This window comes from Pongo pygmaeus, chromosome 16 (assembly GCF_028885625.2).
Source record: "Pongo pygmaeus isolate AG05252 chromosome 16, NHGRI_mPonPyg2-v2.0_pri, whole genome shotgun sequence".
In the NCBI taxonomy this organism is placed as follows: Eukaryota; Metazoa; Chordata; class Mammalia; order Primates; family Hominidae; genus Pongo; species Pongo pygmaeus.
The window spans coordinates 27,015,756-27,085,096 of record NC_072389.2 but is presented as its reverse complement, the minus strand read 5'-3'; the positions used below and the strand labels follow the sequence as shown (position 1 = coordinate 27,085,096).

At 45.5% G+C, this 69,341-nt stretch overlaps 2 protein-coding genes across 19 annotated transcripts; one reads left to right on the top strand and one right to left on the bottom strand.

Moving 5' to 3' along the window:
- Positions 1-12,683: 12,683 nt before the first annotated feature.
- On the bottom strand, positions 12,684-54,867 carry LOC134738398 (E3 ubiquitin-protein ligase HERC2-like). 18 transcript variants are annotated; one of them, XR_010124098.1, is made up of 13 exons: positions 43,241-43,521; positions 42,349-42,484; positions 38,661-38,782; positions 36,032-36,190; positions 35,832-35,948; positions 35,275-35,418; positions 35,058-35,182; positions 33,195-33,373; positions 33,010-33,107; positions 26,178-26,312; positions 24,111-24,198; positions 18,223-18,332; positions 12,684-13,677 (listed from the first exon to the last, which is right to left on the bottom strand). XR_010124098.1 is itself a non-coding variant. In XM_063653309.1 (12 exons), the coding sequence occupies exons 7-12, from the start codon at positions 35,139-35,141 to the stop codon at positions 17,978-17,980; spliced, it is 609 nt and encodes a 202-aa protein (XP_063509379.1). In that variant the 5' UTR covers positions 35,142-35,182; positions 35,275-35,418; positions 35,832-35,948; positions 36,032-36,190; positions 38,661-38,782; positions 42,349-42,484; positions 43,241-43,574; the 3' UTR covers positions 16,531-17,977. The 18 variants fall into 18 exon arrangements, 1 of the variants encoding a protein (XP_063509379.1); XR_010124094.1 differs by lacking the exons at positions 18,223-18,332; positions 24,111-24,198 and adding exons at positions 17,955-18,019; positions 18,120-18,190; XR_010124102.1 differs by lacking the exons at positions 18,223-18,332; positions 24,111-24,198 and adding an exon at positions 18,120-18,190 and having other exon boundaries at positions 43,241-43,574.
- On the top strand, positions 15,270-23,344 carry LOC129014679 (golgin subfamily A member 6-like protein 7). The gene is made up of 8 exons (XM_063653308.1): positions 15,270-15,458; positions 17,868-17,996; positions 19,117-19,167; positions 19,256-19,349; positions 19,432-19,538; positions 20,813-20,871; positions 21,200-21,341; positions 21,639-23,344. The coding sequence occupies exons 1-8, from the start codon at positions 15,375-15,377 to the stop codon at positions 22,770-22,772; spliced, it is 1,800 nt and encodes a 599-aa protein (XP_063509378.1). The 5' UTR covers positions 15,270-15,374; the 3' UTR covers positions 22,773-23,344.
- Positions 54,868-69,341: the final 14,474 nt, after the last annotated feature.

Sequence of the window (69,341 nt, the reverse complement as noted above, 5' to 3'; positions counted from 1 at the left end):
GGAAACCTGTTTGGCAGCTTCTACTAAAGCTATATCTATGCCTACCTTCAGAAATTCCATCCTAAGCATGTACACAAGAGAAATGAGTGTGTATGTCCACAAAAGGACATATAAAAATGCTCATTGCCATTTTTATTCATAAGAGCCCCAAATGAAAACAACCTAAATGTCCATCAACAGGAGAGTGAATAAGTGGTGATAGTCACATCATGGAATACTACACAGCCAAAAAAGAAAAATGAAGTGGTAGGAACGTTCAACGACATGGGTGAATAGAGGGAGCCAGGTATGAGAGACAGTGCACTGTACCAGCCCACTTAGATGAAGCGCAGGAAGGCAGAACTGACGATGATTGAAGTCAGAAGAGTAGTTTCCTTTGTGGGAAAGTTAGATCAGGAAGGAGCTCTCTGGGGTACTAGAAATCTGCCGTATCTTGGCTGGGTGCAATGGCTCACGCCTGTAATCCCAGCACTTTGGGAGGCCTAGGCGAGAGGGTCACTTGAGCCCAGGAGTTGGAGACCAGCTTGGGCAACACAGCGAGATCCCATCTCTACAAAAAATTAAAAATTAGCATGGCATGCTGGTGTGTGCCTGTAGTCTCAGCTACTCAGGAGGCTGAGGCAGGAGGACTGCTTGAGCTCAAGAGTTTGAGGCTGCAATGAGCTATGATTGTGCCACTGCACCGCAGCCTGTCACTTCAGTGACTAAGCCAGACCAGTCACAAAAAAAAAAAATAAAAAGAAAGGAAAGGAAAGGAAGAAAGAAAGGAAAAGAAAAGAAACGGCTGAGTGCACTGTTTCACATCTGTAATCCCAGCACTTTGGGAGGCCAAGGCAGCTGGATCACTTGAGGCTGGGAGTTTGAGACCAGCCTGGACAACATGGCAAAACCAAAAACACAAAAATTAGCCAGGCATGTTGGTACATGCATGTAATCCCAGCTACTCAGGAGGCTGAGGCATGAAAAATCCCTTGAACTCGGCAGGCGGAGGTTGCAGTGAGCCAAGATCGCATCACTGCACTCCAGCCTCTGTGACAGAGTAAGCCTCTGTCTCAAAAAGGAAAAAAAAAAAAAAGAAATCTGCTATATCTTCACCTAGGTGAGGCTATCACATACATTGATATATATTGGAATATGTGTGTGTGTGTGTCTCAGTGTATATACCAAAATGCACATTAACAAAGATTCTGGCTGGGCGCTGTGGCTCATGCCTCTAATCCAAGCTCCTTGAGAGGCTGAGATGGGTGGACCACTAGGTCAGGAGTTCGAGAATAGCCTGGCCAATATGATGAAAGACCTCTCTGCTAAAAACACAAAAATTAGCCAGGCATGGTGGTGCGCTCCTGAAATCCCAGCTACTCAGGAGGCTGAGGCATAGGAATCGCTTGCACCAGGCAGGCTGGGGTGGCAGTGAGCCAAGATTGGGCCACTGCACTCCAGCCTGGGTGACAGAGTAAGACTCTATCTCAAAAAAAAAATATATATATATATATATATATATATATATATTCCATTAGTAAACGTAGAATTACTGAACTATAAAAATCAGCATTTTGGCTGGACGCCATGGCTCACACCTATAATCCTAGGATGACACTTTGGGAGGCTGAAGAGGGCAGATCTCAAGGTCAGGAGATCGAGGCCATCTTGGCCAACATGGTGAAACCCTGTCTCCACTCAAAATACTAAAATTAGCTGGGTGGGGTGGTGCGTGCCTTTAATCCCAGCTACTCAGGAGGCTGAGACAGGAGAATCAATTGAACCTGGGAGGCAGAGGTTGCAGTGAGCCAAGATCGCGCCACTGCACTCCAGCCTGCCAACAGAGTGAGACTCCATCTCAAAAAAAAAAAATCACCATTTTGTGGTATTTAATTAATTTATTGAGGCAAAGATGGCAATGGATGAAAATACCGTATTAGATGAGAGGATGATGGGGGATGTTTGCAGTGAAGGAGTCAGTTTCTCACCACCTGAATTATTTGAACTTAGCACCACTAAAAGTGGAGCAATCAGGTACAGAGCGCCTCCAGACCTGATGCAATAGAAATTACTGACACCATCTAGTTTTTTTCTTTTTTGAGACAGAGTCTCGCTGTGTCACTGAGGCTGGAGTGCAGTGGCATGTTATCGGCTCACTGCAATCTCAACCTCCCTGGTATAAGTGCCTCAGGCTTCCGAGCAGCTGGGATTAGAGGAATCTGCCATCACACTCAGCTAATTTTTGTATTTTTAGTAGAAACGGGGTTTCACCATGTTGGCCAGGCTGGTCTCCAACTCCTGACCTCTAGTGATCCGCCTGCCTCAGCCTCCCAAATTGCTGGGATTACAGGGGTGAGCCACCGTGCCAAGCCTATTTCATATTTCAAATATTAAAAAGTAGAACCTGGCCGGATGTGGTGGCTCACACCTGTAGTCCTAGCACTTTGGGAGGCTGAAGTGGGAGGATTGCTTGAGCCCGGGAGTTCAAGACCAGCCTGGGCAACAGAGTAAGACTCCATAGCAGAGGGAAAAAAAAAAATTAGAAATTTTGTCTAGGATGCTGTTCAGAAGAATTGGAATAGCAGGTCTGAGACTACTGTCCTCAGAGAGGGCTGCTTGCAAAGCTGGCATCTGGGAACTTGGGTTTAGAGAGGTGTGTCACCATTCCCTACCTAATAAAAGTGGCTCACTGTGCCTAAACTGTTTGTACACACAACACAGTTTATGTTGCTTTCCTTTATTTTATTTATTTATTTATTCATCGAGACAGAGTCTCCTTCTGTCACCCAGGCTGGAGTGCAGTGGCATCAACTCAGCTCACAACAACCTCTGCATCCCAGGTTCAAGCGATTCTCCTGCCTCAGCCTCCTGAGTAGCTGAGATTACAGGCATACACCAACACACACAGCTAATTTTTGTATTTTTAGTAGAGATGGGTTTTCACCATGTTGGCTAGGCTGATGTCAAACTCCTGACCTCAAGTGATCCACCCACCTTGGCCTCCCAAAGTGCTGGGATTACAGTCGTGAAGCACTGCGCCTGGCTGCCGCTTTCCTTTGGAATGCTGCTGTTCTTTAGAGTGAGACAAGGGTGAACACTGGTGAACACTGTCTGGGGCGGCCTGGTGGACAAGAAGGCATTGGCCCAGGCCCTGAAGGAGGGTCAGATCCGCGGCGAGGCCCTGGTCGTGCATGAGTCAGAACCCTTTAGCTTTAGCCAGGGCCCCCGAAGGTTGCACCCAATCTCTTCTGCACCCCCCATGCTGCGTGGTACAGCGAGCAGGCATCCACCGAGATGCCAGAGGAGGCGGCGCAGGAGATCCGCAGAGCCGTATCCCAGACAGGCTGAAGAACTGTGTCAACAAGGACCATCTGAGGGCCGCCACACACTGCGCCAGCGTGGACCCCGCCATCGTGCACCCTGAGCTCAACGGGGCCACCTACAGGTACCCTCAGGGCATGGTGGGAGTGGCTCCCACTGACATCCCAGCTGCTGTGAAAGGTATCCTGCACATCGCCGTGTCCCTATCCCACAGCCTGCCCCCTGTGGCCCACCCGCCCCACAGGGGCCCCTTCTCCTGGCCAAACCGTCAAGCCCCAGGCAGATAGAGAGCACGCCAGTGACCAGTTGTAGCCCCGGAGGATCTCTCCAGCCCGGGCGCCTGGGCGGAGGGCCCGGAAAGCCTCGGACCAGAGTGTGTGGAGGAGGCGCCTGTGTGGCAGCCCTGGCACTGCAGAGACTGTCCGGGCTGTCAGGAGGTGGGAGGGGGCAGCGCTGGGCCTTGTGTCGGTTGTCGTCTTCAGTCTTATGGGCGCTCTGCCCTGTGTCCTTCGCCTTCCTCATTAAGCAGAAGTCAGTAGTTATTCTCCCACGAACATTCTTGTCTGTGTACAGTTTTTAGAACATTACAAAGATCTGTTTGCTTAGCTGTCAACAAAAAGAAAACCTGAAGGAGCATTCGGAAGTCAATTTGAGGGTTTTTTTTTTTTTTTATGTTGGAACATGCCCCGGAATGAGGCAGTTGGCAAACTTCTCAGGACAATGAATCCTTCCCGTTTGTTTTTTTTTAATGCCACAGAGTGCATTGTTTTTTCTACCTGCTTGTCTTATTTTCAGAATAATTTAGAAAAACAAAACAAAGGCTGTTTTTCCTAATTTTGGCATGAACCCCCCCTTGTTCCAAATGAAGACAGCATCACGAAGCAGCTCCAAGACGAAAAGCTTGGGCGCTGCCCAGCTTGCCCGCTGCCCATCAACTTCTGTCCTGGGGACACAGAGGGTGGCAGCATCCCCGCTTGCACCAGTGCCATCCTGCTGATGTGGTAGGCTAGCAAGATTTTGGTTAAAATCATGTTTGTGATTGTAACCATCTGTATGAATTATTTTAAAGAAATAAAAATCTGAGAAAAACAAAAAAAAAGAGACAGACAGTGAGGCTACTAAGCAGGGTGGCCTCAGGCAGTGGCCTCACAGAACTGCCTGTAGACCTCTTAAGAGTGACTTGGCCACTGCAAGACAGGACACAGTCAGCTGGGTGGGCCGGGCCCAGGACAAGTTGAGGCTGAGACAATGGAACTTGCACCAGAGATCCAGAACCCTTGAAGGAGTGGACATCTCAGCCAACACCAGCATCCAGGGCTGAGTAGGCACAAGAGAAGACCCCACACAGTGTGGTCAGAGTGAGCTGGAGGACCTGAACTCAGGCCCCAATGCCGCTCCACCTCTGCCAACCTCACTCTGGTCTAGATCCATATTGAGCTCTTGGGCTGCGAGGTGTTACTATTTCACAGAGTAGACAGACAAAAGCAGTCCACTGTTGGCCGGGCACGGTGGCTTATGCCTGTAATCCCAGCACTTTGGTAGGCCGAGGCAGGCAGATCACCTGAGGTCAGGAGGTCAAGACTAGCCTGTCCAATATGGTGAAATCCTGGCCCTCTAAAGATACAAAAATTAGTTGGGGATGGTGGTGGGTGCCTGTAATCCCAGCTACTCAGGAGGCTGAGGTGGGAGAATCACTTGAACCCGGGTGGAAGTTGCAGTGAGCCAAGAAGGCACCACTGCACTCCAGCCTAGGCCACAAGAGCGAGACTCCGTCTCAAAACAAAAAACAGCAACAACAAAAATTCCACTGTCAAGACAGCAGCATGACCACATGCTACATCTCTTTCTTCTATAGAACATCATTAGACATACTAAAATCAAAACAAAAAAAAATGTATTTTGAGACAGAGTTTCGTTCTGTTGCCCAGGCTGGAGTGCAATGGCGCGATCTTGGCTCACTGCAACCTCCACCTCACAGGTTCAAGCGATTCTCCTGTCTCAGTCGGCCGAGTAGCTGGGATTACAAAAAATACATATATTTTAAAGCAGAATAACAAATTCATAACTAAGCATGGAGTGAAAGAGGGGACCTCCAGGGACTTGAAATGGTAATGTTTTTCTTTAAAAAAAAAAAACAAAGAAAGTGTGCAAAACGGATGTCTTCCTGTCACTTCGCACAGCCTACTGTCATAGCGCCCCAGCCCCAGACCCCAAACTCACTGTCCTGCTCGGGGACCCCCAGAACACACTGAACATTGAGGACACACCAAGTACTCTCCTATCCTCACCTCATTCCTGCAGTAAATGGCTAAAAGAATAACTCAGAAGAGAAGCCAAAAAGAAAATGCACACGGGGAACAGGAGAGGCGAGCAGAGGCCACAGCCTGGAAGCCTGGGCTGATACGCTGTGAAGACATGTCTCTGGGGGCTGCCTGCGGGGAGCAGTCTGCCACTCAAAACACACCTAGACAAGCCTCTCCTAGCAGACAAGGGCAGAACCAGAAATTAACACATGTGGGGGAAGTTATACACCACAAATAGACAGTAAAATCCGTGGAAGAACCAAGGGAATGGTGAAGCAGAATGTCAGGAAAGGACTTTATAATGCTTACACCTTACAGAAATAGAGAAGGAACTGAGACAAAAATCAATTTGAATCCTTGGAAATAAAAAATGTCATGACTGAAATTAACAATTTAGCAATTACTGAACTGACACCTGAACAGAACTTGTAAAGCGTTGTGTGTGTATGCCTGTATACACATGCTCACACATACATACAGAATGAAACTTCAGAATATCAAGGACAAAGAAAAAGAGAAAAAAAGTGCCAGGGAGAAAAGATGATGAATGATGCATATAACAATGAAAATCAGGCCAGTCTCAGTGGCTTCTGCCAGCACTTTGGGAGGCCGAGGCATGTCGACTGCTTGAGCTTAGGAGTTCAAGACCAGCCTTGGCAACATAGCGAGACTTTGTCTATACTAAAAATAAAAAAATTAGTCTGGGCGTGGTGGCTCATGCCTGTAATCCCAGCACTTCGGGAGGCCAAGGCGGGGAGATTAAGAGGTCAGGAGGCTAACACGGTGAAACACTATCTCTACTAAAAATACAAAAAAAAAAAAAAAATTAGCTAGGCAGTGTGGTGAGCACCTGTAGTCCCACCTACACAGGAGGCTGAGGCAGGAGAATGGCATGAACCCAGGAGGTGGAGCTTGCAGTGAGCCGAGATGGTGTCACTGCACTCCAGCCTGGGTGACAGAGCAAGACTCCATCTCAAAAAATACATAAAAATAAAATTTAAAAAATTAGCCAAATATGGTGGTTTGCACATGTAGCCCCAGGCTGAGGTGGGACAATCGCTTGAGCTCAGGAGTTTGAGGCTGTAGTGAGCTATGATCATGCCACTGTACTCCAGCCTAGGCAACAGAGTGAGACCTTGTTTCAAAAAAGACCCCAAAACCAAACAACAAAATAAAATCACAAAAATGAAAATATATCAGATTTCTTTTCATTTCTTAGATGTATTCTGCATATGAAAGACACACATTAAAATTGCAGGTCCAGGCCAGGCGTGGGGGCTCACGCCTGTAATCCCAGCACTTTGGGAGGCTGAGGGAGGTGGATCACCTGATGTCAGGAGTGGGAGACTACCCTGGCCAACATGGTGAAACCTCGTCTCCACTAAAAATATGAAAATTAGCTGGGCATGGTGGTGGGAGCTTGTAATCCCAGCTACTCAGGTGGCTAAGGCAGGAGAATTGCTTGAACCCGGGAAGCAGAGGTTGCAGTGAGCCAAGATTGCACCACTGAACTCCAGCCTGGGCGACAGAGTGAGACTGTCTCAATAATAAATAAACAAACAAACAAACAAACAAATAAATAAATAAAATACAGGTCCAGGTAGCACTCCCAGTGGTCCCACACATCTGTCCCTTGTTTCTACAGTGTTAGGACAGACCTGAGCCCTCCCTCTCTTCCAGCCTCTCCTAACCTCCAATCTCCTCTCCAGTTACAACCTCCAGGACCATCTTCTCAGCCATCTCCTGCCTCCAGGACCAGCCAACCCCATTGTTGTTAGAAATAAGGTTAGCTCCTTATTGCAGAACAACCACGACCTCCCAGATTCGTCAGAATGATTCCACCAAGAAGGAAACTGTGGTCAGCTGCCTGGTCCATGTGTATCGGTGGGTCTCCAGAACTTACAATTCCCTGGGCTTCTATTTCAACCACAATGATTGGCTCTGGAGGGCTTTGGCTGCTTCTTCCATGAGTTGGTTCAATAGAAGCACAAGGGCACAGTGTGTCTCTTGGAAGTGCAAAACCAGCTGCACCATCTTCCAACGTGCACAGAAGCCATCTCTAGATGAGGGGGGAAAACCATGGATGCCATCAAAGCCACCATCGCCTGGAGAAGAATCTGAATCAGGCCCTTATGGATCTGCATGCCCTGGGTTCTGCCCACACAGACCTTCATCTCTGTGACTTTCAGGACAGCCATTTCCTAAATGGGAAGATGAAACTCTTCAAGATGACGGGCAACCACTGCAGTTACCTTTGCTGGCCAGCCAGCCCCCAGGCCCGCCTGCACCAGTCTCCTCTTTTCCAAAAGCCTACCCGCAAGCACAACCAGGGCTTCCAGAGCCCAGCAGTCTTTGAGGGGCTCCTCTGCACCTCCTGGTATCAAGGCTTCTGCCTGACCCTCTCCCTCCAGCCAGTAGGCAGCTTTTTAACCACCCTCCAGCCTTCTCCCAAGCCTTGGACCAAAGGGGAAGAAAGTTTTTAAAGCAAAAAAAAAACAAAACAAAAAAAAACAAAAACAAAGAAAAATAGGATATGGAAAAATTGACAGTAATACAACAGAGAGCTCAGAAATAAATCCAAACATATCTGGTCAACTGACTTTTGACAAGGGCATCAAGAGGACACAATGGAGAAAGAATAGTCACTTCTTGGCTGGGTGCAGTGGCTCATGCCTGCAATCCCAGCAGTTTGGGGGGCCGAGGCAGGTGGATCACCTGAGGTCAGGAGTTTGAGACCAGCCTGGCTGACATGGTAATTACGTTTTTTATTTCCAAGAATTCAAATGGATTCTTGTCTCAGTTCCTAATTTCTCTAAGGTCTACACATTATAAAGTCCTTTCCTGACATTCTGCTATTGCCATTCCCTTGGTTCTTCCATGGATTGTACTCTCTTTTTGTGGTGTATAATTTCCCACGTGCTAATTTCTGGTTCTGCGCTTGTCTGCTATGCTAACGTTGAAGCAAGGATGATAATAGAACCTCCCTAAAACTGATCCTGTCCTTGTCCAGGAGCTGAACCCACTTTTGTAAGATGAATGAAAGGCCACAAGATTAGGATTTGGGGTGGGGATCCTGAATTCTGTGAAAATACAGGCATAGTTTCTGTAATCCCTTACTGCTCAGGAGTCATGTGGCCAGAGGTCACAAGATTTGTGTCTTCCCCAATGACTCCTGTAGATAACATCACTCTTGTCTAAGATTGGCCTTTTGGGATGTTTTTCAGACTCACCCCACCTGGACTCAACCTGTGGCCTCATCCAGACATGGACTCAGTGCATGAGGACCATTTCCACACCCCTATGATTGCATCCCCAACCACTTGGGATAACATCATTCATTCTTTTGCACGTGGAAATCCAGTTTTCCCAATACCATTGTAATTCCCCAGTGGGTTCTTCCTGCTTGCTGCACAGACAAAACCAGTTCACTGAGGCCATGGTATTGCAGTAAGGAGTTGAATTAACTCAATGCCAGCCACATGGAAGGACTGGAGTTATCACTGAAATCCACCTCCCCAAAGGCTGAGGTTAGGGTGTTTCAAGGCAAGTTTTGTGGGCAGGGAGGGGACTCAGGAATGGGTGCTCTTTAATGGTTAGGGCTTCTCTAAGTGTGTTCTGAATGGCAGACTGCACCCCGCAGGCAGCACCCAGAGACATCTCTTTGCAGCGTATCAGCCCAGGCCTCCAGACTGTGGCCTCTGCTCGCCTCTCCTGTTCCACATGTGGATTTTATTTTTGTTTTTGGCTTCACTTCTGATTTATTCATTTAGCCATTTACTGCAGGAGCGAGGTGAGGATAGGAGAGTACTTGGGGTGCCCTCAATGGCCAGTGTGGTCTGGGGTCCCCGAGCAGGACAGTGAGTTTGGGGTCTGGGGCTCAGGCGCTATGGCAGTAGGCTGTGCGAAGTGACAGGAAGACATCCACTGCACATATTTTCTTTGGTTTTAAAGAAAGACGTTACCATTTCATATTATATTTGTTTTATGAGACAGAGTTTCATTCTGTCACCCAGGCTGGAGAGCAATGTTGCCATCTCAGCTCACTGCAACCTCCACATTCCAGGTTCAACCGATTCTCCTGCCTCAGTCTCCCGAGTAGCTGGGATTACAAAAAAAAGTACATTTTAAAGCAGAGTAACAAATTGATAACTAAGCATGGAGTGGAAAGAGGGGACCCCCAAGGACTGGAAATGGCAACAATAGACTATGAACTAAATTTCTCCCATGGTTGATTTGGCCTATGCCCAGGAATGAGCAAAGACAGCAGGCCTGTGAGACTGGAAGCAAGATGGAGTCAGCCATGCTAGACTTCTCTCACCGTCGTCATCTTTGCAAAGCTGGTCTCACCATTTATTGAATTTTTTTTTTTCTTTTTTTGAGACAAAGTCTTGCTCTGTTGCCTAGGCTGGAGAACAATGGTGCGATCTCAGCTCACTACAACTTCTGCATCCCAGGTTCAAGAAATTCTCCTGCCTCAGCCTCACTATGCCTGGCTAATTTTTGTATTTTTAGTAGAAACGGGGTTTCACCATCTTGGGACTCACAACACACATCAGCCCATCTCCTCTCCTTCTTGGCAGGGATGGTCACGATCCACATTTCCCAGTGAAAGAAACCAAAACTCCATTATAGGGTTTCACCATATTGGCCAGGCTGGTCTCAAACGCCTGACTGCAAGTGATCCAAGCGCCTCGGCCTCCCAAAGTGCTGGGATTACAAGTGTGAGCCACTGCACCCAGCCAATTAGGAGGAAATATCCAACATTTAGCCAGGTGCAGTGGCTCACTCCTTAATCCCAGCACTTTCAGAAGCTGAGGTGGGAGGATCACTTGAGCCCAGGAGTTTGAGTCCAGGCCTGGCAACATAGTGAGACCCTGTCTCAACAAAACATTTAAAAATTAGCCAGGCATGGTGGTGTGCGCCTGTAGTCACAGCTACTTGGGAGGCTGAGATGGGAGAGTGTTTCAGCCCAGAAGGTCAAGTAAGCTGTGATTGTGCCACTGTACTCCAGTCTGCATAACAGAGCAAGACCCTGTCTCAAAAAAAAAAAAAAACCCAAAATATATAAATAATTGATACAACTCAAAACAAATAACCCAATTTTTTAAATGTTTTAAAAAAAGAACTTGAATAGACCTTTCCTTAAAGAAGATATAAAAATAGCAAGTGGGTATCTGAAAGGTGTTCCGCATTATAGATCATTAGGGAAATGCAAATCAAACCCACTGAGATACCCCCTCACACCCCTTATGACCATTATCAAAAAGTCAAAAGATAAATATTGGCAAGAGTGCGGAGAAATGGGAACTTTTGCATACTATGGATGAGAATACAGATTGATACAGCCATTCTGGAAAAGTGTATGAAGATTTCTACAGAAATTAAAAATAGAACCACCATATGACTCAGCAATCCCTCTTCTGGGCATACACTCAAAGGAAATGAAATCATTACTTTGTAAAGATATCTGTATTCTCATGTTCATTGCAGCCTTAATCACAATAGCCAAGATATGGAAACAATCTAAGTGTCCATCAATGGATAAATGGATAAAGAAACTGTGGCACACATACACAATGGAATATTATTCAGCCCTAAAACAAACAAGGTCTTGCCATTTGCCGCAAGATGGATGAGGCTGGAGGACGTCATGCTTAGTGAAATAAAGCATACACAGAAAATCAAATATTGCATAAACCCATTTATATGTGGGATGTAAAAATGTAAATAAATAAATCTACAGAGATAGAGAGTAAAACATTGTCTACCAGGAGAGGTAGGAGAGGGGAGGAATTGGGGACATGGAGGCCAAAGGATACAAAGTAGCAAGTATGAAGGATGAACAAGCCTAGAGATGTAATGTATGACATGAGGACTGCAGGGAACAAAATTGTTCTGTATGTGAAATTCATGCTCAATGAGTAGATTTCAACTGCTCTTGCCACAAAAGCAATAAGGAAATGGGGAACTATGTGAAATGATTGGTGTGTTAATTTCTTTCAGTATAGGAATCTTTTACAATCTATATATAACCTTTAACATCATGTTGCAAGCCTTAATTATACACAAGAAAATTTATTTTTAAAAAAGAAAAATTGACAGTCAAAGACTGACAAAGCAAAGACTAAGTAAATAAAAACAGGGGTAACTGTATTTATATCTGTTAAACAAAACAAAACAAAAAATGAGCCACCCACTGAGGCAAGTGCCTGCATCAATAGAGCTTTGTGGAGGCACAATTTGACAACACCCCCAGAAAAAACACAAGCCACAGAAACTACTGTAACCATGCTTTCCAAAGAGGGTTTTGGGAACTCAGCATGTAAAGGGAGAAAGCAGGCAGGAGAGAAGAAAGGGAGGGGGAGCAGGCAGTGAAGGGGTGGTTACATTCTTAGGAAGCTCTAATTAGTGCTCAGTAAATCTTCTTTTACAAAGATAAGGTAAACATTTGAAAAGAGGGAGGAAAGAGTCAATTATGCAGCCATCTCAGGGTAGCCTGAAGAGTGACTGATCTCATTTTCTTGTTCTGTACCTGGGAAGATAAGCCTATAATCAACATTGTCAGTGTCAGATTGAATAGAACTCAGTTTTACGTCTTAAACTGAGGTTGCAGAGCCAGGGTTACAACTGGCATATGCTTATTTTATAGGGGGACATGGATCCTGAAATATTTAGGGGCTAGCAAGGAATGTCCCTGTGAACAGTTTGTAAGGGGGGCCATATGGAGAGGTACGTGGCCTTTGTGGTAGTGGGGACCTGGCTTATGTCTAATGCCATCACACAGGATTGTGAAATGGCAGCTATCTCTTCGGGGAGAAAGAATGGCAGTGTTGCATGACTAAGATCCCAAACTTATGTCTCCCTTAGCATAACAGGTTTGGCAGTTCCAAGACTTTATTTTCTTTTACATATTAAAAAAACTCGAATGAAAGAGCTATGTGAGAGATATAAAGACGGTATTTCCAATGAAAAAAGGGTGCAACCAGCAGGGAGAAAAAGGAATTCTAAATGTGTTTATGCTTGGTAACTTAACCTTAAAACACACAGAACAAAGCTTAACAAACGAAAAAAAGAAATAAGTTGACGATCATTGTGGGAAACTTTAATATCTGTGTCTCAGCCACTGAAAAATAAACAAACATCAGTAAGGAAATAGAATCATTAAAGGATGCATTTAACACGCTCGATCTAATTGAGAGACGTGGTACACTACACTCAACATGCAGAATACATATCCTTTTCAAGTGGAGAAGCAATATTTATAAAAATTAGCCATATTTTTGATCATTGAGAAGACACAAATTCCAAAGAGTTTTAGTTATACAAATATTTAATCAGAGTGGAACTATAAGTTTGGAAATTAAGCAAAACATTTTCAGTATGGTAAAGGGATGAATAAAATCAAAGTTTGCTTTTCTGAAACACTAATAAAATTGATGGCCCCCAGCGAGACTGATTAAGAAAACAGACAAAAGGCAGAAACTCTAACTGCAGACCTTATAAATATTTAAAAAGATAAATGAATAATAGAACAACTTTGAAATTTTATATAAAATGAACAAATTGATTCAGCAAACACAGGATACCAAAATGAATATTCAAATATATGTAATTGAACCTGTAATTAAACACCTTATAAAGAAAACTACAGTCTCACATGGCTTAATAAGTGAATTCTTTCCAAATGCTTAAGGAAGAAATAGCACACATCTTACATCAACTCTGTCAGAAATAGGAGAAGAAACATTTCTCAAATTGTCTAAACAGCATAGCTTTAATACTTCATATTAAAACCTCACAAGTCTGGGCGCAGTGGCTCATGCCTGTAATCCCAGCACTTTGGGAGGCCGAGGAGGGTGGATCACGAGGTCAGGAGATTGAGACCATCCTGGCTAACAGGGTGAAACCCCGTCTCTACTAAAAAATACAATAAATTAGCCAGGCGTGGTGGTGGGCGTCTATAGTCCCAGCTGCTCAGGAGGCTGAAGCAGGAGAATGGTGTGAACCCGGAAGGCGGAGCTTGCAATGAGCCAAGATCATGCCACTGCATTCCGGCCTGGACAACAGGACGAGACTCCATGGCAAAAAAAAAAAAAAAAAAAAAAAAAAAAAAAAAAAAAAAAAACAGAAGAAAAACTTAGACTCCACTTTCTCTTGTGAACGTTAAGTACAAAATTACCAAATGAAATATGAGCAAGCCCATCTCAACCACACATAATATGGTATTAATCACATATCACAACAAAGTTGATTTAATTCCAGAAGTGCAATGTTAAACATTCAAAAGCCAATCACTGTTAAGTTACCTTATCAACATAAAAAGATAAGAAAAAACATTGCTCAATCAAGAAAGAAAAAAGCAGTTGATAAAATTCAGTACCTATTCATAAATCTTAAAACCTGTCAACAGAGAGGAAGCAATATGTGAGCTAAACACTCCCCAAGCTGAGAATAGTGACATAACTTATTTGCAGCCAAAAGATGAAAATTGCAGGCCGGGCACGGTGGCTCACACCTCTAATCCCAGCACTTTGGGAGGCAGAGGTGGGCAAATCACAAGTTCTGGAGGAGTTCAAAACCAGCCTGGCCAACATGGTGAAACCCTGTCTCTATTAAAAATAAAAAAAAATGAGCCGGGTGTGGTGGCACATGCCTGTATTCCCAGCTATTAGGGAGGCTGAGGCAGAAGAATCGCTTGAACTGTGGAGGCAGATGTTGTGACAGTGAGCCGAGATTGTGCCACTGCACTCCAGCCTGGCAACAGAGCAAGACTGCGTTTCAAAAAAAAAAAAAAAAAAAAAAAAAGAATGAAAATTGAATTGCAGTATAATCTTAAAATTTTTGAGAAATCTACGTTTTTCAGCTAAAAAGAGACAGACTCAGCCTTTTGACCTTTCTTCTTTCCCTCCTTGGAAGGCAATCCAAGGCCTGGAAAAACAGCAGCCACATTGTAACCAAAAGAATAAAAACATGGCTAAGGAAGTATCAGGAAACTGAAAAGAACTCTGGACTGCCTTCCTCTGCACGTTTTAAGTGACAAAAATGAAATCTCTATTTCTTTAAGTCACTGAATCAGATTTATTCTTTCTGTGGCTACAAGTAGCCCTAAATGATGTATTAAATACTAAAATAAATACTAAAATACACACTAAAATACTAACATTTTGGTCTTGAACTGCTGATCTCAGGTGATACACCCATCTCAGCCTACCAAGGTGCTGGGTTTACAGGCATGAGCCATCACACCCACCTCAAAAGCTTTGTGTTTTTAAATATATTAGACATGTCTCTAGTTTCAAAAAAAAAAAAAACCCTTAATAATGTAGGAGAATAAGAGAAACTTTTTCCAAAAAAGAGAAATTATTGTGATTATTTTACCTTATTGGAATGTTGGATAATATAGTCAGCTTTATTAATCATCAAGCATGCTGTAAATTTTCCATTATAATAGGATTTGTACCTCAATTAAGGTGATAAAGTTTTAAAGCTCAGAAAGTGAAAGCCAGCCCCACCCCTCTCCTAGAGTGGCTGGGGACAGCAGTTGCATGGGCGCCTTTCCTTGTGACATCACAGGACCTTCATGACACGTGGCTGCTTGACCCCGCCTCCTTTCCCTTTCATCTTTCTCATTGACCAATGGGCTTGGAGCATTAAGGCCACACCCCTATTCTGCATTCTAGTGCAGCCCTGGTGACGCCTCCTCTGGCTCAGTCACACAGCTGCGTGGTACGTGACTGGAGGCATATCACTGCCGTTGCCTGGATCACGCCAATGTGGCCCCAACCCCACCTCCCTCCCCTCCCCATGATGTCAGAAAAAAACCAACAGAGCAAATTGCCTGAGGCCAAGGAAAAGGTAAAACGCATAGGATTGCGGCACCCCAACCCCAACCCAACCCCAGGCCCCCTCTGATGGCAGAACAGCTGTCAGAGTCCGTGTCACTCCAGAGGTACACCAGGCTGGGCCCCCCCAATGCCTCTGGGCTCCCTCAACCAAAATCTTGTGTCAGCCCCAACCCCTGCCCTCACCTGACTTTGAGCGGGTGACTCAAGGGACTCCCTGCTCTGTACTCTGCCCTCACCTCCTCTTGCCTGAAAACTGACCTCCCTGGGCCCTTCAGGTTCATGTTTCCAAGGAACTGGATGCCCCAGCACCTGCCCTCACCAGTCACCCCAGGGTGACTTTGGGCAGGTGACTCCTGGGGCTCCCCGCTCCATACTCTGCCCTTGCCTACCGCTGCCCCATGGCTGACCTCCTTGGGCTGTTTGGGCTCATGTCTCCAAGTACCTGGGTCCCAACCCTGCGAACCCCAACCCAATCTCAAAGAGGCAACTTGGGCATAGCACTGATGTCATCCGTCCCCCACCACCCCACGGAGGAGTGGAATGTACTGACGGCACAGTCCCTCTAGGAACTGTCATTACTGCTGCAAGACTGGCCTTTGATCTTAGGACCCATCCCCTAAGTGTTCTCACCCCGTTTCTGGTTACGCTGGTTGCAGCACAAATTTCCATCTGGAAGGGGAGTGGGGACCATGTGACCTAGGATCAAGAAGTTTCAGGCCCACTTTTTGGTGGGCGAAGGACATGAACAGACACTTCTCAAAAGAAGACATTTATGCAGCCAAAAAACACATGAAAAAATGCTCACCATCACTGGCCATCAGAGAAATGCAAATCAAAACCACAATGAGATACCATCTCACACCAGTTAGAATGGCAATCATTAAAAAGTCAGGAAACAACAGGTGCTGGAGAGGATGTGGAGAAATAGGAACACTTTTACACTGTTGGTGGGACTGTAAACTAGTTCAACCCTTGTGGAAGTCAGTGTGGCGATTCCTCAGGGATCTAGAACTAGAAATTCCATTTGACCCAGCCATCCCATTACTGGGTATATACCCAAAGGACTATAAATCATGCTGCTATAAAGACACATGCACACGTATGTTTATTGCGGCATTATTCACAATAGCAAAGACTTGGAACCAACCCAAATGTCCAACAATGATAGACTGGATTAAGAAAATGTGGCACATATACACCATGGAATACTATGCAGCCATAAAAAATGATGAGTTCACGTCCTTTTTAGGGACATGGATGAAATTGGAAATCATCATTCTCAGTAAACTATCGCAAGAACAAAAAACCAAACACCGCATATTCTCACTCATAGGTGGGAATTAAACAATGAGAACACATGGACACAGGAAGGGGAACATCACACTCTGGGGACTGTTGTGGGGTGGGGGGAGGGGGGAGGGATAGCACTGGGAGATATACCTAATGCTAGATGACGAGTTGGTGGGTGCAGCGCACCAGCATGGCACATGTATACATATGTAACTTACCTGCACATTGTGCACATGTACCATAAAACCTAAAGTATAATAATAATAATAATAAAAGAAAAAAAAAAAAAAAAAGAAGTTTCAGGCTGCCTTACTCCCTTAACACAGAAGTTGACTGTTTGAAAAGCCTACACCTCCCTTGTGAACTCAAAATGTTGAGAGTGTCTCTGGGTGGCAATGGGAGAACGGGTTTGGTTTGGTTTTCTCCCAGGCTTCTACTCTCCAGAGAGACTTCAACAGTTTTTCCTAAGTTCTCCACCTCATATTTGAATTCTCCATGGTTCTGGCACCAGAGTGCCCATCAGTCAGTGATCTTTGAAGTGAGATTTGCTCATCTTCTGTGGAAGAGACCTTGGGAAACTGAACTTGACAACTTGAATCTTCCTCATCTCATCTCAACCTGGGGTACTTTCAGTGCCACAGGATACATATGGGGCATCTTTCTGAAGCATCACTTTCCCTTGATTCTCTTGAGAGAGACAAAACATTAATGTTCTTAGGGATGACAGTCACACATATATTTCTAAGAGACTAGCAGACTTCTCTCCAAAATGAAGCTTGGGTTGTCCTCTTTCTGTTCAATTCCCAGATTTAACAGAAAGGCTGCCTTCTGCCCTGAGGATACGTGACTTTTACTTTTCTACCTCTGCCTCTGGTTTTGGTCCCTGGCAGCTGCTGATTTGTGGCAAAATCCCAGAGCTCGGAGGCAGAAGAATGAGTTTCGGTTCCATTATTGCCTTTCTTTTAGCCATGGTATCAATCTCTCTCAGTCACTAAGTGATTGCAACAACACCTTGTACAGTTGTCGGTGGCATTAAATCAGATAGTCTATAAGAGTATTTTGTATAAACTGTAAAGTGACTGTAGGAGCTTGTAGTTCTCATGAGTATCACTGCTCCTCTTTTCCACAGTTTACAGATGATCATCAGTGGAACAGTGCTGGTGCTGGTACCGGAGCAACCGACAGCAAACAGAAGAAAATAAATAATGGCACTAACCCTGAGAAAACCACTTCTGGTGGTTACCATTCACCTGAGGATGTGAGTCTTGGCTGGCTGGTCTCCTGAGGACAAGGGGCACAAGGGGAAGTCGAGGGTAACTGTTGAGATTGTGGAAGGAAGAACTGCTGGGTACTGGTTAAGAATTCTGGGTTTGAATCCTACCTCTCTCTCCATCTGCGAGGGACACGATTTATGGCAAATTGCTTGAGTTCTTTGGACCTCTCTTTTCACATCTGTAAAATAGGGGTGGTAATGTTTTACTTACATGTGTGAAGCTTAAATCAGATTTGTTGTTGTTGTTGCTGTTGTTGTTGTTGTGTTAATCTCTAGTCCAGGGCCTGCTGTAAACTCCTCTCCTCTTTGGGCTTCCATTTCCTGAGGAGGTAGAGTTAGAGTATTAGAGGTTTCTGTTTGCTCTGAGACTCTGGGATTTAAAGATTCACTAGAATGGAAACCTTGGGGCCAAGGGCTCCTGTCTGCCTTTTCCGTCCTATATCCCAGCTGGGAAGAACTGTCCCTGGCCCCTATGTGCTTGCTCAATGCTTGTTGAATGAACACATCTTTCTAAATCACAAGCTAGCAGAAGGGTGGGCTTTTCTCACATTCCATGTCTGAAGGTTTCTGTTACTGTCTTTTCTGGAGAATCTAGTTTCAGACTTTCAGTATTGTGGCTGTGGGCAAAAACCAATAAAGACCCAAATCCTTTTTCTTTGGGCATTAAGGAGAGTTGATCAGTTCATGTTCCCATTGGGTCTAAGAACTTTGCCCTTAAAATCCATTCCTGACCCCTGCCTACCGCTTCCTGGCCTGGGGAATAGAATCGAGGGGCTACCCTCAGTCACCTTCCTTTGACTCTCCCCACAGAAACAACAGAACCGAGCTCAGCTGAAAGAAGTAACATGGTTTCTTTCTTTGCTCACGACATGACTGCTGGGTTTCGGGGGCACTCAGATGTAGAGGCCCCAGTCTCGTCTCGCCTACTCCCAGTACGGGGAGGAAGGCTCACCTCCCAGATTCCACCCCATCCCCACAGGGTCCCTGATAACCTGGTCCCATGGGTGGGCCTGTCCTGGGGCAGTGGTGCCATTCTGGGGGCATGTCTCTTGCTGTGCCATCTCTGCCTCCCTCTAGTAAGAGCTCTGTCTTCCTCTTCCTATAGGAAAAGCAGGAAAGCCACCAATATCAGCAAGCCCTAAGGAGGCAGCTAGAGGTGAGTGGAGGGTGTGAAGTTCCCTCCTGTCATCTGGAGAAGGTTTCTTTGCTTCTCTTTCAGCACTTGCTTGTCTTTTCTCCCAAAGGCCCAGGATCATACCATACGAATCCTTATGTGTCAGAAAACTGAACTGGAGACAGCGCTCTATTACAGCCAGGATGCTGCTAGGAAATTTGAAGGTGGGAATCTGGGCACCCCATCTTCCTTCAACCTGGCATTTTCACAGGCCTTTGGGCTGCATCTCAACCTCTCTCATTCCAGAAGAATCCAAGGATCTGGCAGGATGCCTGCATCATTCCTGGAACTTTGCAAGAGAGTTACAGCGGGCTCTCTCTGCTGTGTCCACACAGCACAAGAAGGCGGACAGGGTGAGTCCAATCACCTACCCGGTCCCCTTCTGCAGCTTCACAGATGGAGGAATGAGCCTAAAGGTCCCTTCTGCAGGATGCAGTGTCCTGTCAAGAAGACAGCATGGGCCATTTCTTGCTGCTTTTGTATGTGGTTGTTAGAGGCAGGTTGGGGCTGGGTCAGCTGCTGTCAGTGAGTTTCGGGGCGCTGTGGGGAGCAAGCACTGGACACAGAGCTCCGAGGCCAAGTGCCCACCCTGCCCATACTTGGCTGTGCCCTTGGTCAAATCCTTGGTGGGGATTAGGGTACTTGTACCATGAAGGTACAGAAGAGTATCTTTAGTATGTTACCATTTGTGTAGAGAGAGGGAACACATGTACGTGTGTGTGTGTGTCTCTGTGTGTGTACGTATTATGGTAATATACATAAAACATGTTTGTAAGGATTCATAAAAAACTCAGGCGAGAGGAACAGTATTGGGGGGAGATATTTCCCTTCTGTACCTTCTGAAGTTTGGACTATGCCAATGTATCGTTCTTTCAAAAATCAACAAAGGATTAATTTCCTCCTCCTTATCTGTGCCCCTACCCCCACCAAAAGAATGGGTTTAGAGAATCAGATATACCTGGGTGTTGAAATCCCAGCTCTAAGTGATCTTAGGCAAGCACTTAACCTTTAATACCCCATGTTTTTCATCTACACAATAGAGGTGATAATGATAACTGTCTCCTATGGTGGTGGTGAGGATTAAATGGGATTGTTAGCTTAGGGCCTGGTGAAGCACTCAATAAAGTTTCCAACAGTGGTAGTAATAATAGCAATAGCAGCATTACTGTAATAATGCTGTATACAGTAATAGTAAAATTTTCTCATCTCTCTGGGCCCCTGTTAGCCAGCTAACAATTCAGTCTTTTTCCCTGTCCCTTCCACCCTTACTGAGTTCTTTGAAAAACAAGTGAGAGCCAGGTGTGGTGGCACATGCCTGTAATCCCAGCTACATAGAAGGCTGAGGAGAAGAATCACTTGAACCCGGGAGGCAGAGGTTGCCGTGCGGTGAGATTGCGCTATTGCACTCCAGCCTGGGCAACAAGAACGAAACTCCATCTCAAAAAAAAAAAAAAAAAGAAAAAGAAAAAAAAATTATACCATGGACTTGGAAATGCCTTGAGAACATGTCAGGTGGGATTGAGAGGGAGCAAGTGTTACTGTGGAGTAGTCACTGTAGCTGTCATCACTGGTCGGTCAGCTGCTCCTCTGCCTGCTGTATCCTGACTTGACCTTTCTCTATTTGCAGTATATCAAGGAGTTAACAAAGGAGAGGGACGCTTTGAGTCTGGAGCTGTACAGGAACACGTAGGATAGGGGAAGGTGGGATGGGAGGTCTGAGAGCCCTTAGCGTGGGTGGTGTGCTGGGAGGTGGGGGGTACAGGTGAGCATGGCAGGGGGTCATACAGGTTTGCATGTGTGCACAGGGAAGCTCCAGTGCCGGCTGTGCCACTGACTCATGGGGTAGCCTCAGGCAACTCATGTCTTCTCTCTGGCCTGCCACCTGGGACTTTTAATTCCTGGGTCCCTTCTAGTGCCACGGTTCTGTGGTTGTGGGGCGAGGGTAGAGGGTCGATCACCAAAGCGGTCCTTTCTGTTCTTCGTTCATTCCTTTCTCTATTGCCTCCGGCCATAGCATAACCAATGAGGAGCTGAAGGAGAAAAATGCCGAACTACAAGAAAAACTTCGACTCGTAGAAACTGAAAAGTCTGAGATCCAGCTCCACATCAAGGAGCTAAAAAGGAAACTGGAGACAGGCAAAATCCTGCTGCCACAGGTGAGCAGCGGCAGCCCCGGGGGGTGTGGGAGCCCCATCCAGCTGGGACCATGGTCTAGGGATCATGCAGGGTATGGGGAGGCTCCAGCCAAGAGCTGGAAAATTTGGGTCCTTGTTCTGGTCCCGCCATAGAATCCTCTAGAGTGTGCTAAAAATCTACAAATTGGGACCATGCCTGGGAAATCAGAAAACCTCAGGGTTAGGGCTTAAAATTTCTTTTTAAAGAATCATAGACTAAAACCGTTATTTTATAGATTACATTTATATACCTAGCTTATGAGTCTATTTCCTTTTGAGGTTCAAACCAACACTTTGCAGGAGGAGAAGATGTGGAATCAGGAGGAGGAGCTACGGGATCAGAAGGAGAAGCTACGGAAGCAGGAGGAGAAGATGTGGAGACAGGAGCAGAGGCTGCGGAAGCAGGAGAAGGAGCTGCGCGAGCTGGAGGAGCAGATGCGGAAGAAGGAGGAGCAGATGTGGGAGCAGGATAAGCAGATGCGGAAGCAGGAGGAGCATATGTGCGACCTGGAGGGGCAGATGCGGAAGCAGGTGGAGGAGATGCAGAAGAAGGAGGAGCAGATGATGAAGCAGGAGGAACAGATGTGGGAGCAGGAGAAGCAGATGATGAAGCAGGAGGAGCATATGTGTGACCTGGAGGGGCAGATGCGGAAGCAGGAGGAGGAGATGCGGAAGCAGGAGGAGCAGATGATGAAGCAGGAGGAGCATATGCGCGACCTGGAGGGGCAGATGCGGAAGCAGGAGGAGGAGATGCGGAAGCAGGAGGAGCAGATGCGGAAGCAGGAGGAGCAGATGCGGAAGCAGGAGGAGCGGATGCGGAAGCAGGAGGAGCAGATGCAGAAGCAGGAGGAACAGATGCAGGAGCAGGAGGAGCAGATGCGGAAGCAGGAGGAGCAGATGCAGGAGAAGGAGGAGCAGATGCGGAAGCAGGAGCAGATGCGGAAGCAGGAGGAGCAGATGTGTGAGCTGGAGGAGCAAATGCGGATGCAGGAGGAGCAGATGAGGGAGCAGGACGAGAGGCTGAGATTTAAGGAGGAGAGGCTGTGGGATCAGGATGAGAAGATGCAGGAGGAGGAGGAGAAGATGCGGGGGCAGGTGGAGGAGAAGATGCGGGGGCAGGTGGAGAAGATGCGGGAGAAGGAGAGGACGGGAGAGCAGAAGATGCAGGAGGAGCGGTGCTCAGAGCCCTGCCTCCCTCCCTCCGAAGATCTGTATGATACGAGCCACCCTGGCAGCGTGAAGCCTGCACGAGAGGCCACGGAGGGTTCTCCTGATGACAATTGCACTGCACAGATCATGCAGCTGCTTGGTGGAAGGAAGAATGCCCAGGAGTGCCCAGTCTTAGGCAGCACCTCCTGCATCCCATTCTTCTACCGAGGAGATAAGAAAAAGATCAAGATCATCAGTATCTAAAAGCCGGCACTGTCAACAAGGCCTACAGAAGTGTAAGCCGCCACGTGACCTTGTGAATATCGTCTGAGAACAAACTTGAAAAAAGAAAATTTATTTTAAATTGTGGCAAAATACTGGCCGGGCACGGTGGCCTGCACCTGTAATCACAGCACTTTGGGAGGCCTAGGCGGGGGGATCACCAATCCCAGCTACGTGGGAGGCTGAGGTTGCAGTGAGCCGAGATCACACCACTGCACTCCTCTCTGGCTGACAGAGTGAAACTCCCATCTCAAAAAAAAAAAAAAAAAAAAAATTTCTACTTGAGGACTCTAATATCTATGTATGTTTCTATTTTTTTTTTTTCTTGGTCTTTCTCGTTTAGTCTTGTGTTGTCTTGTCTTATGGCATGCCTAGTAAACTTTTATCTGCCTCCAGAGAGTATTGACTTTGACTTTATGGCACACAATTGGCGTTCAAGCAGATCACCTTCATCTAGTTTGGGACTAAGCTGGCTCAAAGCAGGTTTTAGTTTTTGTGACAGCTGGTCTATTTTTTATTCTTTTGGATTCTTAGGGGTGGCCCTTCCAGGATCCCCACCAAGGTCCCATCTCCTTACTGGGACCCAAATTCTCAATATGTCATTTCAGCCCTGTGAGAGCACCAAACATTCAGCTAGGCTCTCCAGCCTCTTAACTATCACTTCATACTCAGTTTCTTAGCCTCTTAGCCCTCCACTGTTGACCAATCACCAAATGGGGGAAAGCACTACAGACTGTCAGGGTCACCTCCTAGGCCTGGTCACTCAAGTCCTGGCTGAGGTCTCCAATTACCTTCCAACAATTGTTTTTGATGGTGAGGGGGGACACATTTTTGTCCAGTTTTTCTAACTGTTCCTGTGGGGAGGCTAATCTATAACAAGCTATTCTGCCTTTAATGAATGTTGAAAACCTTTTTTTTTTTTTTGAGATGGAGTCTCGCTCTGTTGCCCAGGCTCTAGTGCAGTGGTGTAATCTCTGCTTACTGTAACCTCCGCCTCCTGGGTTCAAGCAATTCTCCTGCCTCAGCCTCCCAAGTAGCTGCAATTACACGCATGTGCCACCACCCCTGGCTAATTTTTATATTTTTAGTAGAGACGGGATTTCACTATGTTGTCCAGGCTGGTCTCGAGCTCCTGACTCAGGTGATCTACCCGCCTCAGCCTCCCCAAGTGCTGGGATTACAGGCGTGTGCCACTGCATCCAGCCCATCTGTCTTTTTAAAAATGTTTCTGATTTGAGGTATAATTTATATTCCGTGAAATGCACAGATCTGGTTTACATTTTGATGACTTTTAACAAATGCATTATCCATGTAACCCACCTCCTTTGAAGATATGGAACATTTCTATCATCCAGAAAGTTCTCCTGTGCTTTCATCCTGTCCGGCACTCCTCCAGCAGCTGATGAACCTGCTGAGGACATTGGTACAGGATTCTGGCCTCCCCAAAAGAGCTACTTTGACAAGACTGCTTGCCTTACCCAGCACTAAATCCCTGCCTGCTCTCTCAAAATTTCCATCTTTAAACTGCTTGTACCTATAACCCTCCCACATGAAATCCATAGATAAACCAGCCCACAGCCTAATATTTACTGTATACCCAAGCTTTCAGAAATATGACTCCCAGGAGTGGGGACTGATGGCTGCATCCCCTCCTCCTCCTGGAAGCCTCTACCAGCCTACAGAGCCCACAGAGTAGATCTCACCAGGCAGCTTGAGCCTGAAAGTGCTGCGGAGCCTCCTGCTGGTTCACCCTCACTATGGTGGCAGCTGCATGGGAGCAGCTGGGCTCACCCATTAAGCAAGAAGACGTTGGCTTGATACTGACACTCCAACCCCAGCCTGGGCAAGCCTGGCTGAAAGGACCCTTCCTTCTGGTCAGACTGTGGGGAGATGGGCCAGAGCATACACGCTCTACCGCCCTCCTCATGCTTCAGCTGTGCTTCCTTCTTAACAGAGGGAGCAGCTCATGGATTTGGCCAAAGTCTTCTTGAGGGCTGTAGGTTTGACAGGCTGGGTGTGTGGGGGCCACTGTGCTAGAGAGACAGACTGGTGTGTCAGAAGGCAGCCACCTGGCCAGAGGGGGGTCAACCCCCTTGGTAACCCCCTTCCCCCATCTGGACACAGAGCCCTGCACTCTCCACATGTGACTGCTCCCCTCAGAGCTGCCTCAAGAAGAGGGGTTCTAACCCTGTGGGTGGGGACATTGTGTTACTTTACAGTGGGCCATGGCTCCCTCTGATATCTCCAACTCAGAGGCAGTAGAGAGAAGATGAGAAATTCCCTGCACCTCTAGTCCTAGCTACTTGAGAGGCTGAGGGAAGAAGGTCACTTGAGCCCAGGAGTTCAAGGCTGCAATGAGCTATGATTATGTCAATGCATTCCAGCCTGAGCAACAGAGTGAGACCCAACCTCAAAAACAACAATAATAAGTTAAACATAAAACTACCACATTATTGGCCAGGCATGGTGGCTCACACCTGTAATCCCAGCAACTTGGGAGGCTGAGGCGGGTGGATCACGAGGTCAGGAGATCGAGACCATCTTGGCTAACACGGTGAAACCGTCTCTACTAAAAATACAAAAAAGTTAGCCAGGCATGGTGGGGGGCGCCTGTAGTCCCAGCTACTCTGGAGGCTGAGACAGGAAAATGGCGTGAACCTGAGAGGCGGAGCTTGCTGTGAGCTGAGATGGCGCCACTGCACTCAAGCCTGGGTGACAGAGCGAGACGCTGTCTCAAAATAAATAAATAAATATGTAAGCATTCCACATTATTGACCAATTCCACTCCTAGGTATAGACACAAAGAATGAAAAGACACTTGTAAACCAATGTTCATAGCAGCATTACAACAGTCAAGAGACGAAAGCAACCTGATTGCCCACTGATGAAGGGATAACATGTGGCTTACATATATAATGGACGAGTATTGAGCCTTTAAAAGAAAATTCTGATGCATATGGATGAACCCCAAACACCTAAGAAGTTCAATAACCCAGTCACAAAAGGACAAATACCACATGACTCCCCTTATAGGAGACACCTTGAATAGTCAAATTCTGAGACAAAAGTAGAATGGTGGTTGCTTGGGGACACAAGGAGTTAGTGTTTCATGGATACGGAGTTTCAGTCAGAGAAAAGGCAAAAGTTGTAGAGATGGATGGTGGTGATGGCTGGGCAATAATGTGAATATACTTAATGCCAATGAACTGTACACATAAAAATGATTAAAACGGCAAGTTTTACGGTATGTATATTTTACCACAATATGTAAATTTTTTTAATTACATTTTTAAAATTGTTATGAAAAAATACAAATAATCCATCCAAGTCATTTAGAAAAGGAGCATCGGATCAAGCTTTTCAAAGTGCCAAAACTCAGAAGATTACCTGGTTGCTTGCCCCATACCCAGCTGTCCAGAATTGACTTGGCCCTATATACAGGTGCAGGAGTTTCTTCTTCATCTTTTTTCTCTTTGTCATTCAGATCTTCTTTCTTTGTTCCACTTGGTTCGACACTATCATCTGCAGAATTAAAGATTTTTTAATCTGTAACTGCTTTTCAGAATGTCATACCGTTAGTCTCTGCAAATGTCCCTCCCCGAAAAGTTACAACACACATCGTTAACTGAATGGCATGTGGTGTCCCCCACCCCCAGGGCTGTGAGCATGTGTGACTAATAAACTGCTATTTCATCTGTCCAGTGTCGGCGTCCTATGTTCAGCCATCCCATATCCCTAGGGCAGGAATCTTCTAGGGTTATAAACAGAACTTTAATCAACCTCTCCTTGGTTATTTTACTGGTTCCATGATACAAGTTTTTCTGTGCAAAAGATCTGAACAGAAACTTCACAGAGGATACAAGAGTGGCAAGGAAGAACATGATATTCAGCATCGTTAGCCATTATGGAAGTGCAATTAAAACCACAACGAGATCCCACTAGACTTGTTAGAATGGCTCAACTAAAAAACACTGAGAACACCAAGTGCTAACAAAGACACAGAGCAACAGAAACGTGACAGATTGCCAGCGGGAAGGCAAACTAAAACAGCCACTTTGGAAAACAGTTCAGCACATGACCCAACTTTCACACTACTAGGTCTTTATCCTAGGGAAATGGAAACTATATTCACACAAAATCTGTACAGAAATGCTCACAGCAGGATTACAATTGGGAAAGAAAAATGGAAACAACCACAAGGTCCCACAGTAGCAGAATGGATAAACACCATGTTGTACATGCACATGACGAGATACTATTCAGCAATAAAAAGAACTATCAATACACAGAACAGCAGATAAACCTCAAACATATAACTGGGAGTAAATGAAGATGGTTTCAAAACGTTACTTAAAATATGGTTCCACTCACATGACATTCTCAAAAAGAATACTCTATACTGATGGAGAACAGATCAGTGGTTGCCAGGATACGAGGCCAGGGAACACGTGATAAAAAGGAGCAGCACAAGAGAGCTTTTAGGGTGATGAAACTTCTCCATCCTGATGATGATGGGGGTTACGTGAATCTATAGAAGTCAAAATTTACTGAACTACATACCACAATAAAATAAATTTCATATAAGTATTTTAGTTAAAAAAATGTTGGCTGGGTGTGGTGGCTCACACCTGTAATCCCAGCACTTTGGGAGGCTGAGGTGGGCAATTCACAAGGTCAGTTCGAGACCAGCCTGGCCAACATGGTGAAACCCTGTCTCTACTAAAAACACAAAAATTACTCAGGCTTGGTGGCACATGCCTGTAATCCCAGGTACTTGGGAGGCTGAGGCATGAGAATGGCTTGAACCTGGAAGGCGGAGGTTGCAGTGAGCTGAGATCACGCCATTGCACTCCAGCCTGGACCACCGAGTGAGACTGCATTTCAGAAAAAAAAAAAAAAAAAGGAAAATATCTAGGTCCAGGGAGGACAGCTGGAATAGTCTGGTGGAATCATGTCAGAGCAGGGAGCTGGGTCTGGAGGGCTGGAGTAGGGTGTGGCCCCACTCTAGGAAGGAACTAGGAAACGCATCCTGGGTGAAGCAAGAGCAGAGTCCCGTTCTGCAACAGGTGAGCATTTATCTTGATCTGAGAAACTACATGCACATTTAATAAGTCTCACTTAGCCTCTTATTTTCCTTAACAACATGGAAAATGAGAGAACAAACAATTCAGAAGGTTAAGACATGAAATACATTTAATTCAGAAATCATACACAGGAAGGTAGGAAATGAATGGGGGAAAAAAGCAGCTAATGGAAAGTGAAAATGGGCCAGATGCAGTGGCTCACGCCTGTAATTCCACCACGTTGGGAGGCCGAGGTGGGCGGATCACTTGAGGTCAGGAGTTTGAGACCGGCCTGGCCAACATGGTGAAACCTGATCTCTACTAAAAATATCAAAATTGGCCCGGCATGGTGGCAGCCACCTGTAATCCCAGCAGTTCGAGAGGCTGAGGCAGGAGAATTGCTTGAACCTGGGAGTCAGAGGTTGCAGTGAGCTGGCATCTTGCCACTGGACTCCAGCCTATACAACAAAGCAAGACTCTATCTCAAAAAAAAAAAAAAAAAAAAAAAGTGAAAATAACCCAACATGTACTATGCAAAGCCTCTGGCCTAACAACAATACATTACCCTTTTAAATCTTTACAAACAACCTTGAAGGAGGCAGGCTTTGTTGTCTCCAGTTTACCAAGGTAGACACCTCGGATCACAGAATACAGAGTAGAACCCAGCCAGAAACATAGCTCAGGTGAGAACACAGGTGCTGGCTCTAAATGCCACACTCTGCCCTACGTGTGTGTGTGTGTGTGTGTGTGTGTGTGTGTGTGTGTGTGTGTGTGTGTGTGTGTGTGTGTGTGTGTGTGTGTGTGTGTGTGTGTGTGTGTGTGTGTGTGTGTGTGTGTGTGTGTGTGTGTGTGTGTGTGGTCACAAACCACAGCCCAGGGGCCAAACCCAGTCCACAGCCTCTTTGTGTATGGTCTGAAAGCAGAGAAAGTATTTTACTTTTGTTGTTCTTTTGAGACAGTCTTGGCTCACCACAACCTGTGCCTTCAAGGTTCAAGTGATTCTCCCAGGTTCAAGTGATTCTCGTGCCTCAGCCTCCGAGGAGCTGGGATTACAGGCGTGCATCACCATGGCCGGCTAATTTTTTGTTTTGAGTGGAGATGGGGTTTCACCATGTTGGCCAGGCTGGTCTCGAACTCCTGACCTCAGGTGATCTGCCTGCCTTGGCCTCTAAAAGTGCTGGGATTACAGGTGTGAGCCACCACGCCCGGCCACTGTATTTTATATTTTTTAATAATTGAAAAATAATCAAAAGAAAAACAGTATTTTGTGACTTGCAAACATTCTGAGGACTTCATCTTTTGGTGTCCATAAATCAACTTTACAGAATGAACGTCCCCTGCCCGCTGACGCAGTATTGTCTGTGGCTACTTTGGCACTACAGCTGCAAGGTCCCATGGCTATGACAGAGACCATAGGGTCCATTGAGACCTTAAAATATTTACTATCTCACCCTTTAAAGAAAGTAGGCCACCCCTACCCTACATCTGGCTATAAATTTTACACGTTAAAAAAATGCAACATTCTTAATTTTAAACTCAGTACACTGGAACACTGCTCATCTCCCTTCTTCAAGATGAAAAGCTTCGACAGTCACCAGGAAGCAGACAAGAACCCTAAGTACACCTGAAGAGTTATTCTCAGGAGCATAAATTACAACATTTTACAACAGCAAAAGCAGGATGAAGTCACTGGAGGGTATGAAAACAACCAAGAGTAATTAGCACCACCAGCTCCAAGACCACACCACATCAGCTTCAAAGTTGTCTACTCTTCCTTTCACTACTGTACAGTTCAAAGTAGACACAGAGAAAATCGAACACATACTGCCCAGACACATTGCTTATGGAATGCTGGAGAGAAGGGAAGCGAGACCTCCCATTGGCCAGGTGTGGTGGCTCACGCCTGTAATCCCAGCACTTTGAGAGGCCAATGTGGGAGGATCACTTGCACCCAGGAGATCAAGACCACCCTGGCCTACACAGCAAAACCCCATCTCTACTAAAAATACAAAATACGGCTAGGTGTGGTAGCTCACATCTGTAATCCTAGCACTTTGGGAGGCCGAGGTGAGAGGATCACTTGAGGTCAGGAGTTCCAGAGCAGCCTGGCCAACACAGTGATACCCCATCTCTACTAAAAATGTGGCTCATGCCTATAATCCCAGCACTTTGGGAGACTGAGGCGGGTGGATCACGAGGTCAGGAGTTCGAGACCAGCCTGACCAACATGGTGAAACCTCATCTCTACTAAAAATTCAAAAATTAGCCGGGCGTGCTGGCGTGCACCTGTAATCCCAGGTACTCAGGAGACTGAGGTGGGAGAATCACTTGAACCCGGGTGGAAGTTGCAGTGAGCCAAGAAGGCGCCACCGCACTCCAGCCTAGGCCACAAAAGCAAGACTCCGTCTCAAAACAGAAAACAGCAACAACAAAAATTCCACTGTCAAGACAGCAGCGTGACCACATGCTACATCTCTTTCTTCTATAGAACATCATTAGACATAGTAAAAAAAAACCAGTATTTTGAGACAGAGTTTCATTCTGTTGCCCAGGCTGGAGTGCAATGGCGCGATCTTGGCTCACTGCAACCTCCAGCTCCCAGGTTCAAGCGATTCTCCTGCCTCAGTCTCCCGAGTAGCTGGGATTACAAAAAAAATACATACATTTTAAAGCAGAGTAACAAATTGATAACTAAGCGTGGAGTGGAAAGAAGGGACCACCGAGGACTGGAAATGGCAACGTTAGACTATGAACTAAACTTCTCCCATGGTTGATTTGGCCTATGCCCAGGAATGAACAAAGACAGCAGGCCCGTGAGACTGGAAGAAAGATGGAGTCAGCCACGCTAGACTTCTCTCACCGTTATCATCTTTGCAAAGCTGGTCTCACCATTTATTGAAGTGAATTTTTTTTTTTTTTTGAGATGAAGTCTTGCTCTGTTGCCTAGGCTGGAGTACAATGGTGCAATCTCGGCTCACTGCAACCTCCACCTCCCAGGTTCAAGCAATTCTCCTGCCTCAGCCTCCCAACTAGCTGGGATTATAGATGCCCACCACCATGCCTGGCTAATTTTTGTATTTTTAGTAGAAACGGGGTTTCACCATCTTGGGACTCACAATACACATCAGCCCATCGCCTCTCCTGCTTGGCAGGGATGGTCATGATCCTCATTTCCCAGTTAAAGAAACCAAAACTCCATTATGGGGTTTCACCATATTAGCCAGGCTTGTCTCCAACGCCTGACCGCAAGTGATCCAAGCGCCTCGGCCTCCCAAAGTGCTGGGATTACAAGTGTGAGCCACTGCACTCAGCCAATTAGGAGGAAATATCCAACATTTAGCCAGGTGCAGTGGCTCACTCCTTAATCCCAGCACTTTCAGAAGCTGAGGTGGGAGGATCACTTGAGCCCAGGAGTTTGAGTCCAGGCCTGGCAACATAGTGAGACCGTCTCAACACAACATTTAAAAATTAGCCAGGCATGGTGGTGTGCGTCTGTAGTCACAGCTACTTGGGAGGCTGAGATGGGAGAGTGTTTCAGCCCAGGTCAAGTAAGCTGTGACTGTGCCACTGTACTCCAGTCTGCATAACAGAGCAAGACCCTGTCTCAAAAAAAATCCAAAATATATAAATAATTGATACAACTCAAAACAACCCAATTTTTAAAATGTTTAAAAAAAAAACTTGAAGAGACCTTTCTTTAAAGAAGACATGAAAATAGGAAGTGGGTATCTGAAAGGTGTTCCGCATTGCAGATCATTAGGGAAATGCAAATCAAACCCACTGAGATACCCCCTCACACCCCTTATGACCATTATCAAAAAGTCAAAAGATAAATGTTGGCAAGAGTGCGGAGAAATCGGAACTTTTGCATACTATGGATGAGAATGTAGATTGATACAGCCATTCTGGAAAAGAGTATGAAGATTTCTACAGAAATTAAAAATAGAACTACCATATGACTCAGCAATCCCTCTTCTGGGCATACAGCTAAAGGAAATGAAATCATTACTTTGTAAAGATACCTGTATTCTCATGTTCATTGCAGCCTTAATCACAATAGCCAAGATATGGAAACAATCTAAGTGTCCATCAATGGATAAATGGATAAAGAGTCTGTGGCACACATACACAATGGAATATTATTCAGCCAGGAAAACAAACAAGGTCTTGCCGTTTGCTGCAAGATGGATGAGGCTGGAGGATGTCATGCTTAGTGAAATAAAGCATACACAGAAAATCAAATATTGTATAAACTCATTTATATGTGGGATGTAAAAATGTAAATAAATAAACCTACAGGGATAGAGAGTAAAACATTGTCTACCAGGGGAGGTAGGGGACGGGAGGAATTGGGGACATAGAGGCCAAAGGATACAAAGTAGCAGGTATGAAGGATGAACAAGCCTAGAGATGTTCTGTGAGACAGCTGATTTTTGTATTTTTAGTAGAGATGGGATTTCACCATATTGGGTCAGGATGCTCTCAAACTCCTGACCTCAGGTGATCCACCTGCCTTGGCCTCTGAAAGTATTGGGATTACAGGCGTTAGCCACTGTGCCTGGCCTGTATTGTATTTTAATGGGTGATGATTGGTTTTCATATTAAGATAGTGAAATCTAGCACAAAAATCTCAAAAATGTGTTTGGTGATTGAAGGAATATTCTGAAAATTACCTAGTATAGATGTTAGGATAAAGAGCAGACCCTTTTAAATATAGGTGAGAGGAGAAGTTGGAGGGTATGATGATACTCAGAAGTTTTTCACAGGCTGCGTGCAGTGGCTCACGCCTATAATTCTAGCACTTTGGGAGGCCGAGGCAGGTGGATCACGAGATCAGGAGATCGAGAGGCTGAGGAAGGAGAATTGCTTGAACCCAGGAGACGGTGGGTGCTATGAGCCAAGATCGTGACATTGCAGTCCAGTCTGGGCAATACAGCAAGACTCCGTCTCAAAAAAAAAAAAAAAAAAAAAAAAAGAAAAAATTATTACGTAAATAAATAGGCTGGGCATGGTGGCTCAGGCCTGTAATCCCAACACTTTGGGAGGACAAGGTGGGCAGATGACCTGAGATCAGCAGTTCAAGACCAAGCTGACCAACATGAAGAAACCCCACCTCTACTGAAACTACAAAATTAGCCAGGCGTGGTGGCACACACCTGTAATCCCAGCGGCTCGAGAGGCTGAGGCAGGAGAATCACTTGAACCTGGGAGGTGGAGGTTGCAGTGAGCCAAGATCGCGTCATTGCACTCCAGCCTGGGCAACAAGAGTGAAACTGTCTCAAAAAAACAAAAAAACAAAAAAAGTAAATAAATACAATACAGTACAGCTACTACGATTTACCTAAGAAGCTGTTGTATGAGCTGAACCAGAGGCAAACACTGTTTGCCAGAAGGCTCACAGATCCCCGTATTAATAAGGTCTTTATCCAATGGAGTCCTGCTTCTATGAAATGTTGAGGCATTCGCTTCCTGTTCATCAATTTCTTTTTCCTTCTGTGCTTCTTTTTTGGCCTCAGTATCCTGTAATTCATAAACAGAAATTGTTTACAAGTGATCTCATCAGCAGGTGTGAAGGCACACAGGCTGGCTGAGCCCTGACCCCAATGCCAAGCTATCCCAGCCTCCGTGGCTAACGCACACACCTACCCACAGGCCCCCACCTGCCCTGTTGGAAACCCTAACTCAGTTGTGCAGATCCAAACAGTGTCTTCTTTTTACAGATCCAAGGTCCAGGCTGCCTCTGCTGATGCTTTCCAACCTCCTTCTGTGAAGTCCCTAAAATCTTTAACCCTGCTACTGGCTCTCACAAAACCCAATGTGATCTGCCCCACACACGCAGCATCCAGCTGCTTTGTAAGGACAAGAAAAAGCTGGAATTCTCACACACACTGGTTCAAATGTAAATGGCAAAGCCACTTGGGGAAACTATGAACATACACTGACCCCAGGACCTAACAAATTCCACTCCAAGTGTTTACCCAAAGGGAGAACATATGTCCACTAAAGTACTTGTACATAGCACAATCGTGGCAGCTCTACACGGCCAAAAACCAGAAAGCCTGGGCATGGTGGCTCACGCTTGTAATCCCAACACTTTGGGAGGCCAAGGTGGGGGGATCACTTGAGCCCAGGAGTTCGAGACCAGCCTCTGCAATACAGCGAAACCTTGTGTCTACAAAAAAATCAAAAAACTAGCTGGGCATGGAAACATGTCTGTGGTCCCTGCAACACAGGAGGCTGAGATGGGAGGATCATTCGAGCCTAGGAGGACAAGGCTGCAGTGAGCCAACATCAGGTCACTGCATCCAGCCTGGGTGACAGAGCAAGTCTTTGTCTCAAAAAAAAAAAAAAAGAAAACAAAAACCAAAAGCAATTAAATGCCCTTCAATAGGGGAATGAATTAACAGTACTACACCTATAAAATAGAACACTTCCCAATAAGAAAAACGAAGTCACAATACACATAACAGTGTGGAGTGAATCTGAAAATCATTCTCCAAGGCAAAACAGGAAAGAGTGCATACTATACAGTTATATTGCTGCAACACTCAGAGCAGGCAAAATGAATCTAATCTCAGGGCAGGGGAGTATCCTGGCTGCAAGTGCCAAGGGCACAGGGATCTTTCCGGGTGACGGGAATGGTCTACATGAGGAACAGGTTACCTGTTAACTTCACTGAAACAGACAACCTGCAGTATTTCATCACAATTAAATCATAACTCAAAAAAATTTTAAATTAGCACATAAGGTCAGTCGCGGTGGCTCACGCCTGTAATCCCAGCACTTTGGGAAGTTGAGGCAGGCCAATCACAAGGTCAAGAGATCGAGATCATCGTGGATAACATGGTGAAATCCCGTCTCTACTAAAAATACAAAAACTTAAGCAGGCGTGGTGATGGGCGCCTGTAGTCCCAGCTACTTGGGAGGCTGAGGCAGGAGAATGGCGTGAACCCAGGAGGCGGACCTTGCGGAGAGCCGAGATGGTGCCACTGCGCTCCAGGCTGGGTGACAGAGTGAGACTCCGTCTCAAAAATAAATAAATAAATAAATAAATAAATAAGCACATAAAATAATTTTAATTTAAAAAATACTTGGATATGATAAAAGTTGAGTGTTTTACTGTGTTCTGTTATTCTTCACATGTGTGAGTGTGTATTTCCGATCTCAGTGCACCACCAGGTCATGTGTGCCTCCAAGGCCATACCTGGATCTCCGCAGTAATGGCTGCGTGTAAGGCTGACTCCAACCCTCCAGCAGCCATCAAGCTGCCCACCAGAAGATCAATCATGAATCGACGACCTGGACTTATGTTCACTTCATTGCCTGAAACTGAAATAGAAAGTGTGTGGCAATTGGAGTGAAACGCCATCCCCTCCCAGCACCCTGACCCATGCCCTCTCCTGTTCCTTCCCCGAGCCCACCTGCGCAGGGCAGGAGAGCAGAGAGTGCCCGGGCCTGCTCCTCCGTGGTGGGCAGCAGCACGGACAGCCGCTCTGCAGCACGGCCTGGGCAGCCGACTGCACGATGCTCAGCACGTCCGCGCTCCTGGCCAGGGTTACCACTGTCTGGTTAGGAACACAAACAGAAAACCAAAATTAAAAGCAAGTAGATCCCGTAACGTCAGACTATAGAATACAGAAAGACTTACCACAGGGAATCTAGAGTGGCCAAATGTTAAGAAATGTAATACTACTAACCAGAGACAATTCAGAGTATCAATCATTCCATTTCAACTCTCATTCTTAATAAATAAAATGCCCACACAGGAATGGCGGCAGCTGCTAACCAGCTGACAGCCCCCAGGCAAACAAGTCCAGTAACCACCAGGGCCTCTTCCCCAATGCCACTGAGCCCCATACCCACTGGATGACAGGGTGGGCGGCCTCATGAGGCCCACTGTACTCCTCATCTCTTCCTCCAGGGAAGCTGCCATGTGTGTCCTTGAGGGCCTATCCAGGGTGGTGAGAGCTCTACGTACCATTCTCAGTGACAGCCAGGGTTTGAGCGTCCCCACTCCCACACGCCACATCGGTGACCTTCAGTCCTTATTTAAGCCCAGCTACCAGCATCGGAGTGGCCTCATCTTCACTGGAGCCTTCAAACAGATAGGACAGAGGTTACTAAGTCCTGTAAGAGGCCATCTCCCTGCACGCTCCCACTCATGCAGAGCAGACATACCGTGGCCCAGCCGGCCGCAGTTCCCGTGGCCCCAGGTGTACAGCTCCCCCTCAGCAGTGATGGCCGCGCTGTAAGTGCTCCCGCAAGCGATGTGCACCACGTGCTTCCCGGCCTGCTTTCCAGAGAAGGCGGAGATCACCTTAGGCTCCTCCAGAGACCCTGGGGAGGATGGGAACAAACAGGAATGCCCTTCTTCTTGGTGTTTTTTCTTATTAGCAAAGGAAATTCAATATCCAAATTTAGACCATCACAGCATCAGGCCAGTTTCACCTTCCAGGTACTTTATAAAATAAGGAAGAGAGAATTCCAACACCTAACACCTCCATGACTTTTTGTTCAGTTGGAACCCGATGCCAAGCATGGTATCCAGTAGAAATATAAAAACAGTGTTTGTTAAAGACTCGTATGACAGGCCGGCCACGGTGGCTCCCACCTGTAATCCCAGCACTTTGGGAGGCCAAGGAGGGCAGATCACCTGAGGTCAGGACTTCGAGACCAGCCTGGCTAACATGGTGAAACCCTGTCTCTACTAAAAATAAAAAATTAGCTGGGCATGGTGGTGGGCGCCTGTAATCCCAGCTACTTGGGAGGCTGAGGCAGGAGAATCACTTGAACCCAGGAGGCGGAGGTTGCAGTGAGCTGAGATCGCCCCATTGCACTCCACCTTGGGCAACAAGAACAAAACTCCATCTCAAAAAAAAAAAGAGACTTGTAAAGTCCATTGCAGCTTTATTCACAATGGCCCAAAACCATGGTCCATCTGCAACAGAAGGAATGAATTACCCATACACACAACAACATGGCGTGTTCTCAAGACATCTGCTAAGTGAAAGACGCCAGAAACAAAACACCATACACTGTATGGCTTTGTTTATATTAAATTATAGAAAAGGCAAAATAATAACAACAGAGAGCAGATCACAGGTTGTCAGGAACTAGAGGTAGGAAGTGGGGATCAAAAGGGTACAAAGACGGCCCTGGAAGCGACGGGAGCACCCCATGTCTTGATGGTGGTGACCCAACTGCGTGCACTTGTCAAAACCCACCCAACTCTACATCTGAAACTCATGCATCTGGTTGTATGGAAGCCTCATAAAGCTGACCGACATTTGTATGTATTTGTTAAATGAATATGGATGGAATGAACCCAGCACTCTGCAATCTACACTTTACAAATGAAAAGTATGAGGCAGTGGGGATTAGGGTAGAGAAGTCTTACTAGTTGAAGAAATTGCAAAGTTAGCGAAATATCCTATTCTTAGGATCCAGAATATGTTCCTATAACAGATGACATTTTCTTGAGAATCTATAGAAGCCAGGCCTCTCCAAAGACATGGTTTACTCTGCATCCTGCCCAGATTTTACCTCTACTATGAACCTGACTTTCAAATAACTGATTTGTAACTACTTAATTTACTAATATTTACTAACACTTAATGTTAACTTTCACTAAATGCAAGTTACATACATGTGGTGTAAGGTCTAACATTAAGACCCAATATTACATGTTGCCTTGACATCTGGTATAAAGCGGGAGGTTTTAATGGCCTCAGGGCAAGTTTCCCTTCCCCAGATGCCAAACAATTCTCATCACAGTGACCAGGCACAGGTACAGTTCCAGCTTATGCCTGAGGAGTAGGCCCCACTGCCCTGCCAGCCCAAGGAATTCTTAAAGCAATTATTAAAGTCTTTCTGCAGGAACCACAGCCACTCTCGTTACCACACAGCCTGCCTCTCGCAGCCCCTGGTTCTCTGTTCTATCCTGAGCGAAAGACAAGAAACTTCCGTCCATCTCGTCTGCCCAGTGTCAGTACTGTGGGATGGAAATCCCTCCCCCACTGACAAGGTGAAGAGGTGATTAAAACAATACATATAATGGAATTTTACCCATTTAATCCTAAGGCCACTGAAAATTATTCCTAACCTTACTATGGCTATCATATGAGATTTTCTCCACATTTACTTTACATAATGCTTCATGATGCTATTTAAAATCTAGTTTCCCCTTTCCCTTTAATCTATGTGTTATGGGAAATTTCAAACACAAAAAGCAGAGAGAAGGCCTTTTCTGACCAGCTGGGTCCATCATGTGCATATGGCTTTCGAGAGTCCCCTTGGCCAGGCACCCCTCTCCTGCCCTCTTCATTCCCAACACAGGAACCTGACACCCTCAGACAGGCCCTCCCCTCCTCCTCCTGCAACCCAAAGCCTGCTCTCCACTCAAAGCCAGGGTACACCTTAAAAAGACTTCTGCAATTAACTCCAGCCCACAGGCATTTTCTCTTCTTTCCACTATTTACTTAGCCTTTTAAATTTAATTCTCAATTACTATTCTATCTTCAAGGTAAACTCTTTAAGTTCCTTAAAAACAATTACTTAGGTTTTTTTGTGGTAGTTTCTCCACAAAAGGCACTCATTTACGGTAGCAAATTGGATTTACAAGCCTTTCTAGAATGAGGCACATCACCAAATAAGGTGATCTGGTTGTTCTGTTTGTTCATGCATGGAACTGTACCAGGGTGTATGTGTGGAGGGCTGGGGGATGACAAGCAGCATACAATTTGCAAGCCTTCAAATTATAAAGCAGCCTTCTGCCACCAAGAAAATAAGTGATCTCATTCTGACTTACAGTTTGAAAATAGGACATCAGAGGGAATGTCCTGAAAGGAATGAGTTGCTTCACTATTCTCAGACCTGGTCCCACTCTGCTCCCTCTCTCTGTAACTGAAGGTCAATCACAGCCGGGAGAGCCTGCAACAGAGATATTTTTTATTCTTAAGAATTAGCCATGAGGCAGGGCCAGTATTAAAGACAGATAAACAGTAAAACTTTCTAAATTTCACTTCAACTAGGTTCCCAAACCACAGATGACAAGCTCCATGTGGTTCACCTGCCCAATTTACTTAGAGGGACTCAGGGGAGTAATCCCAACTGTGACCATTGCTCAACAAACACTGAGCAGCTATTATCTGCCAGGCACTGAAGTTGTAAAGACGATCAAAGGGCCTATCCTCAAGGACTCCACAACTAAGAGAATTAAAAATTCCAAAAATAACCTACTGATATTTTAAACACTTTTAAAGACCCTTATGATTTTCTGCTTACTCTCTTTGTGTGTGGGAGGGGAAGGGTTTTTTTTGTTTTTTTTGTTTTTTTTTTTTTTGAGACAGTGTCTCGCTCTGTTTCCCAGGCTGGAGTGCAGTGACGTGATCATCGCTCACTGCTGTCTCAAATGCCTGGGCTGCAGTGATCTCCAACCTCAGCCACTCAAATCGACAGGACCACAGGCGCATACCACCACACCTAGCTAATTTTTTTGTTCTGCTTGTTCTCTCTAAATTTTAACAAACTCTTTTTTGTTTTTTGAGTCGCAGTCTCGCACTGTCACCCGGGCTGGAGTGCGATGGCACCATCTCAGCTCACTGCAACCTCTGCTTCCCAGGTTCAAGTGATTCTCCTGCCTCAGCCTCCTGCATAGCTGGGATTACAGACGTGTACTGCCATGCCCAGCTAATTTTTTGTATTTTTAGTAGAGACGGGGTTTCACTATGTTGGCCAGGCTGGTCTGGAACTCCTCACTTCATGATCCACCCATCTCGGCCTCCCAAAGTGCTGGGATTACAGGAGTGGCGCCCGGCCAACAAATTCAATTTTCACAATTGATTTTACTAATATTTGTAATGTGAACTTTCATTAAACATAAAGCATGTTAAAAGTGGAAAAAATACATCTCAAATAAAAGAAAATTATGAAATCGTTCCACCTTCTTAAATAATGTGGAAAACACATAACTAAAGAACAGGCAAAAATGGACTAGTATTCTAATAAAGAAAACCTAAACTAGGACCTGCTTTGCAAAATGATTATCAGTAGGCAACAAAATCACCAAAGTTAGCAAACTTTAAAAATCACAGCAACTTGGCCGAGCACGGTGGCTCACACCTGTAACCCCAGCACCTTGGGAGGCCGAGGTGGGAGGATCACCTGAGGTCAGGACTTTGAGAGCAGCCTGGTCAACATGGTGAAACCCCGTCTCTACAAAACACACCTGGACAACATGGTGAAACTCCGTCTCTACAAAAACACAAAAATGATTTTTTTGTATTTGCCGTGAGAGCGGGTGCCTGTAATCCCAGCTACTGGTGAGGCTGAGGCAGGAGAATCGCTTGAACCCGGGAGGTTGAGGTTGCAGTGAGCCAAGATTGCACCACTGCACTCCAGCTTGGGCGACAGGGTGACACTCCGTCTCAAAAAAAAAAAAAAAAAAAAAAAAGAAAAGAAAAAATTGAAAAAATTACACCAACTGAAGTACATAGACACCATTAAACTTTTCACAGCATTTTTGACATTTCATTTTAACAAAGGCTTAGTTAAAAAGACATGTGGTAAGGGCCCACAATGAGGAACCAGGTCCAGAGATGTTAAGTAACTCGTCACACAGCTGAGGTAGCAGAAGCAGAAGCATAATCCAGGCCTCCTCATCTCTGCCAATCTCAGTCTTCTGCTGAAGAATTTAGAATCACTGTCTGTAGCAAGAAGACCAAATTGTGTAACCTAGTAACAAAGACCCTTCGCCATTTGTTCCAAACCTACCTATTATTATTATTATTATTTTTAGACGGAGTCTCCCTCTCTCGCAGGGGCTGGAGTGCAGTGGCCCCATCTCTGCTCACTGCAAGCTCCACCTCCTGGGTTCACGCCATTCTCCTGCCTCAGCCTCCCGAGTAGCTGGGACTACAGGTGCCCACCACCACGCCCGGCCAATTTTTCATATTTTTACTAGAGACGTGGTTTCACCGTGTTAGCCAGGTTGGTCTCCATCTCCTGACCTTGTGATCCACCCGCCTCGGCCTCCCAAAGTACTGGGATTACAGGCGTGAGCCACCGTGCCCGGCCTACATTTTATTTCCCATACCATATTTCACACATCCTGTGTTCTACCCCGGTCAGCACTCTGCTGCTATTCTAACTTGCTCCTACCTTTCCTCCTCCGTATTTGGTTGACACTAACTACCCCTCTTTACGGTTACTTTGGTACTTAACTAGTATTGCCTTCACTGTGGCTCCCAGTGAACATGCAGCTTGCTTATATCATTTACTCAACCAACCAACATTTACTGAGCACGTACAATATTCTAGGAGCAGGGGTACAACAGCCCACATGGGGTTATCTCCTGCTAGAGGTAGGGCGAAATAATAAACGAAATAAAGACATTATTCTGGAAAAGCGGCAAATGTTATGGTAAAAAATAAAACATATGAAGGGCACTGGGGAGTTGAGTTGGGGGATTCTATTTTAATGACCGTAGTTAGGAGGCCTTGCTGAGCAGGTAACACTTGAGCAGAAGCTTCCAAGAGCTTTTTGAAAAGAACAAAGGAGAGAGAAGCAAGTGCAGGGGCTCTGAGGTGTGAGCGGGTGTGCAGTTTCCTCAACAAAGGCCACTGTGGCGGACCTTGAGTGAGGGCGGGTGAGATGCATTCGCGTGAAAAAGCGAGTGTCGGCCGGGCGCGGGGGCTCACGTTTGTAATCCCAGCACTTTGGGAGGTCGAGGCGGGTGGATCATGAGGTCAGGAGTTCGAGACTAGCCTGGCCAACATGGTGAAACCCCGTCTCTACTAAAAATAGAAAAGTTAGCCAGGCGTGGTGGCGGGCGCCTGTAATCCCAGCTACTCGGGAAGCTGAGGCAGGAGAATCACTTGAACCTGGGCGGCGGAGAGTGCAGTGAGCAGAGATCGTGCCACTGCACTCCAGCCTGGGTGACAGAGCAAGCCTCCGTCTCAAAGAAAAAAACATCAACAAAACAAAAACAAACGAAAAACAACTTTAGACCCCTTAGTTTTTTTACGAAATCTTTACTACTTGGTTTCCATTGCTATCTAAGTTAGCTTAGGCCTGGCTCAGTGGCTCACGCCTGTAATCCCCGCACTTTGGAGGCCAAGGTGGTTGGATCGTATGAGTCCAGGATTTGGAGACCAGCAGGTGTAACATGGTGAAACCTCGACTTTAAAAAAAATACAAAAATTAGCCAGGCATGGGGCCGCATGTCTGTGGTCCCAGCTACTGCGGAGGCTGAAGTGGGAGGACAGCTTGAGCCCGGGAGGCAAAAGTTGCAGTGAGCCCAGATCGCACACTGTAGCCTGGGGACAGAGCAAGACCCTGGCTCAGAAAAATTAAATACATAAGTTAGATTTAATTTTTTCCAACCTCTCATTTGGCTAATAATTTTTTAAAGCAGTACTGTACTTACAAATATTACAGAACCTAAATCTCCAACTCTAGGCAATAATATTAGTTATAAGTTACAATTTTAACTTACATGTAAGTTTAATATGGTCTCTCTTATGAAAAAAAGGCTGGGAGAGGTTAGAGATGACTTATTCACTCTCATTTCCTCGTAAATACCACCCTTTATTCTCATTTAAAGTCTGAAACCCTGGCCGAGTAGCTCCAGCCTAGAAAGACGAAAACACAGAAGTAAGCAAAACGATTAAAGTTGCTGAGTACGTTTTAAAATTTGGTTGCTAGCCTTCATACTCATTTTGCCAAGCAATCAACATAAAACCTACTCAATTGAGCGTAACTACTGCTTCGACAGGCAGCTTACTGGAATGGAAACTCTCGACTCTGATATTTCCTCTTACTAAAAAAAAGTACTAACCGGGCATATGGCTATACACAGGATTTCTAGAAACAGAACTTAACATGCAGTCCTGTATTGAACTGACAATCTAGGAAAGAAATTAAGGAGGCACAAACACAAAAGTAAACACACAGTTTTGCGCAATTGTATAGACAGGGAAATAGGATTCCGTGATTTTATAAAAAAAAAAAATTAAAACAGCCAGGCTCAAAACGTCACAGCAGACTTCTAAGGCTTGTTTAACTGTCAGTTATGATCCCCGCAGCAGCTGAAGCCACCTTCTAATACAAAGAAAAATGAAACTATTTTAATGAACTTAATGAACATGCGTCCCCGACATGGCCAACGAGCCAGGCTTACTTGTGGGACTGAAGGGCAATCCGATTCACGGTGGGTTTCCACAGTGAGGATTACCAGGAAAAACGCTTCCGACTCAGAACACCTGGAAAGGAAAGCTGCCCGAAGAACCCTTCTCCGACACAAGACGGGCTGGCTCGCCATCAAGTCAGCCCCTTCGCGCTTACCTGAAAGGAAGAAGTGACGACCTCACCCTAACCCGCAGGCCTACCTGCCGCGGGGCTTCCCCTCTGGAGCGCTGCCCGGGGCACCGCAGCTCACACTCCCACACAGGCCGCCCAGTCCTGCGCTGGCACGGCAACCGCCTTCGTCGCCGTCCAGTGGAAGGTGGAGCATTCGGGGCTGAAGCCGTGCGCACCGCCTCCTCCACAGAGAAGCGCCGATAAAAACCTGCCAAGGACAACCTGTGAATCCGCAGTCATTACCAATGCCTGCACCTACGACCTGCGCCGGAAAACATAGGCACGGCTAAATGACGCAAGAGGCCGCGCGCACACGCTCAGTGCTGCACGACCTACACCCCGCCCCCGGGGCGCTCTCCCGCCGGGTTCCGGTTCCTTCACAGGGTCCCAGTCAGCCGGGCGCGGAGGGGCGGGGCAGGGACGGAGGCGGTGGGGCGGGGCGGGGGCGGGGCGGGGGCGGGGCGGGGGCGGGGCGGGGGCGGGGCGGGGGCGGGGCGGGGGCGGGGCGGGGGCGGGGCGGGGGCGGAAAAGACGGTGGGGGCCAGGGGCTGGGACGGCGGCGGGGCTGAACGTGGCGCCAGGATCAAGGCTGGACCTGGGGAGGGAGGAAGCTGGAAGTGTAGTAAGCAGGACAGTATTTTGCCAGGTGGTGTTGGCCCATCAGGAGTTCAAAATGAAAGTCTGGCGTGGCGCTTATTTAAAATTAGGGTTCCGACTGGGCACGGTGGCTCACGCCTGTAATCCCAGCACTTTGGGAGGCCGAGGCGGGCGGATCATGAGGTCAGGAGGTAGAGACCAACGTGACCAACATGGGAAAACCCCGTCTCTACTAAAAATACAAAAATTAGCTGGGCGTGTTGCTACGCGCCTGTAATCCCAGCTATTCCAGAGGCTAAGGCAGGGGAATCGCTTGAACCCGGGAGGCGGAGGTTGCAGTGAGCCGCGATCAGCCACTGCACTCCAGCCTGGGCGACAGAGCGAGACTCCGTCTCAAAAATAAATAAATAAAATGAGGGTTCCCAGGGGCAGTCACAGTGTGAAGCTGCATTTAATTGGTGTCCCCGGGCGATGCCATAGGAGAACGCTGCCCTAAAGAGCGCAAGAAGCGGGGAAAGGGTGCGTCCAAACCTGGGGGCGGGATGGGGCGGGCCAAAGTAGCGGTGGTAGTTCCACCGCTGGGCCCTTCCTTACTGACCGGGTCAGGGAATAGATGTGAGGTTGAGGTTTGGTGAAAGCCCGCCTCGAGACACTGAGAGCAGATTGATTGATTTATTGATTGATTTTGAGACGGAGTCTCGCTCTGTCGCCAGAATGGAGTGCAGTGGCACGATCTTGGCTCACTGCAAACTCCGCCTCCCGGGTTCAAGCGATTCTCCTGCCTCAGCCTCCGGAGTAGCTGGGACTATAGGCGCGCGCCGCCACGCCCGGCTTTTTTTTTTTTTTTTTTTGAGACGGAGTCTTGTCATCCAGGCTGGAGAGCAGTGACACGATCTCGGCTCACTGCAACCTCTGCCTCCTGGGTTCAATGAAGCCATTCTCCTGCCTCAGCCTCCCCGTAGCTGGGATTACAGGTGTGCACCACCACGCCCAGCTAATTTTTGTATGTTTAGTGGAGATGGGGTTTCACCATATTGGCCAGGCTGGTTTCGAACACCTGACCTCGTGATCCGCCCGCCTCAGCCTCCCAAAGTGCTGGGATTACAGGCGTGAGCCACCGCGCGTGGCCAATTTTTGTATTTTTAATAGAGACGGGGTTTCACCATGTTGGCCAGGATGGTCTCGATCTCTTGACCTCGTGATTCACCCGCCTCAGCCTCCCAAAGCGCAGATTTATTTTTCATGAGATATACAGGAAACCAACTGTTAGGCTATCCTGCCTTGGCTCCTCCTGGAAAGGAGAAATTCCTTGGGATCCACCAATGTGGTTTCCGCAGAAGTAGTCAAAGACAGAGCTCATTCATAAGAAGCAAAGAGTAGCCAGCTAGATTGAGACCTCCTAGTAAATCAATGATTCCGTGGTTGCAGGTGTAGAGTCCCTTAGGAATGTTGTTCCAGGTTGTGACTAGACACAGAAACACTATTATATGAAATTTAAATCATGTGGAGTGAGGATATTTGTAAAATGAATTATGCACTTTATTGAAACAAAACACCAAATATCATTTGTCCTTTTCAGGCTCTGATCCTATTGGACTGTTGTGTTCTAGACTGTATACACAGCCTCTGACCACTCTGGTTTTGGTCTAGGTCACTATGCAGCTTCTAATTTTAAACATTTTAATCTGCCGTGAGCTTAGCAATCATCTTAAAACTGGCTCAGAGGGCCTATTACTTGCATCTTAGAACTGGCTCAGAGGATCTATTACTTTCTTTGGTCTCAGCCATGTTTTGGCTAGGTGACACTGTTAGATAAGGAATTCCATTGTATATTGAAAGATGGTTGACAAGTTGGTCTCAGGTGATGTGGTAGATTGATGAAAAATGGCTCTAATTGGCTGGGCGCGTTGGCTTATGCCTGTAACGCCTGTAATCCCAACACTTTCCGAGGCAGAGACGGATGGATCATGAGGTCAGGAGATCAAGACCATCCTGGCTAACACGGTGAAAGCCTGTCTCTATTAAAAATACAAAAAAAATTAGCCGGGTGTGGTGGCGGGTGCCTATAGTCCCAGCTACTGGGGAGGCTGAGGCAGGAGAATGGCGTGAACCAGGGAGCCAGAGCTTGCAGCGAGCCAAGATCATGCCACTGCACTCCAGCCTGGGCAACAGAGCGAGACTCCATCTCAAAAAAAAAAGACAAAAAAAACTTGTAACTGAATATTGCATAGCAACTTTATTTGTAATAGCTAAAACTCTGAAAGCAACCCAAATGTCCATCAACAGGATAAACAAACAGTGGCACATGTATATAATAGAACACTACTCAGCAATAAAAGGGAATGAACTGGTCAAGTGCAATGGTGCATGCCTGCAATCCCAGCACTTTGGGAGACTGAGGCGGGCAGATCACCTGAGGTCAGGAGTTTGAGACCAGCTGGCCAACATGGCGAAACCCCATCTCTACTAAAAATGCAAAAATTAGCCAAGCGTGGTGGCAGGCACTTGTAATTCCAGCTACTTGGGAGGCTGAGGCAGAAGAATTGCTTGAACCCAGGAAGCAGAGGTTGCAGTGAGCTGAGGTCGCACCATTGCACCCCAGCCTGGGCGACAAGAGTGAAACTCCTCAGAAAAAAAACCTCAGAAAAAAAAAAAAAAAGCTGGGGGGAATGAACTATTGATATATGCCTTAACATAGCTGAGTCTCAAAATAATTATGTAAGTGAAACAAGCAGACCAAAAAAACAGTGTGTACTCAACGATTACATTTATATAAAAGCCTAGGAAATGGAAGCCCATGTATAGTGACAGAAAGCAGATGAATGGGTCCCTAGGAGTAGAGGAGGCAAAGAGGGTGAAGGGATTGCAGTGGGTCAAAAAGAAACTTTGGTGTGATGGGGATGTTCACTGTTTTGTTTATGGCAATGTTTTCATCATAAGACACTTGTCAAAACTTACCAAATCATACATTTTATATATGTGCAGTTTATTATATGTCAATTAAACCCCAGTAAAGCTGTTGAAGTCTTGTCATTGTTACAGAAGCATGGGCCTCTGCAACAATGACAAGACTTCAACAGCTTTAAAACAGTATTTTAAAAAATCATGTATTAGGAAATCAAATAGTTTTCTTATGTATAAATTGTTCCCCAATTACTCTTGTATGTTTTGGTTTTGTTACAACAAAAGCATCAGAACAGCAAAGCAGATGATCATTTTTTCTTTACCTCAACCCCCTATCACTAGTTAAAACTGCCCTTTGTCCTTCCAAAATGAATAGTGGCATTCCCTGCCATTAAAGCATTTCTATTATATGAATACTTTTCAATTAACATTATTTAGTTTATTCAAGGCCATTGATGACCTACAAATGTAGTAGGGCATTTTCCAAAACATTTGTTGGGGGTGAGCAGGGAGAAACTTTCTGAAAAATACAGGAATAACTCAAGGTGAATTGAGGTAGAACAGTAGGATAGTGATTAAAAGCCAGGAGTTGGCTTTTATGAACTGCCTCACTTGGTAAAATGGTAAGTGGATGTGGTAAGCAGAATGCCCAAAGATATCCACGTCCTCACCTTGAAACCTGACTGTGCCACCTTACATGGCAAAAAGGGCTCTGAGGAGGCAACTAAGGATCTTGAGAGAGGGAGCTGACCCTGGATTGTCCATGTGGGCCCAAATCAGTCACGAAGGTCCTTCCAAGAGGGTGACAGGAGTGTCAGAGTCAGAGAGTAAGCTATGATGATGGATGAGTGGCGAGAGAAGTGACATTGCTGGCTTCAAAGATGGAGGAAGGAGCCACGAGGCAAGATACAAAGGCGGCCTCTAGAAACCGAAAGAGCAGGGATGAGACTCTTCCCAGGAGCTTCCAGAGGGACCTAATCCTGTCTGCACCTTGATTTTAGCCAAGTAAAGCCTGTGTGGAACTTCTAACCTCCAGAACTGTAAGACGATATGCATGTGTTGTTTTAAGCTACAAGGTATATAACTTGTGAAGAGCTGTAAGAAAAAACTAACACAGTTAAGTATGCCAAATTAAGGGAAGGAGAAGATGCTGGGATCCCCCAAATGTCTTTGTCAAAAATAAAACAGATTCAGTGTTACAGATGAGCAACCTGGTCTGACCTTCTCTCCACCCTCTGGTCCATCATGTCAGTGATTTTCACAGACTCATTGTATTTGTTACTTGGTCAGCACCTCTGCTGTCCTGCTCGTCACCACCCAGTTCCATTCCTCTTTCTCATGTCCTTGGCTGGAATGAATCCTGTCCTCTTTGGACTGGTAATAGAGAGGTACCCAGATCTTTTTTTTTTTTTTTTTTTTTAAGATGGAGTTATGCTCTTGTTGCCCAGGCTGGAGTGGAACGGCGCGATCTCAGCTCATTGTAACCTCCTGCCTCAGCCTCCCGAGTAGCTGGTATTACAGGTGCCCACCACCATACCTGGCTAATTTCTGTATTTTTAGTAGAGACAAGGTTTCACCATGTTGGCCATGCTGGTCTCAAACTCCTGACCTCAGGCGATCTGCCCACTTCGGCCTCCCAAGGTGCTGGGATTACAAGTGTGAGCCACTATGCCTGGCTCCCACCCAATTCTTAAAAGCCTTCAGTAAATTCTAAACACACAACTTTCCTGAGACTGTCCCCAGGAAGCCTGTCCCAGGGCAGCCATGCGAACCCCTCAATGGCAGCCCTCCTGCGCAGCCTGACTTTGGGCCCATCCTCACCCACCCAGGCACACTCAGCCTCTGCTGCACCTGCTGAGTGATGGCACTGCTATTCTAATGTTGCCATGGGCTTTCCACAAATGTCTTCACATCCTGTGAATGTTTCTCTTCCATAAGCCCTGCTTCAATGGGGCTCTGACACAGAACGTGACCCACCTGCCTCCCTGCCTGCTTCCCACAGCATGTCATCCAAAAGCATGGCAAAGAAGTTTGCAGGCAGCCCCATCCGAGCCTATGCTGTAGAGCATGCTCCCTGGACTATGTCATCCAAAAGCATGGCAAAGAAGGCAGGCGGTCCCATCCGAGCCTATGCTGTAGCACGCTCCCTGGACTATGTCATCCAAAAGCATGGCAAAGAAGGCAGGAGGTCCCATCTGAGCCTATGCTGTAGAGGACGCTCCCTGGCCTACTGGGACTTGTACTGTGTGTCTGGCTGATTCTCTGGAAAGTTCCTCTACAACTGAAAGAAGGCCGGGTGAGGTGGCTCACACCTGTAATCCCAGCACTTTGGGAGGTTGAGGCGGGTGGATCAAGACCACCCTGGCCAATATGGTGAAACCCTGCCTCTACTCAAAATACAAAAATTAGCCAGGTGTGGTGGTGGACGCCTGTAATCAAGCTACTGGGGAGGCCGAGGCAGGAGAATCGCTTGAACCCGGGAGGCAGAGATTACAGTGAGCCGAGATGGCACCACTGCACTCCAGCCTGGGCGCCAGAGCAAGACTCCGTCTCAAAAAAAAAAAAAAAAGTGAAAGAGGAAGCCATGCCTCAAACCCCCCCAGTAGAAGGACTGTGACCAGAACTTGACTCCCCTGAAGATGAGACTCTCTAGAATCTCAAATCTAGAAATGCTAGCACCTGGCAATTCATTTAAAGTTTCATTGTTTAGCTCCCACTTATAAGTGAGAACATGCGGTTTTTGACTTTCAGACATACAGAGTGGAATAACAGACATTGGAAACTCCAAATGAATAGGAATGAAAGGTAAAGTAGACTTGGAAGAGGGCCAAGCGGGCGACTTGAGAGATCAAGTACCTTCATTAATTTCATACTTCGCCAGTGACCACCCAGTGCCACTGATTCAGGCTAGCTGGGTTAACCTGAAGGGAAGGGTGGGAGGGATGAAATATTATATTCAGGTGATGTTACACTAAAAGCCCAGACTTCACCACTGTGCAATATATCCGTGTAACGCAACTGCATTTGTACCCCTGAATCCATCAAAAAATTTATTTAAAAAAGTTTAAAGCTTAAACTTTCAGTGAGACACAACTTTTTCCAGCATAAGGACTGTCACGCTAGGTCTCCCTTAAAGCAAGAACTTCCCTCTCTGGTGCTTGCGTATCTCCCCTCTCCTCCTCATCCTCTATTTCTGTCATTTCGTACTGGTCAATTCTGCTGCTTGCCACAGATGTAGAAAAGGATTTTACGGCGAGTAGATTTTAAAACTGCTGTATTCTCAACACCTACACAATGCGTGGTACATTATAAGAGCTTCATCAAGGCCGGGCGTGGTGGCTCACGCCTGTAATCCCAGCACTTTGGGAGGTCAAGGTGGGTGGATTACCTTGGGTTGGAAGTTCGAGACCAGCCTGACCAATATGGAGAAACTCGTCTCTACTAAAAACACAAAATTAGCCAGGCATGGTGGTGCATGCCTGTAATCCCAGCTACTCGGGAGGCTGAGGCAGGCAAATCGCTTGAATCCGGGAGGCAGAGGTTGCAGTGAGCCGAGATCACACCATTGCACTCCAGCCTGGGCAACAAAAGCAAAACTCAGTCTCAAAAAATAATAATTAAAAATAAATAAGTAAATGAAAGCATAGTATATAGGGACAAGAAACAGCATCTATCTTTTTTTTTTTTTTTTTTTGAGACAGAGTCTTGCTCTGTCACCCAGGCTGGAGTGCAGTGGCACGATCTCTGCTCACTGTAAGCTCTGCCTCCCAGGTTCATGCCATTCTCCTGCTTCAGCCTCCCGCGTAGCTGGGACTACAGGTGCCCGCCAGCACGCCTGGCTAAATTTTTTTTTTTTGTATTTTTAGTAGAGACGGGGTTTCACCGTGTTAGCCAGGATGGTCTCGATCTCCTGACCTCCTGATCCACCTGTCTCAGCCTCCCAAAGTGCTGGGATTACAGGCTTGAGCCACCGCGCCCAGCATTTTTTTTTTTTTTTTAGACGGAGTCTTGCTCTTGTCGCTCAGGCTGGAGTGCAATGGCATGATTTCTGTTCACTGCAACCTCCCTCTCCTGGGTTCAAGCGATTCTCCTGCCTTAGCCTCCGGAGTAGCTGAGATTACAGGTGCCTGCCACCATGCCTAGCTAATTTTTGTATTTTTACCATGTTGGCCAGGGTGGTCTCAAACTCCTGACCTCAGGTGACCCACCTGCCTCAGCCTCCCAAAGTGCTGGGATTACAGGCGTGAGCCACTGCGCCTGGCCTATCATTTTTTTTTAAAAGGCTGATCTGTTGTTTATTTTCTTATTCATCAATTCCTTTGAGCCACATGAGCTGGGTTGAAATAACACAGTTTTCCTCAATTTTTTAGAAAACTAAAGCCTGTAATCAGCTTTCCTTCATTTTTCCCTAATGTCTTCCATTTGGTGTTCACGTGTTCTTAGGATTCTCCTGGTTGTGACATGCTTTCAGATTCCATGACCTTCACAGAGGACTGGTCAGGTGTACTGCAAGATGTTCCTCTACTCCGGTTTGTGTGGTGTTTTCCTCATGCTGATGCTAGGGCCGTGGATTGGGGGGTGATGTGCTTTCTCGGGCCATCCTATTAATAAGGTCATGTGCATTGACCATCTCACGCAGTCCTGGGACCTGTCATATGGACAGGTGCTCCCTGAAGTGTGGCTGCGGTGTGTGTGTATGTGTGTGCCTTAGAGACAGACACATCTGCTTCCTTGGGAAATCATACTTGGTTTTATTTAATTCTATTTAATTAAATTGTATGGGAAGACCGCTATGCTTTTACTTCAAAGCTGAATTCCTTAAACTATCCTTGATTTTATATTTTCATTCGAGACTGTTAGGCCCTTTATCTCTTCTCTGAAGCCACACCTGGCTTGCTCAGAGAAAGTTTCACCTGCATTCTGCAATGTAAATTATTACATGAGTTCACTTTCTCTCACAACCCATGACTCGGGGGCCACATCCTTCCCAGACAGCTCTTAATATTCTTCTCCTGAGAATATGGCCAAGAACCACAAGACTTTCTCAGTCCCTCTGGAAGCAATGGAAATGGACTGTTTCACAGCCTGCCACATCCTGCATCGGCAAAACTGTCCCGTCCGGGGCCTCCCAGCACAAACCACACCGGCAAAAAGCTCTGCCTCGCAGAGCACTAAGGAGTGCAGGGCTGCAGTGCATCCACCTGGGAAGTGGCCATGGCCCATCCAGGGCTTGGTTTTGGATCTGCCGTGCGTGTTCGCCATACTGAAGATCACTTGTATTCATTTGGTGCAGGTTTAAGCCGCAGCAGGCTCCGGAAGAGCACCCCAGGAATGCACAACTCTGAGAGGTACTCGGGAGGTTGAGGCAGGAGAATCGCTTGAACCCAGGAGGGGGAGGTTGCAGTGAGCCAAAATGCTCACTGCAATGAACACTTATGTAAACGTATCTGTATGAGTCCCAGATTTAAATTATTTTGAGGACATACCTAGGAGGGGAATTGCTGAGTCATAGTAATTCTATGCTTAAATTTTTTAGGAACCTGCCAAATTTTTCCACAGCGGTGGCGTCATTTTACATTGCCACCAGCAATGTGTTGGCTCCGTGTTTTCCATGTTCTCACCAATACTTGTTATTTTCTAGGTGCCTTTTTTCTTTTCCTTGTTGTTGTTGTGGGTTTTTTTTTTTTGTCATCCTAGTAGGTATGAAGTGGTTGCTTCTTCTTTTTAAATATACTTCTGAAGTCCAGGCTTTTTGAGATGGAATTTTGCTCTTGTTGCCCAGGCTGGGGTGCAATGGCACGATCTCGGCTCACTGCAACCTCTGCCTCCCGGGTTCAAGTGATTCTCCTGCCTCAGCCTTCCGAGTAGCTGGGATTACAGGAATGTACCACCATGCCTGTCTAATTTTGTATTTTTAGTAGAGATGGGGTTTCTCCATGTTGGTCAGGCCGGTCTCGAATTCCCAACATCAGGTGATCCGCCTGCCCTGGCCTCCCACAGTGCTGGGATTACAGGTGTGGGCCACCATTCCTGGCTTCAGCCCATACTTTCTTTTTCTAAAACATTGTAGGTGTTGTCCCATTGTCTTTGGCATTAAATGTTATTCTATTTTAATGTCTGAGGCCACAATCAAGAATAATTAAACACAAATAGGGTATAAATAATGTTAAGGAAGGATTGTTGATTTTGTTGGGTGTGATGGTAAAATTGTGGTTAGGTTAATGTCTTTATTACAGATAACTACTAAAGTATTTATAGCTTAAATGATTATGTTGGGGATTTACACTTTTAAAAATCTCATAAGGAAAAAAGTGAGTGTGTGAGCAAGAGTGGATATAGATTTGCCAACAGATGACACCTGTTACCACCCCAAGGAGGATAGCAAATAGAATAACAGCTGGGTGTGGTTGCTCACACCTATAGTCCCAGCTACTTGGGAGGCTGAGGCAGGAGGATCACTTGAGGCAGGGGAGTGTTTGAGGCTGGGCTGTAGTGTTCTATATTCATGCATATGAATAGTCACTGCACTCCAGCCTGGGCAACATGGTAAGACCTCTTCTCTTCAAAAAAAAAAAAAAAAAAAAAAAAAAAGGCTAGGCACAGTGGCTCACACCTGTAATCCCAGCACTTTGGGAGGCCGAGGAGGGCGGATCACAAGGTCAGGAGATTGAGACCCTCCTGGCCAACATGGTCAATCCCCGTCTCTACTAAAAATACAAAAATTAGCTGGGCGTGGTGGCACATGCCTGTAATCCCAGCTACTCGGGAGACTGAGGCAGGAGAATTAGCCTGGCATCAGAGTGAGACTCTGTCTAAAAAAAAGGCATAACAATGCCTGCCATTGGCTGGGCACAGTGGCTCATGCCTGTAATCCCAGCACTTTGGGGGGCCCAGGCGGGAGGATCACAAGGTCAGGAGATCGAGACCATCCTGGCTAACACGGTGAAACACTATCTCTACTAAAAATTAAAAAAAAATTAGCTGGGCATGGCATCATGCGCCTCTAGTCCCAGCTACTTGGGAGGCTGAGGCGGGAGAATTGCTTGAACCTGGGAGGCGGAGGTTGCAGTGAGCTGGGATCGAGATCATGCCACTGCACTCCAGCCTGGGCAACAGAGTGAGACTCCACCTAAAACAAAACAAAACAAAGTAAAACAAAACAAAAACAAAACAATGCCTGGCACCAGGAGTACAGGTGTAGCAGTCTCAGAATGTCAACTCACTCCATAGTTTGCAGATGTCATGGTCACCAAGAAAGACCCAACTCATATAGGCGGTGAACAACACTTTACTCACATTGAGAAGAGGCAGGGCAAGATCAGCTTCAATAGTGGGCATCAGTCTCCCAAGGCAACCTTCAGTCTACACGGGGTGGTGTTCGGCTTGCACCTCTCCTGTGCTGTAGACAAAAGATCCTGTGTCCTCCCCACCAGGAAAGATGGAATAGTGAGGTTGGCCAAGTACTACATAAAGCACATGCTTTAGAAGAACAAAGAAGACAATATTGAGTCTGAAACAGAGAAAGATATTACCACACAGGGAAATAAACCCAGTCCAAGTTGCAAGGGCTTTTTTTTTTTTGAGACGGAGTCCCACTCTGTTGCCAGGCTGGAGTGCAGTGGCATGATATCGGCTCACTGCAACCTCTGCCTCCCAGGTTCAAGTGATTCTCCTGCCTCAGCCTCCCACATAGCTGGGACCACAGGTGTGCGCCACCACACCAAGCTAATTTTTGTATTTTGAGTAGAGATGGGGTTTCACCATGTTGGCCAGGATGGTCTCTATTTCTTGACCTTGTGATCCGCCTGCCTTTGCTTCCCAAAGTGCTCGCATTACAGGCTTGAGCCACTGCACCTGGCCACCCAAGGCCTATTCTAATGCTGCCAAACAGGGGTCAAAAGATTGCACACACGTGACTGCCTTTCCTAGCAAGATTAAAAGTTGAAAGATCAGCAGGAAGTTGCTAACTGATTAACGTGGGTAGTGTATATAAAGTTATGTGAATTGCATGCTTTCTCCCTTCTTTATCTGTGTGTTTGAGAACATCCGTAATGAAAGTATTTATGGTGGCTGGGTGAGGTGGCTTACGCCTGTAATCCCAGCACTTTGGGAGACCAAGGCAGGCAGATCACTTGCCTACTTTAACTTATATTCCTTTATTCCGGGAGAGAAGTTATTGAGATGTTAACTGCTTGTAGGCAAAGGGAAGAAACATGGAAGTCAGGTTTGTTGGTGGAGGAAAAATGGTACTAAAGACTCTGCCCAACAAATATTCAGAATCCAGAAATGTTCGTATTTCTCCGTGGTTCAATTTCTCATGTGTCACTTTCCATTATAAGGATTCTGGGGAGCAAATAAGATACGATTCTTCCAGGTATCAACCCAGAGTCTTTTTCTTTTCTTTTTTTTTTTTTTTTTTTGAGACGGAGTCTTGCTCTGTCGCCCAGGCTGGAGTGCAGTGGCACAATCTTGGCTCACTGCAACCTCTGCCTCCCAGGTTCAAGCAATTCTTCTGGCACAGCCTCCTGAGTAGCTGGGATTACAGGCCCATGCCACCATGGCTGCTAATTTTTGTATTTTTAGTAAAGACAGTGTTTCACCATATTGGTCAGGCTGGTCTTGAACTCCTGACTTCATGATCCACCCTCCTTGGCCTCCCAAAGTGTCATCCCAGGATTACAGGCATGAGTTGCGGCGCCTGGCCAAAATGGTGTTTTTTTTTTTTTTTTTTTTTGAGACAGAGTCTTGCCCTGTCACTCAGGCTGGAGTGCAGTGGCGCGATCTCAGCTCACTGCAAGCTCCACCTCCCGGGTTCATGCCATTCTCCTGCCTCAGCCTCCCATGTAGCTGGGACTACAGGTTCCTGCCACCATGACCAGCTAATTTTTTGTATTTTTAGTAGAGATGGGGTTTCACTGTGTTAGCCAGGATGGTCTCGATCTCCTGACCTCGTGATCCGCCCACCTCAGCCTCCCAAAGTATCATCCCAGGATTATAGGCGTGAGCCACTGCGCCTGGCCCAAAATGGTGATTTTTATAATTCAATCATTCTGTTTACTAATGGAATCTTTTTTTTTTTTTTTTTTTCTGGGACAGAGGCTCACTCTATCACCCAGACTGGAGTGCAGAGGCCTAATCTGGGCTCACTGTCACCCCAGCCTCCTGAGTTCAAGCGATTCCTCTGCCTCAGCCCTCTGAGTAGCTGGGATTACAGGAGCGCACCACCATGCCTGGCTCATTTTTGTATTTTTAGTAGAGAGGTCTTTCATCACATTGGCCAGGCTGGTCCCAAACTCCTGACCTCGTGATCTGCCCACTTCAGCCTCTCAAAGAGCTTGGATTATAGGCGTGAGCCACAGTGCCTGGCAGGAATCTGTTAATGTGCATCTTGGCATATACACTGAGACACACACACACACATATATTCCAATATATATCAACGTATGTGATAGCCTCACCTAGGTCAAGATATGGTAAATTTATTTTCTTTCTTTTTTTCACTTTTTTTTTTTTTTTTTTTGAGACAGACACTTGCTCTGTCACCCAGGCTGGAGTGCAGTGACGCAATCTCAGCTCACTGCAACCTCCGCCTGCCGAGTTCAAGGAATTTTCATGCCTCAACCTCCTGAGTAGCTGGGATTACAGGCATGTACCAACATGCCTGGCTAATTTTTGTATTTTTGGTTTTGCCGTGTTGTCCAGGCTGGTCTCAAACTCCTAGCCTCAAGTGATCCAGCTGCCTTGGCCTCCCAAAGTGCTGGGATTACAGATGTGAAACACTGCGCTCAGCCTTTCCTTTCTTTTCTCCTTCCTTCCTTACTTCTTGTGACTGGTCTTGCTCAGTCACTGAAGTGATAGGCTGCGGTGCACTGACACAATCATAGCTCACTGCAGCCTCAAACTGTTGAGCTCAAGCAATCCTCCTGCCTCAGCCTCCTGAGTAGCTGAGACTACAGGCGCACACCAGCATGCCATGCTAATTTTTAACTTTTTGTAGAGATGGGATCTCACTATGTTGCCCAGGCTGGTCTCTAACTCCTGGGCTCAAGCGACCCTCTCACCTAGGCCTCCCGAAGTGCTGGGATTACAGGCGTGAGCCATTGCATCCAGCCAAGATACGGCAGATTTCTAGTACCCCAGAGAGCTCCTTCCTGATCTAACTTTCCCACAAAGGAAACTACTCTTCTGACTTCAATCATCGTCAGTTCTGCCTTCCTGCGCTTCATCTAAGTGGGCTGGTACAGTGCACTGTTTCTCATACCTGGCTCCCTCTATTCACCCATGTTGTTGAACGTTCCTACCACTTCATTTTTCTTTTTTGGCTATGTAGTATTCCATGATGTGACTATCACCACTTATTCACTCTCCTGTTGATGGACATTTAGGTTGTTTTCATTTGGGGCTCTTATGAATAAAAATGGCAATGAACATTTTTTTTTTTTTTGAGACGGAGTCTTGCTCTGTCACCCAGGCTGGAGTGCAGTGGCACGATCTCCGCTCACTGCAAGCTCTGCCTCCCAGGTTCACACCATTCTCCTGCCTCAGCCTCCCGAGTAGCTGGGACTACAGGTGCCCGCCACCACGCCCAGCTAATTTCTTTTTGTATTTTTAGTAGAGACGGGGTTTCATCATGTTAGCCAGGATGGTCTTGATCTCCTGAGCTCGTGATCTGCCCGCCTTGGCCTCCCAAAGTGCTGGGATTACAGGCATGAGCCACCGCACCCGGCCAACATGGAGATTCTTTACATTGTTCTACCCTGGTGTATGTCTTAAGATTTTTGTAATAAAAAGTCAAAAACAGGCCAGGAGCAGTGCTCCCAGCACTTGGGAGGCTAAGGCAGTTGGATGACTGGAGGCCAGGAGTTCAAGACTAGCCTGGGGAACACAGCAAGACACCGTCTCTACTAGAAATACAAAACAATTAGCTGGGTGTGGTGGCAGGCGCCTGTAATCCCAACTACTGCGGAGGCTGAGGCATGAGAATCTCTTGCACCTGGGAGATGGAGGTTGCAGTGAGCTGAGATTGCACCACTGTACTCCAGCCCGGACCACAGAAGGAGACTCTTCTCAGAAAAAAAAAAACCACAGACCTCTCTCTGTGAAATGCAGTGCAACATAAGGAAAAGAGCCTAAGCTTGACAGCCAAACAGACCTCAACATGAATCCTCCTGTGGGCAACTGCTGGAAACGGAAGCTCGTTCAAATCACCTGTTTTATCTATAAACACTGAGCACATCCAGCAAATAAATATTTTAAGAAAAATATTTGAATATGTAAACAGGCAAAACACTACCTAATGCTGAATAACTGGTAGCTTTTTTTTTTTTCTTTTTTTGAGACTCAGTCTCCCTCTGTTGACCAGGATGGAGTGCAGTGGCATGATGTCAGCTCACTGCAACCTCCACCTCCTGGGACCAAGTGATTCTTGTGCCTCAGCCTCCCAAGTACGTGGGATTACAGGTGCCCACCACCACGCCTGGCTAATTTTTGTGTTTTTAGTAGAGATGATGTATCGCCACATTGGCCAGGCTGATCTCAAACTTCTGACCTTAAATAATCCACCCCGCTTAGCCTCCCAAAGTGCTGGGATTACAGGCATGGTAGCTATTATTAAACCTGAGCAATCTAAACAATGATGTGATCACCCTATTGCAGGAAAATAGGGTAAGCCAAGAGCACTAAAAAATGACTCCCATTTCTTACACTGTACCAAAACTGGTAAAATTTCCTACTCTCAAAGATAATAGCTTTCCTAGGAAAAAAGGGAAAAAAATCCATAAATTTAAAAAACCAAAAATAAAAAAATTCCTTCTCTATACCTCACATCATATGCAAAAATTAATACAAAATAGATTGTAGACCTAATAGTGAAATGTAAAACTAAAAAATTCTATGAAGAAAACATAGAACTAAAATTCTTTGTGACACTGGCCAGGTGCGGTGGCTCACACCTGTAATCCCAGCACGTTGAGAGTTTGGGAAGCCAAGGCAGGTGGATCATCTGAGACCAGGAGTTTGAGAACAGCCTGGCCAACATGGTGAAACCCTGTCTCTACTAAAAATGCAAAAGTTAGCTGGGCATAGTGGTGCATGCCTGGTATCTTGGCTACTTGGGAGACTGAGGCACAAGAATCACTTGTACCCGAGAGGTGGAGGTTGCAGTGAGCCAAGATTGCGCCACTGCACTCCAGCCTGGATGACAGTGAGACTCTGTCGCAGATTAAAAGAAAAAAAAAAACAACTTTGTGACACTGGCTTAAGCAAAACTTCTTAGCTATGACAGCAAATCACAGTCCATAAAAAGAACAAATTGATAAACTGGATTTCATAAAAATTAAGAACTATTAGTCTTACAAACACATCATTAAGAAAAAGAAAAAGTTGGCCAGGCACAGTGGCTCATGCCTGTAATCCCAGCACTTTGGGAGGCTAAGGCAAGTGGACCACCTGAGGTCGGGAGTTCGAGACCAGCCTGACCAACAGGAGAAACCCTGTCTCTCCCAAAAATACAAAAATTAGCCGGGCGTGGTGGCGTATGCCTGTAATCCCAGCTACTTGGGAGGCTGAGGCAGGAGAATCACATGAACCCAGGAGGCGGAGGTTGCAGTGAGCCAAGATTGCGCCATTGCACTCCAGCCCGGGCAACAGTGCGAGACTCCATCTCAAAAAAAAAAAGAAAAAAGGAAAAAGAAAATGTGGCCAGAAGTTGTGTGTTGCACCTATAATCCCAACACTTTCAGGGGCTGAACAAGGAAGACTGCTTCATCCCAGGAGTTCAAAACCAGCCTGGTAATAAAGTAATAAAACCCTGTCTCTACAGAGAAATTTAAAAATTAGCCAGGCATGTGGCAGGCACCTGTAGTCCCAGCTACTAAGGAGGCTGAGCCAGAAGGATCGCTTGAGCCTGTGAGGTTGAGGCAGCAGTGAGTCAGAGTTGTACCACTGTACTCCAGCCTAGGCGACAGAGAGAGACCCTGTCTCAAGGAAAAAAAAGAAAAATGGGAGGGGGAGGGGAGGGGCAGGTAGGGTACAAAGTGTCCAAAAACTTGAATGTTCTTAGCAGCTTTATTTATAATAACCAAAACGGGAAACAACCCAAATGTCTATCAACAGGTGAATGGATCAACAACCAATTAAATCCATACAACAAACTACTACTCAGCGATAAAAAGAAATGAACTATCGATACATACAACAACCTTACTGAATCTCAAAATAATAATGCTGAGTGATGATTTCACAGGTGCATGCATATATACATATCAAAATTTATCAAATCATGCACCTGAAATATGTGCAATTTTTTGCACTTCAATTCTACCTTAATAGAGCTGTTTTACACACTCAAAATGATTTTTCTCTTGACCATGTAATATCCTCCCTTTAGGTACTGTCTTCCTTTCTGTTGAAGTCAAGTTTCTTCAAGAAGTTATGTATACGGCTATTCACTCACCCTTCAATCTAGTGTAATGAGACATCCTCTGGCAAAAATTGAAGCATTTTCTCACTGCCACATACAAAAGCCTCTCTTCACTCTGGAACCTCCTTAGTGTCTTTGCTGCATCTGCCCCTACAGATAACACCTGACTCCTGTGGCTTCAGAGATATTCACTAGCTCCTCCTCTCCTTCCAGTAACTCATTATAAGAGCCTATATGCCCAGGTAGTGTCACTGACCATTATCTTACCCTAATGACACTTTTTCTTTGGGAAGTATGATCCATATGTGTGGCTTCAATGACTTACAGGCATAAGATCCATACCTCAGCCCTGATTTCTTCAGTTTACATGCTGTAATGTCTACATATCATGCTAAAAAAAAAGAGAGAGAGAGAGAGAACACTTTCCAGCCTGGGCAACATAGTAAGACCCCCTTCTCAATAAAAGTAAAAAAATATTACCCAGGCATGGTGGCAAGTGGCTGTAGTCCCAGCTACTTGGGAAGCTGAGTTAGGAGGACTGCTTGAGCCCAGGAGCTCAAGACTACAATGAGCTCTGATCACGCCACTGCACTCCAACCTGGACCACAAGACCTCATCTCTTAAAAAAAAAAAAAAAAGAAAAGAACATTTTACTTAGCACAGCTTTATGAAGGGCTTTACCAGCAGGTCTCAGCTGACTATTCCTATTTTCTAACCCAATCTATTATCTTTTTACTTTTTTGGTACATATTTTTATTGATGTATGATGTACACACCATGAAGCACACACATCCTAAGAGTATAGTTGATGAAGTAAACATGCTCATGTAATCACTATGCAGATTAAGAAATATAAAACATTACCAGTAACCAAGAAGCCCTCTTAGTTACTGCCTATGCCTCTTAACTAAAATATCCTAAACTCTAAACACATTGGCCTGTATTCTATATTCCCCAAATGTTTTACACACTTTCTTTACTGGACCTTCTGCCCTTCCCCTCCCGACACCATTTTCTCTTTCTCTCTTAAAGCTAAACACAGATCTCTTCCTCTATGGCATTAGCTCATCTTTGCTTACATTACACTCTAAATGTATCACCAACACAATGCTTTTTGCACTGTATTATGCCACCCACTTATTATTCACTTGGTAACTTTTCTGAAAGCAGTGACCCCACAGCACCATTTCTATATGTGTAACAACTAGCCCAGTGTTGCCACAGGAAAGTGTCTCCAATAAAATTCAGAGGGGAGGGGAGAGGGATAGCATTAGGAGATATACCTAATGTTAAATGAAGAGTTAATGGGTGCAGCACACCAACATGGCACATGCATACATATGTAACAAACCTGCACGTTGCGCACATGTACCCTAAAACTTAAAGTATAATAAAAAAAAAAAGAAAAAAAAAGGAAAACTTAAAATTCAAACTTTCTTTGGAGGAAGACCATTTGATATCTACTTTACCTGTGTGTGACATTCATTGCAGATAAATTTCCCTCTTGGCATCTCAGTCAATCCAAGGCACTCCAGGTGGAAAGCCCCGCAGCACTGAGCCTCACATAACAGCAGCTCACCTGATTTTTCACAATTCTGTTAAGAGAAAGAAAACATCTATCTGTTTTTTCATGTTTGAGAATGAAGAGTAAAACCAGTGTCAGTGGGTTAAAATAAACAAAGGTTAAAAGTGGCAGAAAATGAGGTGAGAAAGAGGCAAGGGCCTGTAGTTGTAGATTTTATTCTAGTTACAAAGGTGTACCATTGGAGAGCTTTGCCAAAGGAAAGCTAAAATCAGGTATTCATTTTTAAAAAGATTGTTCTGACTGCTACATGGAAAATGAGTTCAAGAGTAGAAAGGTCAGAAAAGAGCATAGAGATAAACCAGAAAGCTACTGAATGGTTCAAGCAACAGACACTGGCTAGCTAGACTTGGGCCATAAAGTTCCAAAAGAGCTCCCACCAAGGTCTGAACAGCCCTTTTGGGACACATCTAGAACCATCCCAGAGAGAGATCACTTTTCTGAAATAATCTCAGCTAAGATAGGGCCTCACTTAAGACAGGGGCTTAGGAAATAACAACAGGCATCTGTCATTATAAAACACTGTAAGATTTATGTATGTTTTTTTTTTTCTGAGAGAGTCTTGCTCTATCGCCCAGGCTGGACTGCAATGGTGCAATCTCGGCTCACTGCAACCTCTGCTGACCAGGTTCAAGTGATTCTCCTGCCTCAGCCTCCCGAGTAGCTGGGATTACAGGCACGCGCCACCACGCCTGGCTAATTTTTGTATTTCTAGTAGAGAGGGGTTTCACCACGTTGGCCAGGCTGGTCTCAAACTCCTGACCTCATGATCTACCCACCTCAGCCTCCAAAAGTGCTGGAATTACAGGTGTGAGCCACTGCACCCAGCCTTGTACTACTATGAAAGGCAAACAAGGGGAAAGGTGACTAAATAAGTTTTAGCTTCAAGAACTCATAGAAACAGAATAGGTCTTGATCACTTAAGAATTAAAGCTTAAATAAAAAACTAACTAGGACAGCTTTAGGGAGAAAGGTTAGAGAGGTAGGCTAGAATTGATAGGGGACCCCAGGGACTTTATCAACCTATAGTCTGAGCTATCCTCAAATGTCTGACTCCCCATTATCTACTGTTCACATGTAAAAATTGAAAAATAGCATTATACATTGTACTTCGCATATTCAGAGTGCCAATAACATAAGTTTTTATATATAGTGAAAAAAACTGACCTTCAGCACTTAAATAGGAAAATGTTCATTACAATGTGAATTAGAAACAACATTTTTGCATTAACTAAATGTTATAGACTAATTCTTCAACTGGGATAACCATGTAATTTATCTTTCAAACTGGGACACTTGAGAGTGAAAGGAAGTGCTATTAATAAATTATGACAGAACAAGGGACCTACACAAAGACCGATCCAGACAAGCCAGGACCACAGGGTCACCTTACCTTTAATCTTTTTATTAAATGATCTTTGCAAAATGTATTTACACTCTGACCTGTCTCACTAAGTAAATAATGGGCATAACTGTTTTTGATGATTAACACTGTTGTTTGGGATCTGGTCCAAGTATGTAATAGTGAAGATAACAGGCAAAGAAATTCAATTGAAATTATATTGGCCACGATAACATTTTCTGGTCTGAGTTTACTTTTTTAGAGATCTCAACTTATTTATCTATTACTATTTATTATTTGTGAGATAGGGTCTCACTCGGTCACCCAGGTGGGAGTGCAGTGGCATGACCATGGCTCACTAAAGCCTCTACCTCCCCAGCTTCAGGTGATCCAATGACCTCAGTCTCCCAGTAGGGGAACTACAGGCATGCACTGTCATGCCTGGCTAATTTTTATATTTTTGGCAGAGACAGGGTTTTACCATGTTGCCCAGGCTGGTCTCAAATTCCTGGGCTCGAATGATCCACCCACCTCAGCCTCCCAAAGTGCTGAGATTTGTGCTGTGCTCGGCCTATGGTTTCAACTTAAAAAAGAACTAATATCCTCAAGTTTTTTGTTTATTTAAAAGTCTGTAATCTTGACCTCTTGGGCTACAGGTATGAGCCAATGCAGCTGGCTAATTTAAAAAAAAAGACAAATTTTTTAAAAATAGAGACAGGGGTCTCACTGTGTTGCCCAGGCTGGTTTAGAACTCCTGGCCTCAAGCAATCCTGCTGCCTCAGCTTCCAAAAGCACTGTGATTGTAGGTATGAGCCACTGCGCATTGCCTATCTTCAAGTTTTTATATACCAAATTTTAAGAATTACATAGGTACATCAAGACCATTAAAAAAAAATTCAAATGGTCATTGACTCTACTCACAAAGACTTAAAGGCTCTTTAACAATAAAGTGGAATCCCCTATCTCACAGAGAGGCAATCCAGCACAATGGTTAAGACTCTAAACCAACCAAGTCCAACGGAGCTTAAAGGTTAAAAAAAAGGAGAGGGAGACTCCATATGCAGACGGCCAGGCTTCTCTCATGAATATAAGCAAGCTATTTATCCTGTCTGTAATTTAGTTTCCTCATCTGCAAAATGGGGATAATCACAGAACTCTACTTATGAGATTATTACAATGACTAAATAATGTAATATTTATAAAGTGCTTGGAACAATACTTCATACATAGTAAATACTGGATAAATATTTATTAAATAAATAAAATATAGATGATAGGCTTTCTAAAGTCACCACGTTAAAGAAAAAATATCTCAAAACTAAAATTACCCTTGAAAAGTTCCTTACAAACCCAAAGATTCTGACACCATGAGAAGTACTGGAGAATTATATTTGAATAAGCCACCAGAGATTCACATATTCCATCTCAGACTTGCTTCACAGCATATATTCCTTCATGGGCCTTAAGGGCAGGTGGTTCACCAACACTAAACTATTTCTCCAGGTATCTTTCTTTGTGGGAAGAAAAAAGGGTCAAATCCTTAAAGAAAGTGACTCTACTGGAATCATCCAAAAGCACTGTTATTCTACCAAGAAACCATCATAAAGAGATGGAGTGGGTTTCCCTTTAAAGATGAACATGCAATGAAAACACAAGTGGGCAAATATTTCTCTACCTGTCAAACATTCTCCTTGAGTGCAGCTCCTCCACCACGTTCACCCTGCATTGTGTTAGACGCAGCCATCCGAGGATCGTGTTCTATACCTTCCTCAACAGTCTCCTTGGGGCTTGTGGCCGTCCTGTGAGGCATTAGTTCTCCCTTGCAAAGAAAAAACAATGTCCCACATCTGTATTATTGATGTCTCTTCCATTTGACCCCCTCCCTCTGGGCTATTTGACTAGCCATTAAGCACTTACAGATGTTCAGCCAATCACTCGGGCGGACTGCATGCAACGTTAGTTCTAACCCTGCTGTGATTGGGCAGGTAGTGGGCGCCTCATGCCCTGCCACTAACTGCTCTCAGGCTGTTTGTTCCACTGGAACTTTCTGAGCTGTTCCATTTTAAGGTTTCACTAAGGGAGAGAAAACATTCTTAAGTTTATTTGATTACTTATTTGTCCTTCCAAGGTCAGTGTTTCCTAAATAATGCCCCTCTTGGGCATTCTATTCAAATCGTCCTGGAAAGAAACATTCTGCATCATAATGTGTGATGCTGACCTGACTTCTAACTCTCTTTTAACCTGAGTTGGAAACCCAAAGGTCATATCCATGATTGCACTGATGCATTACAAGGAAATGGTTTTAAATCTTTTGTTTCCTGAAGGTCAATATTCATAAAAATTGTCCTAAGATTAAGTGGCTGATGGTCTCAAAAAATAAGCAAGTAAATCTTCCCGCTGATCACAGCAGTCTCAACTTTTTTTTTATTTAAATAGAGACAAAGTCTCATTGCATTTCCCAGGTTGGTCTTGAAACCCTGTTCTCAAATGATCCTCCCACCTCAGCCTCCCAAAGAGCTGAGTAGCATGAGCCACAATGCCCAGCCAGCAGTCTCAACTTTTTTCTTTTGAAACAGAGTCTCACTCTGTCACCCAGGCTGGAGTGCAGTGGCATGATTTCAGCTCACTGCAACCTCTGCCTCATGGGTTCAAGCGATTCTTGTGCCTCTGCCTGATTAGCTGGAATTATAGGTGCACACCACCAGTCAGCTAATTTTTGTATTGCTAGTAGAGATGAGGTTTCACCATGTTGGCAAGGCTGGTCTTAAACTCTCAACCTCAAGTTATTTACCCGCCTCGGCCTCCCAAAGTGCTGGGATTACAGGCGTGAGCCACAGTGCCTGGCCAGTCTCAACTTTTATAGGGCAGTATCTAAGTTCCTTCAGGTCACATGTTGAGTTGATATTGTGCTCTCTGGTTTTACAAGTTTACTTAACAATGAAACACATATACTTGATTGGACACCTACAGCACAGGATGTGATGATCTTTTAAAAAGACCATATTGACAGTTGCAATACGTGCCTTGCCTTATTATTAGGATAAGGCTCTACTTTTCCTCCAGGATGCCTTGTGGCCATGAGCCACTTCGGTAGAATAGTGTTCTTAAGAAAACTCAAGGGAAACAGGGATGTGGCCTCTGGTGTGAAAAGTAGCTTCTCTTTAGAAGGTGAAGAGACCAGGAACTGAGTAATACCTCTGAGCACGGAATCTCTTTTGATGAGTCATCATTTTTCACTTTTTTGCATTGCATCTTGGCTGCAGCATGCCTCTGTCGTTTTTGCGTCCTTGGTTTGTCAAATATCTTGATAGTGCCTATGACAGGAAAATAGGTGCTATCTGCTGGCTAATAACACACATGTCCAAAATCTCTTATCCTATTATTAGAATAAAAACCAACCTTAAAACTCATTTAATTCTCCAGCTTTATGGATTAGAAAATGGGGGAAATAAGAATTGAGACTAACTCATCATGACATAACTAGTTGGGAAATGGCTACATATATGTAACTTCTCCCTCATACAGATTAAATAGTAAGTGTATAGGTTATTACAGAAATTTTAATTTATGTGATTGAAATGACAAATCTTGTAGTTCCTCAAAGGAATTAAATCCTATAGATGAAGGGGAAATGCATTTTACTAGTTATGAAAAGATAGCACTCCCTAGGCTTCAAGATTGGAGACAATAATATCAATCACTATATGATTTAAGGATTAAGGGCCGGGCACCGTGGCTCAAGCCTGTAATCCCAGCACTTTGGGAGGCTGAGGCCGGCAGATCACATGAGGCCAGGAATTCAAGACCAGCCTGACCAACATAGTGAAACCCCATCTCTACTAAAAATACAAAATTAGCCATGCATGGTGGTGCATGCCTGTAATCCCAGCTACTCAGGAGGCTGAGGCAGGAGAATCACTTGAAACCAGGAGGGAGAGGTTGCAGTAAGCCAAGATCACGCCACCACACTCAGCCTGGGTAACAAGAGCGAAACTCCATCTCAAGAAGAAAAAAAAGAAAAAAAGGATTAAGATGGAGAGTTGAGGCCGGGCACAGTGGTTCACGCCTGTAATCCCATCACTTTGGGAGGCTGAGGCAGGCAGATCATGAGGTCAGGAGATTGAGACCATCTGGCCAACATGGTGAAACCCTGTCTCTACTAAAAATACAAAACAAATTAGCCGGGCGTGGTGGAGTACACCGGTAGTCCCAGCTACTCAGGGGGCTGAGGCAGGAGAATCGCTTGAACCCAGAAGGCGGAGGCTGCAGTGAGCCGAGATCGTGCCACTGTACTGCAGCCTGGTCGACAGAGCCAGACTCTGTCTCAAACCAAAAAAAAAAAAAAAAAAGAAATTCTTCTAGTCCCTCCTGCACTTTCCATTAAACACATTTCAACTGTGTTATAGAAACACAAAGAGGAATATAAGAGGTATTTCATAAAACATTCCAGGATATTTCTGCTAGTTAACAATATGAAAGCTGGAGTTTTGAAGACTGCCTCAGTGAGCTCTTTTTTTGACTGCCTGATTTGAGCTGGAGAAGCTCTGCCATCAAAACTGCTCACAGCCTAACACTATAAGACAACTTAATATGAGCACAACAGAAAGGTTTGAAATTCTCATAAGCTGGAACATTTACACAAAATTTATAATGGATAAAGTTCATGTTTTAGGTTTTATTTTAAAAATGAAATATAAAAGTATAGGAAAAGAGCTGATGATATTATTATTACTACTATTATTTTAAGACACATGGTCTCTCACTGTTGCCCAGGCTACAGTGCCTGCTGTGAGCAACAGCTCACTGTAGCCTTAACCTCTAGGACTCAAGGGATCCTCCCACATCAGCTTAACAAGCAGCTGTGACCACAGACATACACCACCATGCCTAGCTGAAGGTTTTTAAATTGTAGATAGAGACAGGGTCTCACTAAGTGCCAAGCCTGGTCTGGGTGGAACACCTGGCCTCAAGTGATCCTCTTATCTCAGCCTCCCAAAGCGCTGGCATTGCAGTTGTGGGCCACCATGATCGGCCTGATATTATTTTGAAAGCAGCCTATTTTTAAATCTTACAAGCAAATTGACCAACCTATGGGATTACAATTGCCACGTGGCTAAATAAGCTAACATATTGCTAGATTTACTTGTTAGAAAGTTTTATAATCGTAGGTCACATGAAATATAATCTTGCCTCCATGACACTCTTTGCTGGCAGATCATGTCTGCTGCAGTGTGCTCAAATTTGGAATGATATTTCAAAAATGACACTAATCAATAAATGGCTTTGGCAGACAAATGAAGAGTGGAAGACAGAAGTGGCAAGGAGGAAACCTGGGGTGGATAAGAAGACAGGAGTATGACCATGAAATTGGTCAGGTGTGGATTTAGTTCCCTGACCTTGCTACCTTGTTCATCTTCACTTTTCTTCTATAAAACAGGAATACTATAGATAATAACCCAACTCTCTGTAATGCTTTTGAGAGATTACAGGTAGCATTCCTACTAAAAGTCCTGGTAGAGTAGATGTTCAATTTATGAATATTTTATCTGTTTCAGGAAGCAGATTTTGGGCAAACCAGTTTGAAAACTTGTACCTCACTGGTCTGGCTTACACATGAAACATTTTTTGTGGTTAAAGGACAAAGTGCTTCAAACTTACTACTGTATTACATTCTTTAAATCCCAAAAATACTCACCTCCACCAAAATCTTTTGAAAAAGATGCGGCAGAAGATTCAGTTATTCCATTCTCCAGGTGACCAGCTTCTTAAGCACTACAAATAAGTGAAAACAACACCATTTACAGATGAATGAAAAAAATAAACCCTTTACCTTATATGCCAAAGTCTAAATTGTCAGCTGCTATGGATATACACTTTTGACTTGTTTTAGCAATTAAAAAAATCAACATGACCACAGTAAAGGGTTAAACAGAAACTTCAGGGGGAAAAGGAATCAGATTTAAAAATGCTCCAACAGACTGGGCACAGTGGCTCACATCTGTAATCCTAGCACTTTGGGAGGCTGAGGCGGGTGGATCATCTGAGGTTGGGAGTTCAAGACCAGCCTGACCAACATGGAGAAACCCCGTCATTACTAAAAATGCAAAATTAACCGGGCATGATGGCACATGCCTGTAATCCCAGCTACTTGGGAGACTGAGGCAGGAGAATTGCTTGAACCCGGAGGGAGGAGGTTGTAGTGAGCCGAGATCGCACCATTGCACTCCAGCCTGGGCAAGGAGAGAGAATCCATCTCAAAAAAACAGAAACAAAAACAAAAACTTA

Bases quoted from the DNA above. Each gene is read 5' to 3' on its own strand.
- LOC129014679 (XM_063653308.1), top strand. From the start codon at position 15,375: ATGTGGCCCCAACCCCACCTCCCTCCCCTCCCCATGATGTCAGAAAAA. The intron at 19,350-19,431 runs GTGGGAATCTGG...CTCTCATTCCAG, and splicing joins TGCTGCTAGGAAATTTGAAG to AAGAATCCAAGGATCTGGCA. The intron at 20,872-21,199 runs GTAGGATAGGGG...CTCCGGCCATAG, and splicing joins CTGGAGCTGTACAGGAACAC to CATAACCAATGAGGAGCTGA.
- LOC134738398 (XM_063653309.1), bottom strand. From the start codon at position 35,141: ATGATTGATCTTCTGGTGGGCAGCTTGATGGCTGCTGGAGGGTTGGAG. The intron at 33,374-35,057 runs GTATGGCCTTGG...TATGAATTACAG, and splicing joins CCATTACTGCGGAGATCCAG to GATACTGAGGCCAAAAAAGA. The intron at 18,020-18,119 runs GTAGGATTCAAA...CCTTGTCCTCAG, and splicing joins CCTCGCAGATGGAGAGAGAG to GAGACCAGCCAGCCAAGACT.